General features: G+C 46.9%; 1 protein-coding gene across 2 annotated transcripts; it reads right to left on the bottom strand.

Annotated features, from left to right (window-relative positions):
• Positions 1 to 6153: 6153 nt before the first annotated feature.
• LOC144489410 (rho guanine nucleotide exchange factor 7-like) lies at positions 6154 to 59848 on the bottom strand. Of its 2 annotated transcripts, none has more exons than XR_013496967.1 (15): positions 59683 to 59772; positions 58812 to 58907; positions 46762 to 46884; positions 45304 to 45442; positions 43666 to 43725; positions 42578 to 42721; positions 41739 to 41825; positions 39498 to 39576; positions 38061 to 38200; positions 36111 to 36335; positions 35713 to 35806; positions 33216 to 33305; positions 13762 to 13874; positions 12396 to 12450; positions 6154 to 8784 (listed from the first exon to the last, which is right to left on the bottom strand). XR_013496967.1 is itself a non-coding variant. In XM_078207246.1 (15 exons), exons 2-15 carry the CDS (start codon positions 58889 to 58891, stop codon positions 8662 to 8664), a joined length of 1539 nt encoding a protein of 512 aa, XP_078063372.1. In that variant the 5' UTR covers positions 58892 to 58907; positions 59683 to 59848; the 3' UTR covers positions 6155 to 8661. The 2 variants fall into 2 exon arrangements, 1 of the variants encoding a protein (XP_078063372.1); XM_078207246.1 differs by having other exon boundaries at positions 6155 to 8784; positions 13775 to 13874; positions 59683 to 59848.
• Positions 59849 to 63494: the final 3646 nt, after the last annotated feature.

Genomic DNA, 63494 nt, shown 5'->3' with positions numbered 1-63494 from the left:
GAGAGATATTTAGTCACAGTGTTAACTCCTGTTTGTGGGACATTGCATCCGTCCCCACCCCCAACATCCCCCCCAATGCCCCCAAACCAACAGCTCCCCTGACACCCCCTCCCCTCCCAGACTGACACCACCTACACCCCCCCAACACCCCCTCCCAGACTGACATCACCGACACCCCCCCAACACCCCCTCCCAGACTGACACCACCTACACCCCCCCGCAACACCCCCTCCCAGACTGACACCACCTACACCCCCCCAACACCCCCTCCCAGACTGACACCACCTACACCCCCCCAACACCCCCTCCCAGACTGACACCACTTACACCCCCCCCAACACCCCCTCCCAGACTGGCACCCCCCCAACACCCCTCCAACACCCCCTCCCAGACTGACACCACCTACACCCCCCCAACACCCCCTCCCAGACTGACACCACCTACACCCCCCCCAGCACCCCCTCCCAGACTGACACCACCTACACCCCCCCCCAACACCTCCTCCCAGACTGACACCCCCAACACCCCCTCCCAGACTGACACCACCTACACCCCCCCAACACCCCCTCCCTGACTGACACCACCCACACCCCCCCAACGCCCCCCCAACACCCCCTCCCTGAGTGACACCACCTACACCCCCCCATCCCAACACACTTTTCCAATCCCAGATCAGGGCACTGGGATTAGTTTGGGATGTATAAAGGGATGTGGGGAAATGAGAGTTTGGGATTGATAAACCCAATTGAGAGAGGGCGGGGCAGTGGGATTAGTCTCGGATTATTTTACATTCATTTAAAACATCTGAATTCGGAGGAGGCCACTCGGCCCCTCGAGCCTGCTCCCCCATTCCATAAAATCATAGCTGATCTGATTGTAACCTCAACTGCACGTTCCAGACATCCCCAACAACCTTTAACTCCCTTGTTAGTCAAACATAGAAACATTGAAGATAGGAGAAGGCCATTCGGCCCTTCGAGCCTGTTCCACCATTCATTAAGGTCATGGCTGATCATCCAACTCAATAGCCTAATCCTGCTTTCTCCCCATAACCTTTGATCCCGTTCGCCCCAAGTGCGATATCCAGCCGCCTCTTGAATACATTCAATGTTTTGGCATCAACTACTTCCTGTGGGAATGAATTCCACAGGCTCACCACTCTCTGGGTGAAGAAATGTCTCCTCATCTCCGTCCTAAATGGTCTACCCCGAATCCTCAGACTGTGAGCCCTGGTTCTGGACTCCCCCCACCATCGGGAACATCCTCCCTGCATCTACCCTGTCTAGTCCTGTTAGAATTTTATAAGTCTCTATGAGATACTCCCTTATTCGTCTGAACTCCTGCGAAAACAATCCTAACCGAGTCAATCTCTCCTCATACATCAGTCCCGCCATCCCCAGAATCAGCCGGGTAAACCTGGTCAAGAACCTATCATTCTCTTCATTGTTTTTTGCTATAATTCAGTATAAACCAATAGAAAACTGAGCATTAAATACTGAGTGCCTCCACTGGGGGGCAGCGCTGAGCCACTGTTCACTGATAGTTCCCAATCGTAAACAGCAGGTGGCGATCTCTGCACACAGCAGCTTCCAAACCATCACAACCTCTCCAGATCCCAGGATCCCCATAACATTCACCCAGATCCCAGGACTTCTTTTGAGATCCAACCAAATAAATCAAAATCAAACTAATTTAACTCAAAAGGGGCAGTTCCCAAAAGGAGGGGAACCGCCTGAAACAAAAGACAAAGTGGAAAGGAAACTTAAAATGTCAAATTAAAATGTGATTAAAGGGGTCAATAATACACCCCAGTCCCTGCGGTGCCCGGCGGGCACGGAAGGCATTAACTGTGCCCTCGGACACCACATGCTCCCTTTCCAGGGACACCCAGCCTTGAATATAGCCGGGGTAGAGGAGCAAACAGTCAGGTTGGTCCCAGGGTCCACTCAATATTCATGCAGATTACAGGATCCACTCATTATTTCATTGCAGTGTTTGGAATTGCAGTGAATTTTACTGTCCCAGCTAATCACTGGAAATGGATAATTGGTTTTATATTTAGAACTAGACATTGTGGTCTGTTCTGTATAACATCATAAACTGCCGCACATTCTCACTATACCATGATGCACCACACTACGGATTCAAGGCTATGGGGAGAGAGCGGGTCAGTGAGATTTGTTGAGATTGATACAGGGCCATGGGGAGAGAGCAGGGCAACGGGATTAGTTTGGGGATTGATACAGGGCTATGGACAGAGAGTGGGATTTATTTGGGGTTAACACAGGGCTATGCGGAGAGAGCGGGGCAGTGGAATTAGTTTTGGGATTGATACAGGGCTATGGGGAGAGAGCGGGTCAGTGAGATTTGTTTGGGGATTGATACAGGGCTATGGGGAGAGAGTGGGGCTATGGGGAGAGAGTGGGACAGTGGGATTTGTTTAGGATTAACACAGGGTTATGGGGGATAGTGGGATTAATTTGGGATTGCCACAGGACAATGGGGAGAGAGCGGGGCAGTGGGATTAGTTTGAGATTGATACAGGACCATGGGGAGAGCAGGGCAGTAAACAAAGAACAAAGAAAATTACAGCACAGGAACAGGCCCTTCGGCCCTCCAAGCCTGCACCGACCATGCTGCCCCGACTGAACTAAAACCCCCTACCCTTCTGGGGACCGTATTCCTCCATTCCTATCCTATTCCTGTATTTGTCAAGATGCCCCTTAAAAGTCGCTATCGTATCTGCTTCCACTACCTCCCCCCAGCAGCGAGTTCCAGGCACCCACTGTATAAAAAACCTGCCTTGTACAGTGGAATTAGTTTTGGGATTGATACAGGGCTATGGGGAGAGATCGGGGCAGTGGGATTAGTTTGGGGATTATTTTAACAACAAGTTAGTGCAGATACAATGGGCTGAATGACCTGTCCTGTAAATATGTTTGCCTGTTTACTGTACTGTTCTTGCTGTTGACGTAACCTTTTCCTTTGTATTGTAGGGAATCATTCTCTTCATAGCTTTAGACATGGACCACCAGCTCCTCCAGGATCTGAGCATTAAATAGTATCTCCACTGGGGGGCAGCGCTGAGCCACAGCTCATTGACAGTTCCCAATCTTAAACAGCAGATGGCGATCTCTGCACACAGCAGTTTCCGAAGCATCACAACCTCCCCAGATTCCAGGATCCTCTCAACATTCACCCAGATCCCAGGATCCACCCAGATCATATATTTAGAACCAGACATTGTGATGGCTGTATTTCAGAGATTCCAGCTCTGTATAACATCATAAACCGCTGCACACATTCACTATACCATTGATGTACCACAATACTGATTCAAGGCTATGGGGAGAATGGGACAGTGGGATTAGTTTGGGGATTAATACAGGGCTATGGGGAGTACATGGGGCAGTGGGATTAGGTTGGGGATTGATTCAGGACTATGGGGGAGTGAGCGGGACAGTGGGATTAGTTTGGGGATTGATACAGGGCTATGGGGAGAATGGGACAGTGGGATTACTTTGAGGATTGATACAGGGCTATGGGGAGAATGGGACAGTGAGATTAGTTTGGGGATTGATTCAGGGCTATGGGGAGTGAGCGGGGCAGTGGGATTAGATTGTGGATTGACACATAGCTATGGGGAGAGAACAGGGTTGTGGAATTAGTTTGGGGATTGATAAAAGGCTATGGGGAGGGAGTGGGATTAGTTTGGGATTGAGACTGGGCTATGGGGAGAGTTGGGCAGAGGTTAGTTTGGGATTGATACAAGGCTATGGGGAGAGAGTGGGGGCAGTGGGATTAGTTTGGGATTGATACAGAGCTATGGGGAGAGAGTGGGGCAGTGGGATTAGTTTGGGAATTGATACAGGGCTATGGGGAGAGAGTGGGGGCAGTGGGATTAGTTTGGGATTGATACAGAGCTATGGGGAGAGAGTGGGGCAGTGGGATTAGTTTGGCATTGATGCAGGGCTATGGAGAGATAGTACATTGAAGGGCTAGATTTCAGAATTACTTGTAGGGAATATTTAGAAGACTTGTCACCGTGAGAACCCAGTGAGAAATGAGGGGCAGTCTTCAGCACAAACATTGGAAAAAACACACACATTTGTATTTGAATCAAATGACTTCCTCCCTTAATAAAATATCCATCAAACTTCAACTATTTACCATTTATATAGACGATCTGGAGGAGGGGACTGAGTGTAGGGTAACAAAGTTTGCTGATGACACAAAGATAAGTGGAAAAGTGAATCGTGTGGAGGGCGTAGAAGGTCTGCAGAGAGATTTGGACAGGCTGAGTGAGTGGGCGAGAATCTGGCAGATGGAGTATAACGTTAACAAATGCGAGGTTATTCACTTTGGAAGAAATAATAGCAAATTGGATTATTATCTAAATGGAAAGAAATTACAACATGCTACTGTGCAGAGGGACCTGGGGGTCCTTGTGCATGAGACGCAAAAATCCAGTCTGCAGGTGCAACAGGTGATCAAGAAGGCAAATGGGATGTTGGCCTATATCGCAAGGGGGATAGAATATAAAAGCAGAGATGTCTTGCTGCATCTGTACAAGGCATTGGTGAGGCCGCAGCTGGAATACTGTGTGCAGTATTGGTCCCCTTATTTGCGGAAGGATATATTGGCCTTGGAGGGAGTGCAGAGAAGGTTCACCAGGTTGATACCAGAGATGAGGGGTGTTGACTATGAGGAGAGACTGAGCAGATTGGGTTTGTATTCGTTGGAATTTAGAAGGCTGAGGGGGGATCTTATAGAGACCTATAAGATAATGAAGGGGCTGGATAGGGTAGAGGTGGAGAGATTCTTTCCACTTAGAAAGGAAGCTAGAACTAGAGGGCACAGCCTCAAAATAAAGGGGGGTCAGTTTAGGACAGAGTTGAGGAGGAACTTCTTCTCTCAGAGGGTGGTGAATCTCTGGAATTCTCTGCCCACTGAAGTGGTGGAGGCTACCTCGTTGAATATGTTTAAATCACGGATAGATGGATTTCTGATCGGTAAGGGAATTAGGGGATATGGGGAGCAGGCAGGTAAGTGGAACTGACGCACTTCAGACCAGCCATGATCTTATTGAATGGCGGGGCAGGCTTGAGGGGCTAGATGGCCTACTCCTGCTCCTATTTCTTATGTTCGCTATTATTGAAACAATGCATCATGCTAAACTGTGACATTCTTTCTGTGTAGGAAGATGATTATAATCCCTAATGTACTGTGGAAAACTTGAAGACCATGCACATCTCAACTTGTCAGGGGCAAATTTGAAGTTTTAATCTCTGGATTGTACAACCACTAGGATGCCGTATCGAGCTAGTGCAAACTACATCCCAATTATGCAAATTGTGGCAAATCTTTCTCATAGAAATCATAGAATCATAGAAACCCTACAGTGCAGAAGGAGGCCATTCGGCCCATCGAGTCTGCACCGACCACAATCCCACCCAGGCCCTACCCCCACATATTTTACCCGCTAATCTACGCATCCCAGGACTCTAAGGGGCAATTTTTAACCTGGCCAATCAACCTAACCTGCACATCTTTGGACTGTGGGAGGAAACCGGAGCACCCGGAGGAAACCCACGCAGACACGAGGAGAATGTGCAAACTCCACACAGACAGTGACCCGAGCCGGGAATCGAACCTGGGACCCTGGAGCTGTGAAGCAGCAGTGCTAACCACTGTGCTACCGTGCCGCCCAAATCTGATGAGGAATTTTAGATGATCCCATTCCTGAACTATTTATAATCTTGGAGGTAGATCCCTCCTCCAGACGAGGGACTCACTAAATACAAATAAGGAACTGGATTATCCTGCTGACCCCATCAAACTGCGCTGTCACCTCATGAGTGTCAGTGAGAGCAGTCACATCGCCCCTTGATAAAAGGTTTAGATTGCAAACAGTGAAAAAGTCAGAGGTTCCCTGGGGAATGCGGATTAATGAAACACTTGCAGAATCCAATACAATGGTCAATAAACCAGGAATGTGGTGAATGAGGTTTGTTAACTGGGAGCAGTTAACAGTAAGATCACTGGGTACCAATGATGGGGCTGTGATGTTTGCAACTTGCACACGTGTTCTCTTTATACATTGCACTAAAGTGGACGAATCTGGGATGTAAACACAAACAGTTCAGTCAGGATAAGGAAATTCTGCTTTCAGTTAATTATTTTATTCGATTTATTTACACAGGAAATTCTAAATTACAAATATCAGTCGACCATAGAAATCTCACTTTATCAGGAAAAATTCAGATAAGTTTAATCCTCATGTTACACCTTTCACACAAGGGTAAATGTTAAATACATTGTAGGAATTTTTAAATTAACCGTTTAGCGTTAAAACAGAAATCTTAGATCATCTGTTTGTGAAAGAACTCGCTCAAGGTATTTCAGAGTCCCTAAAGCCACAGTTTAGAGACAGGGGGATGGGACGGAGAGTTGGTACATTTACCCAATTACCTCAGCACACTTACCAAGCTGATAAAAAGAAACATTCAATAAGGAACTTTACAATTAATCAAAAATAGATCCAATGTCCCATCACCATTGACTACAGGAATGTACGAGACTGAAAATAAGTTTCATTTAACCAACACCAGGAGGATTCACAATATCCCCGGTATGGAGCGGATCAGTAAGGGCAGTTGAAGTTTTAAACAAAGCCAATGTCCTGGACAGAAATAGCGTGAGCTGTTAGTCCAATATCCCTCATTTTGATGCATTACCAGATCTCACCTGGTTACATTTAACGAGAGACAGTAAAGAAGGTGCAAACAAACCAACAATGCTGTTTGGATCTGGGATATGGAGCAGAGTCTGGGTAACTTCTTTCACAACTTGCCCCATTTCCCAACATTTGGATGGAGTGATTATTGCACCTCGATCCAAAATTCTAATATTGTTGGCCTCTGTACTTGGATGTGTATCGACAGAGGGGGAGACTGACGTATAATGGTGCACTGTGACAATGCTGAGCTTAGGAGTATTGAAGCTGCCACAACTCTTGACAAAACAACCTGAACAAAAATGTAAAATAAACTTTTTTTCCAGTTTTGCCTGATGCCTTAGTGTAGATCATTCCACCATATAAATTACAGCAACAACTAAAGTTCTGGCTATTTAAAGAAATATTGCAGAACTAACTAATGGTGATTGCTACATGCAAACCTCTGTCAGAGTGAACTTTGTTAAGTGCTGACTTAATCACTGAAAATACTTGCAAATAAATTGAAAAGTAAAGGAGATTTTATCAAGCAAGTCCTGATCACGGAACCTCCGCCGGAGGAAGAAATGTGTTTTGTGCAGTTCACAATGATCTGAAAATGAGAATTCCCAGTCAGCAGAAATTGGGAACATTTAATGCCACAAACTTATTCTCTTGTCCCAAGTAAAAGTCTTAACTAAAGAGTCAAGATTTTAAACGTAAAGGTTTAATTGTGATTCTGTAGTGAGCACTGTGTGCGTGAGCAGAAATCTCGATCCAGTCCCACCAGTTCTTGCTGTGCTACAAGACAACACCTTTCCCATTATCCCGAGAACTTGTGTCAACAGGAAAATGTTATAAAGCAAAGAATAAATTTTTCAACATTGTCCAAGACAAGAGGCACATGGATCACAAGTTCAGTAGAGTGTGAACTCACAGCTGCTTGTATCCGAGCTTCCTCTCACACAATCTCATAAAGGGTTATTCGACACTGTAAAGTTCCCAGTCTGAAACACTGCTGGATGGGATTTAGAATGGGTCAGTCTGTCTGAATCATCCTGGATATTTATGTTCTGTCTGATCCGGGGAAGCTGGTGAGATCAGAGACTCTCAAAGCGTTGCCCTGTGATGTGCAGATCCCAAGTTGAACTCCTCTGTTAGCCTACAACCTTCCCACTTTAACACAAGAAAGCACTGAGCCCCACACACATATTATATCATTCACAGCACCCACGCTTACAGATATAGCCTTCATCAAGTGTCAGCTACAGAATAAATTTCCAACCAATCGCTGCACATTCATCAAACTCAGTTAACAGACAAACCAACATCTAAAACTGGAACCCGTTCACTGAAAACCCCAGCCAGATTCCATTCTGTTTTCCGATCTCAAACACAAACCCCGAGTGTCCAGTTCAAAAATTGGGCCCTCCTCTCATTCAGGATCTGAGCCCAAATCGTTGCTAGTAATCGATAAAAGACGTATCAAATTCCCTGAAGATTAGTTTCCTGTTTGTTACAATTGTGGACGCAGTTATTGCAGGAGGAGTCTCAGACTCCCGGAGCTGTCCGACGGGCAGTTCCACTCCAGAACGTGGCACATCAGATCTTCAGGACATTAACGGACGGAAAAATCAACTGAGGAGCAAATTGATTGGGCAGGATTCCACACTCAGTCTCTGGGGAACTGTAGAAACTAAACTTACACCAGCATAGGCTAAAGATTACTGCTGGTAATAGTCACAGGATGAACACTTGCACATGGTGATCCCCAGTTTGTTATTTTAATGGATGATTGACCTATTGAAAATATACCAAGTCTTTGTTAAAACAGTGGACAAGCCAGCGGCAGAGGAACACGTGAAGTGCTTGCTTGCTAAGTGGCAGACAGTCATTCCCAGCCTGTGTGTTTATGTTCCATCTGCTGTCGATGAAGATAAAGTTCGCTAGAGATTAGTTTCATCCCAAGAGAAATCATTCATATTCTTTAGAACTTTTCGAACCAGTTTCTCTAACTCCTTGCGAGCTCTCTGCTCCTCCTCCAATGAACGCTTCATCTTCTTATTTTCCTGGAACACAAAATGTGGAATGAAAATCTAATGAGAGGGTTGGAGTTGCAACATTAGGAGGACACAGACTCAACTTGTCAGGTACAGACCTGCTACCATGGTGCCCTGGCGCATCGAGACACAGGCCCTGGATTTGGACAGGGGACTCCAAGGGGCAGTCAGGATGCCAGCGCATGGACAGGGACACCAGGATATGGAAGAGGGTCTTGGCTGGTGCACAGGGGGGTCCCGGGGTCTGCGCAGGGGGGTCCCGGGGTCCGTGCAGGGGGGTCCTGGGGTCCGCGCAGGGGGGTCCCGGGGTCTGCGCAGGGGGGTCCCGGGGTCTACGCAGGGGGGTCCCGGGGTCTACGCAGGGGGGTCCCGGGGTCTACGCAGGGGTCCATTTCACTTGAGTCCCTGTCATTATTTCCATGTAGCCTTTTTTGGGAAGTTATTTTGAGCCGGGGCAATAAAGAATTGTCGCAATTCTCAACCTCAGGATGTTCCAAAGTACTTCACAGTTAATGAAGAACTGCTTGAAGTGCAGTCACCTTAGAACATAGAACATAGAACAGTACAGCACAGAACAGGCCCTTTGGCCCACGATGTTGTGCCGAGCTTTGTCTGAAACCCAGATCAAACTATTTCCTCCCTATCATCCCGAAGTACTCCATGTGCCTATCCAATAGCTTCTTAAATGTCCCTAAAGTTTCTGACTCCACTATCCCTGCAGGCAGTCCATTCCACACCCCAACCACTCTCTGCGTAAAGAACCTACCTCGGACATCCTTCCTATATCTCCCACCATGAACCCTATAGTTATGCCCCCTAGTTACCGCTCCATTCACCCGAGGAAATAGTCTCTGATCGTCCACTCTATCTATCCCCCTCATCATCTTATAAACCTCTATCAAGTCTCCTCTCAACCTCCTCCACTCCAAAGAGAAAAGCCCAAGTTCCCTCAACCTTTCCTCATAAGACCTACCCCCCAAACCAGGCAGCATCCTGGTAAATCTCCTCTGCACTCTTTCCAGCGTCTCCACATCCTTCTTGTAGTGAGGTGACCAGAACTGCACACAATATTCCAAATGTGGTCTCACCAAGGTCCTGTACAGTTGCAGCATAACCCCACGGCTCTTAAACTCAAACCCCCTGTTAATGAACGCCAACAATTGAGTTTTTTGAGAAAGTGACCAAGGAGGTGGATGGGGGCAAGGCAGTGGACGTGGTATATATGGATTTTAGTAAGGCGTTTGATAAGGTTCACCATGGTAGGCTTCTGCAGAAAATGCAGATGTATGGGATTGGGGGTGATCTAGGAAATTGGATCAGGAATTGGCTAGCGGATAGGAAACAGAGGGTGGTGGTTGATAGTAAATATTCATCATGGAGTGCGGTTACAAGTGGTGTACCTCAGGGATCTGTTTTGGGGCCACTGCTGTTTGTAATATTTATTAATGATCTGGATGAGGGTATAGTTGGGTGGATTAGCAAATTTGCTGATGACACCAAAGTCGGTGGTGTGGTAGACAGTGAGGAAGGGTGTCGTAGTTTGCAGGAAGACTTAGACAGGTTGCAAAGTTGGGCCGAGAGGTGGCGGATGGAGTTTAATGCGGAGAAGTGTGAGGTAATTCACTTTGGTAGGAATAACAGATGTGTTGAGTATAGGGCTAACGGGAGGACTTTGAATAGTGTGGAGGAGCAGAGGGATCTAGGTGTATGTGTGCATAGATCCCTGAAAGTTGGGAATCAAGTAGATAAGGTTGTTAAGAAGGCATATGGTGTCTTGGCGTTTATTGGTAGGGGGATTGAATTTAGGAGTCGTAGCGTTATGTTGCAACTGTACACAACTCTGGTGCGGCCGCACTTGGAGTACTGTGTGCAGTTCTGGTCCCCACATTACAGGAAGGATGTGGAGGCTTTGGAGAGGGTGCAGAGGAGGTTTACCAGGATGTTGCCTGGTATGGAGGGGAGATCCTATGAGGAGAGGCTGAGGGATTTGGGATTGTTTTCGCTGGAAAGGCGGCGGCTAAGAGGGGATCTTATTGAAACATATAAGATGATTAGAGGTTTAGATAGGGTGGATAGTGATAGCCTTTTTCCTCTGATGGAGAAATCCAGCACGAGGGGGCATGGCTTTAAATTGAGGGGGGGTAGTTATAGAACCGATGTCAGGGGTAGGTTCTTTACCCAGAGGGTGGTGAGGGATTGGAATGCCCTGCCAGCATCAGTAGTAAATGCGCCTAGTTTGGGGGCGTTTAAGAGATCCGTAGATAGGTTCATGGACGAAAAGAAATTGGTTTAGGTTGGAGGGTCACAGTTTTTTTTTTTAACTGGTCGGTGCAACATCGTGGGCCGAAGGGCCTGTTCTGCGCTGTAATGTTCTATGTTCTATGTTCTATGTTCTAACACACTATAGGCCTTCTTCACGGCTCTATCCACTTGAGTGGCAACCTTCAGAGATCTATGGATATGAACCCCAAGATCTCTCTGTTCCTCCACAGTCTTCAGAACCCTACCTTTGACCCTATAATCCACATTTAAATTTGTCCTACCAAAATGAATCACCTCACATTTATCAGGGTTAAACTCCATTTGCCATTTTTAAGCCCAGCTTTGCATCCTATCTATATCTCTTTGCAGCCTACAACAGCCCTCCACCTCATCCACTACTCCACCAATCTTGGTGTCATCAGCAAATTTACTGATCCACCCTTCAGCCCCCACCTCTAAGTCATTAATAAAAATCACAAAGAGCAGAGGACCAAGCACTGATCCCTGTGGCACTCTGCTGGTAACCGGTTTCCAGTCCGAAAATTTTCCATCCACCACCACCCTCTGATAGCCAGTTACCTATCCAATCGGCCAAACTTCCCTCTATCCCACACATCCTTAGTTTCCCTCTATCCCACACATCCTTAGTTTCCCTCTATCCCACACATCCTTACTTTCTTCATAAGCTTTAGAAAATGTAACAGCCAATTTGTTGACAGTAAGCTCCCACAGACAGCATTGTGATAATAAACAGACAATCTGTTCCAGTGACGGGGCTGAGGGATAAATAATTGTCAGGGCACCGAGAAAACTCCCGAGTTCTTCTTTAGAATAGAATCACGGGAACTTCAAATGGGGCTTTGGTTTATTATCTCATCTAAAAGCGGCACTGACAGTGCGGCACTCCCTCAGTACTGACCCTCTGACAGTGCGGCACTCCCTCAGTACTGACCCTCTGACACTGCAGCACTGCCTCAGCACTGACCCTCTGACACTGCAGCACTCCCTCAGCACTGACCCTCTGACACTGCAGCACTCCCTCAGTACTGACCCTCTGACAGTGCGGCACTCCCTCAGCACTGACCCTCTGACAGTGCAGTGGGGTTTGAACCCATGACTTTCTGACTCGCAGGCAAGATTGTTATTTGTTGAAGGGATGTGTCTTTCCGTAATTCTAGTGTCCTCACAATTATACCAAAACGAGTCAGTGCATTGCAGCTTTTGGAGCTGATTTCATGCCCCGTCCCCAACCCACCCCCGTCCTCTTGTTACACAGTCAGTTGTTCCTGTTTTTGGGGAAATGATTTGAAGGAATCCAGAGCAATGTCTCTGAGCTTGAGTGCAATGAATCCATTTACCTGCTTTAGCTCAAGCACCTCGTCCTTTAAAGCATAAACAGTGTCCACCAGGCTCCTGTATGAAAAGAAAAGCAAAGAGACATTGCAGTCGATAAAACTGTCAATCTGGATGTTGAGGTTTATTAATGAAAGAAAAGAGAGACATTTGGGTGATTACTCTGTGGAATGCCTCTGTTCAGTCCACAGGCAGGAAGGTGGACTTTCCATATCCCGGTATTTTAATTCTCTGCCCCATTCTGTCCTTGGCTTCCGACCTCGTTCCACAGAAACACAAAGCAAGCGCGAGGAACAGCAATTCATCTTCTGATGGGGCATTCCCAGATTCTCCATCGAGTCCACCGCTCCAAATTATAAACACTCTTCCTAGTTGTTTCAGACAGTGGGTGAATCATTCTGCTGTTACCATTGACACTTCCTCTACCCACAGCTTGGGTTTCTTTTCATAGAGTCAGAGAGGTTTACAGCATGGAAACAGCCCCTTTGGCCCAACTTGTCCATGCTGCCCTTTTTTTGTTAAAACCCCTAAGCTAATCCCAATTGCCCACATTTGGCCCATATCCCTCTATGTCCATCGTACCCATGTCACTGTCTAAACCCTTTTTAAAAGACAAAATCGTACCCGCCTCTATTACTACCTCTGGCAGCTTGTTCCAGACACTCACCCTCCTCTGTGTGAAAAAATTGCCCCTCTGGACACTTTCTTATCCCATCACACTACAGAAACTAGTCCATGTTTATGTTCCACTAGAGCCTCACCCCAGCTTTGATCATTGTAACCCTCCATTCCCTTCTCCTTCATGGGTTTATTCAGTCTCCCTCATACTCTTCACTTCACCCACTCTGAGAGGTCCCGAGTTCCATATTCTCACCGCTCTCTGATTAATGAAGTTTCATCGGAATTCCTGAGTGGGTTTCTTGGGAACTATCTTATATTGATTGCTTCCAATTCTGCTCTCCCCACAGGTGAAACATTCTGCATCCACTCTATCACAACCTTGCATCAGTTTAAGGATCTCTGTTAGGTCACCCCTCAGCCTTCCTCTTTTCGGAGAAAAGCGATCCAGTCTGTCCACCCTTTGCTGATTTGTTTACCCTTGAAGGATTTCTGTGTCAATGTCAGGTGTCTGAAATGTACAGGTTTCGGGGCATGAACCCATTCACAGCTCAGACAAGCTGCATTTTCCCATTCGGGACGCATCCCACAGCTTGTCTCAAGACTCTCCTGCTGTACAATCAGCTTTAGCCACTCACCACCTTGTTCCTGCTCTCACTGAGAACAATCTTCACAGCTTGTTCACTTGGATTAAGTCATTTATTATAATGATTAAACTGTGCATTGCAACATACAGGACGCAGAATCACTCACAGATTCCTCTTACTTTTCTTCGATGATTGTCTGTCCGTTGCTGTTGGTTTCCTCGACAATTATTTTTTCTTCTTCTGGTAATAAAACCTGAGGAGCAGATTCTTTACGAGACGCTGCAACACATAAGATTCAGAGTTTGAAATCATCGTCCCAGGCACCGGGGGACAGGTCATTACACAGAGAGATCAGGCAATGTGAGGGCAGCACTCTGATACAATTACTACCAATCTGTGTGTGTGTGTGTCACTGTGGGATGTTATGCCTATATATGTGAATCCCTATGTCTGTGCATGTACTGGTTCATGTGTGTTTATGCATGTCGGTCTGTATGACAGCCTATGTTTGTCCACTGATTACCAATGTTTCCATGTGTATATCCATGTGATTTTACACATCAGTCTGAGTATCAGTCCATCAGTCCATGTGTTTATGTTCAGTTGTATGGCTCAAGTGGGTGTGTGCGCATGTTAGTGGGTGATTGTGTGTGCGGGTGTGTGTGCGGGTGTGTGTGCGGGTGTGTGTGCGGGTGTGTGTGCGGGTGTGTGTGCGGGTGTGTGTGCGGGTGTGTGTGCGGGTGTGTGTCGGTGAGTCATAGAGTCATAGAAATCTGCTACACAGAAAAGGCCCTTTGGTCCATCGCATCTGCGCCAGTCTAAAACAACCACCTAATTATTCTGATCTCATTTTCCAGCACTTGGTCCATAGCCGTATGTGCCTCGGCATCGCAAATACACATCTAAATACTTCTTAAATGTTATGAGGGTCTCTGTTTCCACCACCCTTTCAGGCAGTGAATTCCAGACTCCCACCACCCTCGGTGAAAAAGTTTTCCCTCACATCCCCTCTAAATATCCTGCTCCTTACCTTAAATCTCTGCCCCCTGGTCACTGATCCCTCCAGCAAGGGGAAAAGTTTCTTCCTGTCTACTCTATCTGTTCCCCCTCATAATTTTATACATCTCAATCATATCCCCCCTCAGTCTCCTCTGTTCCAAGGAAAACCCCAGTCTATCCAATCTCTCTTCATAACTAAAACTCTCCAGCCCAGGCAGCATCCTGGTGAATCTCGTCTGCACCCTTTCCACTGCTATCACATTCCACTCACAATGTGGATTCCAGAACTGACACAGTAATATCGCCATGGCCCAACCAACATTTTCTACCATTCCAGCGTAACCTCCCTTGCTCTTAAACTCATTAATGTTGGGGAAGTTGAAATCCCCACTATCACTACCCTATTGCTTTCATATTTCTCTGAAATTTGCCTGCATATTTGCTCTTCTATTTCTTCCGGACTGTTAGGCGGGGCCTATAGAACGCTTCCAGCAATGTGATTGCTCCTTTGTGGTTTTTAAGTTCTACACATTTGGCTTCATTCGAAGAGCTTTCTAAGATGTCGTTCCTCCTTACTACTGTAATTGATTCCCTGATCAAAATCGTGACACCCTCTCCTCTTTTACCTCCTTCCCTGTCTCACCTGAAGATCCTATATCCTGGAATACTGAACTGCCAATCCTGCCCCCCTCTCAACCCTGTCTGTGTGACAGCAATGATATCATTCCCCCATGTTTTAATTCATGCCTCAACTCATCTGCCTTGTTCATCAGACTCCTTGCATTAAAATAAATGCCATCCAATCTTGCCAAACTCCCTGTGTCTTAACTGGCCAATAGATTCCTGACTCTCTAGTTGAGTGTGTGAGTGTGAGAGTGTGTGTGTGTGTATGTGAGTGAGTGAGAGAGAGTCAGGGTGTGTGAGAGTGACAGAGAGAGTCGGGGTCAGAGAGAGTCGGGGTCAGAGAGCGAGAGTCGGGGGTGCACATGCATGTGTGTTTGTGTGGGAGAGTCGGGATGGGTGTGAAGCCACCATGGGAACGTTTGATCGTCAGTTAGATTGATCCCTGTCCTGGGGATGTTGAAGGGAAATTTTAGCCCATTTCTAATTCCCAATTTTCTTCTTAAATGGAGCTATTTCACCTTCCCCCCCTGCCCTAGGCAGGAATAGCAAGGGGATAAACTTTACCAGTTACTGAACAAACAGGTGAGAGATGAGAGAGGTGTTCACTCTGCACGACCTCCAAAAGTTTCCATCCATTAATTCACAAAACCTATTCTGATATTGACACAACTCTCATTTCTCAATCTCCTCAAATCACACTGTTCCTCGTTTCCCCATCCTGATCATACAGGGGGGCAAGTAACGGGGACCCGGAAGGTTCTGGTCAGAGTGCTTGAGCAGCTCACTGCTACTTTCATCACAAAGTGAATCGTTTAGATAACAGCTTGAAATTAGCAGAAATGAGCCCTGGCTTCAGTTAAATATTTGATCAGATTGCATCGAGGCTGAGCTGGAACGGCCCACACGTGAGGCAGTTGGAAAGGCTCCCTCTCGGGTTTAGATTACAGCTTTACCATTCGTTGGTTTAACAATGTTAATATTTTTGCCATTTACTTATTTCTTGCATTGATTTCCTACAGATTTCCTTGGCTTATCTGGAACCTTAACCGTACAAATAAATTGCATTTATATAGTAATTTGTATAACTACAGGACATCTCAAAGTGCTTTACAGCCAATATAAGCCTTTTGAAACATAATCACTGTTGCAATTTGGAAATGGGCGGCACGGTGGCACAGTGGTTAACACTGCTGCCTCACAGCGCCAGGGACCCGGGTTCGATTCCCAGCTTGGGTCACTGTCTGTGTGGAATTTGCACATTCTCCCCATGTCTGCGTGGGTTTCCTCCGGGCGCACCAGTTTTCTCCCACAGTCCAAAGATGTGCAGGTTAGGTGGATTAACCATGCTAAGTTGCCCCTTAGTATTGAAAAACATGTAGATTAGGGAAATTAGCGGGGTAAATACGTGGGGTTATAGGGACAGGGCATGGGTAAAATTCTCTGGTGGAGTGTCGGGTGCAGGCTCGATGGGCTGAATGGCCTCCTGCACTGTAGGGATTCGATCTGTGCACAGCAAGATCCCATAAACTGCAATGTGATCATGTTTTCAGTGATGTTGACTGAGGAATAAACATCAGTCAGGACACCAGGGAAAACGTTTTGATGCCCATGTGACCTGAGAGGACAGATGGTGCCTCAGTTTAACCCCTCAGTTTGGAGCATGAAGAGGGGGCAGCTTAGAAATGTATGGTGTGAAGATGTGAAGAGAATCGTTGCCACTTTGGACAGTGGTGGAGTCTCTTGCAGTAACAGGCAGCTGCTCCCAACTTGCTCCACGGCCATTCGATGTAGCTCCTTCACAAGGCCACAAAGCCTGAAGCTATAGCCTGACATTATCTGATCTCAGCACCTGATCTGCTTCACGGCCAATGATGAGATCTATGACACTCATTGGGCCTCTGCTCAGTTCACCAGCCAGGATTGCAGTGAACAGGCCTAGTGCTACAGGAGCTGCCCTTTGACTTGCATTCATGGCACTGGGAGCAGTGGCACACACCAGCTCAAACTGACATGGGGATATTCTGTCTTTGTGGTTACCTGTGGAACATGTGCCTCTGGTGCTGGTTGGTTAGCCCAGTACCCTCCCCATGCTCCTTCTCCTTTCTCAAAAAAGGAAAATTCCCACAGGGAAACCTCCTGTATTAAATGGGGGAGGGGGAGTACCATCCCCCCAGAAAATGCCACAAAGGTAGATGGTTTAACACAAAAAAGAATTGCAACTGCTTTAAATTTCACTTTCACTGGAATTCAGTGAGGATCAAAAGAGGGTCAATGAAACTTGATGCATTTGATGTCACAGAACTGACTGAAAAAGTCTCAATGTCACCATGCCTTCTCTCTTCTGTCTGACCCTCTCTGATTTATTCAAACATCACATTTAAGAAAACAGCAACCAAACTCGGAGCTGTTGTAACTTTTTAACTGAAGTTAAAGTCCAGATTTTGCAGCCAATAGTAAAGGAACATGAGTGACATTGAGGAAAACTGCCCGCAATGTTTCTGTGACCTGATTTCCATGCTCTCAAGGTCAGTTTGGTGCCTTCTACAGGCAACAGGTAGACTGATCGACCAATCAGAATGAAGAATTCTCACAGGCAGAAAAATAGAAAGTTAAAAGTGGGAAATATAAATAGAATTTAAATTAATGTGTAAAACGTGAAATAAAGATGAGGACACACGCACATACAAACTAGGAGCAGGAGTAAGCCAATCAGCCCTTCGAGATTGTTCTGCCATTTAATAAAATCATGGCTGATCTGACTGTAACCTCCTGCCTACTCCAGATAACTTTTCACCCATTTGTTTGATCTCTGCCTTGAAAACATTCTGAGACTCTGCTCCCACTATCTTTTGAGGAAGAGAGTTCCAAAGACTCATGACCCTCTGAGAAAAAAATTCTTCTCATCCAAGTCTTAAACAAGTGACCTCTTATTTTCAAACAGTGAACCAAGTTCCAGATTTTCCCACAGGAAGAAACATTCTTTCCACATCCACCCTGTCAAAACCCCTCAGGATTTTATATGTTTCAATCAATTTGCCTCTTACTCTTCTAAATTCCAGGGGATACAAGCTTCACCTGTCCAACCTTTCCTCACAAGACAACCCACCTATTCCACGTATCAGTTGAATAAACCTTCTCTGAACTGCTTCCAAAGTATTTACATTTTTTCTTAAATAAGGTGACCAATACTGCACACAATATTCATACTCACCAGTGTCCTGTACAACTCAAGCATAGTCTCTGTACTTTTGTATCCAATTCACATCACAATAAATGATAATATGTAATTAGCTTTCCCAATTACTTGTTGTACATGTAGACTGATCTTTTGTGATTCATGCTAGAATTTCAAGAGCTCTGCAATCTCTCACCGTTTAGATCAGAAACTTCTTTCTAATTCTTCTCGATAAAATGAACAATTTCACATTTTTCCTCACAGTATACTGCATTTGTTAGATCTTTGCCCACTCACCTAACCTGTCCAAGTCCCTTTGTAACCTCCTTACGTCCTCTTCACAACGTAGCTACCTTTCTTTGTATCATCTTAATTCACTTTTAGAACGTGATATTTTTCCTCTAATTTGTCCACTGAGGAGTTGACTGGAAGAATGTAGATAGGAAATGTAGAACTGGATCACACAATCGGGTAAATGCTATTCATATTTTCAATTTAAAACTGATGGGAGGTCAGCCCAGGATGCAGGAAATCTAACATAGCATCTACTTATTAGCTAGAAACAATATTCACATCTCCATACAGAATAGACTTTCTCCCATGACAGGGGTCTGCTTTCAGGTTCTGCAATAACTCAGGATAAGGTTGGAATAGACAGTAATAGATATGGTGGGCTGTGGAGACAGACACGAGCTGAATGATGGGTTTCTATTCTGGAATATTTTAAACTCAGCAACGCCTTGCTTGTCAGGCCACAAGACTGGTGAATTTCAGATTGACAAAACTTAACATACAAAGAAATCAATGCTCTTATAAAGGCATATTTTATTTAAACTGTATTTTACAACGGAAGTGAAATTATTTATAAAACCAACACTTGGGTGTGATATATGCAAATCACAAGGAAGCAACAATACACACACTGTACATATGCAGCACTCAGATATACACAGATTGCTTATTCAAAGGCATTTTACCCTTAAAGCTGGTTTTCACCAACAATCACCCATCACTGACAAATCGCACAGTACAAAAGCTATTGTGCATACAACAGGACACCCCATGTTGTGTTTGGTAGAAAGTTGTCTTGTGCAACAAGACAAGTTATCCAATCTCACCTCATGCTAACACCGTCTTCCTAAATCGTAGTAATAATTCACTCACTCGTTTTACCATTTAGCTTGTAATAATAACCGAAAAATATTCAGCTCAAGTTAACCAGAAACCTTCCATTATACCCTGCTGGTATAACTCGTCAAATCAATGACCTTGAACCATCACTGTTTATACACAACAGCAAGGCTTAATTCTTCAGTATAAAGAAAGTGGATAATTGAGCAGCAATCACTTTTAATTACATCAAAAAACAAATAATACAGCAGAACAGAACTTATACCAATAAATCAGGGCATCCAAAATACAGCCCTGCAACTTCATATAACTGTGAGCCGAACAGGCCCAGGAAATCCATCGCTCTAAATATCTCACCCGTCCCCTGGCTGTCCACTTGGAATTGATTGGGCCTGGCGGTTTGGAGTCGGCTGTTTTTAATGCCGTTACCTCAGTTGTGAATAAATCCTAAATCTACACACCCAGCAGGGCTACCATCACAATATGCTGGGGTCCGTTTCACACTTTAATTTCCGCTTACTAAGAACTAAACTAAGACTGGCCAAGTGTAAGGATAACACAGCCCGCAGATACAGGAGACTTCACAGCCTACCATCTGGGTGGGAACTGAGTGTTTATCCCAGAGATGAAAGGCCTCTCTAATTGTTAACCAGTGGTGATGACCAATCAAAGTCAATCAGTGCCAGAAATATCATTGAGATAGGGACAAACAGCAAGCTCACCAAGACATTTCAAGGAGCATCAAGACCCCATCATGGATCAATTCCAAAAACTGGGATCAAATCATGTCAGAGTTTCCAGATATAAGGGAACAAATGGGAAAATGAATTTATGGTTCACAATTTTAACCCCCAAAGTTGACTTTGGTTGGCCAAAGATGTGCAGGTTAGGTGGAGCCATGGTAAATTGCTCCTTAGTGGCAGGGGAATTAGCAGGGTAAACACATGGGGTTACGGGGATAGGGCCTGTGTGGGATTGTTGTCAGTGCAGGCTCGATGGGCTGAATGGCCTCCTTCTGTGCTGTAGGGATGCTGTGATTCCATGATGTGGTCATGGTTCATGATTCCAGGATCACCAGAGGTTAACTATTAGAGAGGCCTTTCATCTCTCAGATGAGCACTCAAAAGAAGCAGTATTATATCCAAATTTAACACAGTCTGTGAATACATTATTCTGTGTTGAATTTACCACATTTCCAGCCACTGTTTTATAATGCCCAGTGGATTAAATGGATCAGTAAAACCAACTGGCAGGAAGTTTTTCAGGTGTAGAATGAGTTAAGAGTTCCTGACAGAGTACCATGTGTGATGGGAGTGTGCATCAGGAAATCAGGGAGAGTTTGATGCACCACCTTCCAGATGTTAACATGCCCCCATTATGCAAGCCTTTGTACTGGAACACTGACTGCAAATTGATTGCATTAATCTGGTCTTTCTCTCACTTGGCCAGTAACCCAGAGATCGTGAGTTCAGATATCGCCAGGGCGAGGTGTGAAATGAAATCTGATCACTTCTGGGCTGTTTTGGAAAAGTTTCCCCTGAAATCTGTTGCATTGTTGTCAAAACTCTATCACTTAACTAAACTCTTCAGGAAGATGAACCTGCTGTCCTTATCTGGTCTGTCCGAGGCAACATTCCAATCAATCCCAAAAGACACAGAGGTGGTGAGTCAGCCTTTCCTCACACATGAGACTTGCATGCGCCACAGAGTTAATTACATGCCAAGAATCTTCAGGAAAAACTAATTATTCTACTCGATACAGAAATTGAACAATTGCATTGAAAGAGTTGAATGCACCGCGGGTGTTGAAGTTTTGACCCGAGTGCAGCAAACGGTGAGGAGTTAGTCGATGCTGCCTGCACAGATTCTACCCTTAAACAGCAACTTTCACTGTGAAACAGGGGTCTGAACAATTGCTTCGTACCAATTTACAAAAGCATCACACAATACCGCTAACAAGCATTCCAATAAATAAGTGACCTTTTACCAAACACCCTGCATCAATGAAAGCACCGAAAAAGCGACTTTCCAAAAAGTCTATTCATTAAGTAATAAGTTACTCTGTTTGGCTACAAGTTCTCAGAAAGAATTATATTTTGTGTGTATTAAAGAAATCAGATCAATGGGAAAAATCAATGCAAGGATCTTTGGGTTTCGGGAATGTTTTTAATTAAGTTGCTTGCATCACCAGCCTTGTTTTAACAGTCAGCAGATCCTCCTGATAAAATGAGGCGTTTAACAACCTGCCTTTTCTTTCAGAAACACTGTTTTTGAAGTGAATGGTTTTTCAGACTTGCTCCTTTAGTTCAGCACAGAATAAAAGTTACTCAAGTGGTAAAAACGTAATGCATAATTCAAGTGTAACTTCTTTCTTTAAAAATTGCTTTGATCAGTCTTTAGCTACACACAAAAGACACAAAGCAGTTTATGAAGCATACAAAATAATGACAGCAAAACTTCAACAATGAGAAAGGTTACAGATATCAAGGCAGTCGAGTCACTGGAGAGATTAAAGCCACATTTCTAATTTTTAAGCCAATTGGACAGTGGGTAGGAAACAATCACAGCAGCTCCAGTCACAACGATTAAAAGCCAATCACTTCACTATTCGCTATGAGAGCAGAGAAGACTTTTCAAAAGCCAAAAAAGGATAAAATCTGTTCTTCACTGAGCTCATCCAAAACCTATACTCAAACCAGCACAAAGCCCTGCTCATCCATCAGCACTGGGCCCAATGACCAACACCATCTCCAATCCCTGTGTGGCCTCACCCTCTCCCCACCCCCACAACCACCTCAGGCTCTCCAACCCTCAGAACTCTGCATTCTTCAACTCTGGCACATCCTGATTTTAACTGCTCAACCATTGGCAGATGCACCTTCCTCGATTTCAACCTGAAGTTCTGGAACTCCCTTCCTAATCCTCTCTGTCTCAATATCTCTCGACAGCAAGCACAGGCTCCTTAATATTCCACCTCTTTGACCATGCATTTGGTTACTACTTCAAATGTCTCCTTCTTGGTGTCATTTCTTGGCTGATTTTGCACTGGTAAAACCACCCCAGGAATGAACAACGCAAAAGAGCGATACATGCTACAAATGAAAATTGTTTTTATGACACGGGATGTATTTACATGAAGGTGAATGGGTCCATTGCTAAAGTTCTAAAGCGGGATTTTATAAACGGACATCCCAGAAAGGAGCCTCTGGTGGAAGACACTCGTCACAGTATTGACAGGTTCATCCCACCGTTCAGCCAGTTTACTGTCAGTGCACAATACTGCAATTCATTCAATAATTTATAGACAACTTAAATTGAGCAGCATCACTTCCCCCTGTCCCACAACAGGCAGCATCACTTCCCCCTGTCCCACAACAGGCAGCATCACTTCACACTGCCCCACAACAGGCAGCATCACTGTACACTGCCCCACAACAGGCAGCATCACTTCACACTGCCCCACAACAGGCAGCATCACTGTACACTGTCCCACAACAGGCAGCATCGCTTCACACTGTCCCACAACAGGCAGCATCACTGCACACTGTCCCACAACAGGCAGCATCACTGCACACTGTCCCACAACAGGCAACATCACTGCACACTGTCCCACAACAGGCAGCATCACTGCACACTGTCCCACAACAGGCAGCATCGCTTCACACTGTCCCACAACAGGCAGCATCGCTTCACACTGTCCCACAACAGGCAGCATCACTGCACACCGTCCCACAACAGGCAGCATCGCTTCACACTGTCCCACAACAGGCAGCATCGCTTCACATTGTCCCACAACAGGCAGCATCGCTTCACACTGTCCCACAACAGGCAGCATCGCTTCACACTGTCCCACAACAGGCAGCATCGTTTAACACTGTCCCACAACAGGCAGCATCACTTCCCCCTGTCCCACAACAGGCAGCATTGCTTCACACTGTCCCACAACAGGCAGCATTGCTTCACACTGTCCCACAACAGGCAGCGTCGCTTCGCACTGTCCCACAACAGGCAGCATCACTGCACACTGTCCCACAACAGGCAGCATCGCTTCACATTGTCCCACAACAGGCAGCATCGCTTCACGCTGTCCCACAACATGCAGCATCGCTTCACACTGTCCCACAACAGGCAGCATCGCTTCACAGTGACCCACAACAGGCAGCATCGCTTCACACCGTCCCACAACAGGCAACATCACTTCACACTGACCCACAACAGGCAGCATCACTTCCCCCTGTCCCACAACAGGCAGCATCGCTTCACAGTGACCCACAACGGGCAGCATCACTTCACACCGTCCCACAACAGGCAACATCACTTCACACTGACCCACAACAGGCAGCATCACTTCCCCCTGTCCCACAACAGGCAGCATCGCTTCACACTGTCCCACAACAGGCAGCATCACTGCACACTGTCCCACAACAGGCAGCATCGCTTCACACTGTCCCACAACAGGCAGCATCACTGCACACTGTCCCACAACAGGCAGCATTGCTTCACACTGTCCCACAACGGGCAGCATCACTTCCCCCTGTCCCACAACAGGCAGCATCGCTTCACACTGTCCCACAACAGGCAGCATCACTGCACACTGTCCCACAACAGGCAGCATCGCTTCACACTGTCCCACAACAGGCAGCATCGCTTCACACTGTCCCACAACAGGCAGCATCACTGCACACTGTCCCACAACAGGCAGCATTGCTTCACACTGTCCCACAACAGGCAGCATTGCTTCCCCTTGGGCCACAACAGGCAGCGTCACTTCACATTCTCCCACAACAAGCAGCATCACTTCACACTGTCCCACAACAGGCAGCGTCGCTTCGCACTGTCCCACAACAGGCAGCATCACTTCACACTGTCCCACAACAGGCAGCATCGCTTCACACTGTCCCACAACAGGCAGCATCGCTTCACACTGTCCCACAACAAGCAGCATCACTTCACACTGTCCCACAACAGGCAGCATCACTTCACACTGTCCCACAACAGGCAGCATCACTTCACACTGTCCCACAACAGGCAGCATCACTTCACACTGTCCCACAACAAGCAGCATCACTTCACACTGTCCCACAACAGGCAGCATCACTTCACACTGTCCCACAACAGGCAGCATCGCTTCACACTGTCCCACAACAGGCAGCATCGCTTCACACTGTCCCACAACAGGCAGCATCGCTTCACACTGTCCCACAACAGGCAGCATCGCTTCACACTGTCCCACAACAGGCAGCATCGCTTCACACTGTCCCACAACAGGCAGCGTCGCTTCACACTATCCCACAACAGGCAGTGTCGCTTCCGTCTGTCCCACAACCGGCAGCATCGCTTCACACTGTCCCACAACAGGCAGCATCGCTTCACACTGTCCCACAACAGGCAGCATCGCTTCACACTGTCCCACAACAGGCAGCATCACTGCACACTGTCCCACAACAGACAGCATCGCTTCACACTGTCCCACAACAGGCAGCATCGCTTCACACTGTCCCACAACAGGCAGCATCGCTTCACACTGTCCCACAACAGGCAGCATCGCTTCACATTGTCCCACAACAGGCAGCATCGCTTCACACTGTCCCACAACAGGCAGCATCGCTTCACACTGTCCCACAACAGGCAGCATCACTGCACACTGTCCCACAACAGACAGCATCGCTTCACACTGTCCCACAACAGACAGCATCGCTTCACACTGTCCCACAACAGGCAGCATCGCTTCACACTGTCCCACAACAGGCAGCATCGCTTCACACTGTCCCACAACAGGCAGCATCGCTTCACATTGTCCCACAACAGGCAGCGTCGCTTCACACTGTCCCACAACATGCAGCATCGCTTCACACTGTCCCACAACAGGCAGCATCGCTTCACACTGTCCCACAACAGGCAGCATCGCTCCCTGCTGTCCCACAACAGACAGCGTTGCTGCACACTGTCCCACAACAGGTAGCGTTGCTTCACACTGTCCCACAACAGGCAGCGTCACTTCACATTCTCCCACAACAAGCAGCGTCGCTTCACATTGTCCCACAACAGGCAGCGTCGCTTCACACTGTCCCACAACAGGCAGCATCGCTCCCTGCTGTCCCACAACAGACAGCGTTGCTGCACACTGTCCCACAACAGGCAGCATTGCTTCACACTGTCCCACAACAGGCAGCATCGCTTCACACCGTCCCACAACAAGCAGCATTGCTTCCCCTTGGCCCACAACAGGCAGCGTCACTTCACATTCTCCCACAACAAGCAGCATCGCTTCACACTGTCCCACAACAGGCAGCGTCGCTTCACACTGTCCCACAACAGGCAGTGTCGCTTCACACTGTCCCACAACAGGCAGTGTCGCTTCACACTGTCCCACAACAGGCAGCATCACTTCACACTGTCCCACAACAGGCAGCATCGCTTCACACTGTCCCACAACAGGCAGCATCGCTTCACACTGTCCCACAACAGGCAGCGTGACTTCAGTATGACACAGATGACGAATGGAACACTTAAAAGACAGATTTACACTTTGAAAATGTAAATTAATCACACATTTGTCAGTTCGAATGTTTGTGAGTCATATACGGTTTAAAATGTTAAACTGTGCACCAACACGGTCACGAATAACCTGACACGCTCTCAATGATCATTTACTTGTTATAACGCCCTCCAACGGCCAGCCAATTGAACAATTTGTAAAGAACAACATTGCTGTGGGGAGAATGAGAAAACACAGGGGAGTGGCAGCAATTGGACAGCTCTTTCGATCAGCTGACTCTGACTTGATGGCCTCCTTCTCTGCTGTAAAATCTATGATTCTGTGAGTTAGAACACTTTTTTAGTCATTTGTGGGACACGGGCGTCACTGGCTGTGCCAGCATTTATTGCCCATCCCTAGTTGCCCTTGGAGGGCAATTGAGTCACCCACATTGCTGTGGCTCTGGAGTCACATGTAGGCCAGACCGGGGTAAGGACGGCAGATTTCCTTCCCTAAAGGACATTAGTGAACCAGATGGGTTTTTGCGACAATCGACAATGGTTTCATGGTCGTCAGTAGATTCTTAATTCAAGATTTTTAAAAATTGAATTCAAATTCCACCATCTGCCGTGGCGGGATTCGAACCCGGGTCCCCAGAACATTAGCTGAGTTTCTGGATTAAGAGAGTCTGGTGATAATACCACTGGGCCATCGCCCCCCCACACCTCTGAGGCAGATATATTCATTATGCTATCCAGAAAACTGTCGAGTATAATTAATAATTTTCTTCCATCCACTTTGCGACTTCAACCAAAAGAAAAGCAAATTCCTCTCGTCTCTGTAACCAAGGTTTCCGTGGGATTCGTGCGCAAAGCATGCGGTCGGAAACAGACCATTTCTGAGATGGACAATCTCGCTAGCAAGCCACTAATGAAGGAGGAAAAGAGGCTCGATCCCATTTTCATTTAAAAAGCAATTTTACCTCAGCTCTCCAAATAAGAGCTGCATTTGCAAGGCCTAGAATGCCAGATATTGCAATTTGCATCTCCCAGTGAGCTGAATCTACACTTACAAATTCCACATCTGCTGGTCAAGTCAGTCCCTGAAGGATGGGGTGTGATTGTAACAACAGCCTTACCCAAATTCACCATTTACCAACTCCTGCACAGGAAACTTGCAACATTCTCTCCTAACTAACTTCAACAGTTGCAATTAACAATAGCCTCTGTGAATGAAACAACAGCAACTTGTAATCCCGTCCCCCTTTGTTACAATTTAGCCTCCTGTCATCTTCATATCATGACCAATCCAAATAGATTTTACACTTGGCTCTGTTAGATTGTGAATTTTCGCAAGGAGCAGATCATTAGGAGGGGTTCTCCTGTGATGAGAGGCTGAGTAAATTAGGTCTATATTCTCTGGAGTTTAGAAAAATCAGAGGCTACCTCACTGAAACCTACAGAACTCCGGAGGGATTTGACAGGGTGAATGCTGAGATTGTTTCCATTGGTCGGGGAATCTAAAACATGGGAGCGACACTCTCAGGATAAGGAACCAATCATTTAGGACAGAGATGAGAAGAAATGTCTTCACTCAGTGCTGTGAACCTCTGGAATTTGGTTGTGGATGAGGCATTCTTGAATACATTTTAGGCTGGGAGAGACAGATTCTTGTCCTTTCCTGGAATTAAGGGATATGGGGAGGGAGCGGGAAGGTGGACCAGAATCCAAAGATCAGCCATGATCGTACTGATGGTGGAGCAAGCTCGATGGGCCGAATGGTCTACTCCTGCTCCTATTTCTTGTGTTCAGTGTCATTAGCTGTCACTGAGGAACAGCAAGGTAACGTCTAATTCAACACTGTCAGAGTATTATGATGCAATGATAAGAAATCAGTTGATGTACATTGCAGTTGTGAGAAAGTCAGGTGTTTCACCTTTAGCTCCTCAGTCCCCCATTCGAGACACAATTTGAGTTGTGCAGACTACCTGTTGTTGTTGGATATTCCACAAAAGATTCAACTGGAATTGCAGAAGGTGGAACTTTTGGTAGTTTTAAAAAGTTTTGGAAACCAGTGAGTATTTGTTGTCTGAGATGGTATCATACAAAAGCACGAATCCACTTCTACCTAATCCCTTTCTTTTCAGTTTTAACGCACTTAAATTAAACTACCTTTGTTTAAATAGGAGAGATATTTAAAAGGCGAGTTACCAGCACTCCCAGTGATTTCCACCAATCAACCTCTGTACATTCTCCGGATACTGTGGCCGATCAGTGTTCTCTTACTATGAAGCATACAAATTGGCATTGTGTAGTATTTGACAAGTGTAGAACATTAATTAATACTCCTACGGCAGAACTCTAGGCCTTTCAGTGGGTTTCTATAGTGAATGGAGGATCATTTGATACACAGAAGTCTTCAAAGCTTTGGTACAGGGGGAATTTCGAGCAGTGGCCTGAATAAGCCTCTGCCACATCCTTAGCGAGTGAAGTGCTGCAGCCAGTTCACAGTCAGAAATCCCAGCCTCCAACCTTTCCAGTGGTCTGCGGTACAACATTTTACTGAAGTTTTCTGTGTAATCTAACAAATCTCGGTATCTGTACAACCAGAAATTTTAGTCTAGCTTTGGGTGGGAAAATGCCACTCTGTGCATTCAGTGCCACCTACAGCAGACATGTATACAACAGGCCTGTAATTTTAATCTAATCAAACTCGTAAGAATCGCACACTCATAATACCTAATTACTATCAAAATATTGTTCAATGAGATGTTACTACTATCAACAAGGTCAACAGAAGGCAGGATATTCCTGAACTGCCGAACAAAAGGATGCACAAGAATGTGAAAAGTACCATTTAGGCAAGATTTGCATCTGACAAAAAAACTCAATTACTGAACAAGATAATTCTGTCTTTCTGCCTCCAATACTCACTTCCTCCTCCTGGTCAGTTTGCTCCTCTCCCCCATGCTTGATCATCAAGGCCCTTCTGGTCCTCGCTGGGCCCTAATCACTACAGGTTGTGGTCACCATCTGCACCTGCCCCTGGTTGTCCATTCAACATGTGCAGATCTGGACATGCAAGCAAGCTATTCAACCACAGAGTCCTGCACACAGCTTACCCAAAGTACACATCTGCAAGGAGGTCCAGTGGGCACCATGCAGGAGCAGGAATCCTGGCTGATGTCCTCCTCCCTTGCCCAGGATACTGAGGCCAACCAGCTGAAGTCAGCAGAGACCAATGGAAGAGGAGTGTTTGTGTGCCCCCCCTGACTCACCATCCAAGGAGGGGGGGGGGAGGGGGGGGGGGGTGTGTGGTGGAATGGAACCGCCTTGGACAGGAGCTATAAAATACTTTTCTTTGACATTAACATGAGGACACAGTATAGCAGGGAAACGTCACCAAACAACAAATTAACACAACAAGCAATTCTTAAAAACTGGACATGTCCTTAGTTCTGGTGCGAGATATACGAACAACAGCTTTTACGAGTTGCTGATCCCATTCGATAACTGTGGGCCAGCCAGATACTGTCATAATCAGAGTCTTCAGACAGATCAGCAGGCTCCAAGCGGGAGAGGCTGCTTCGACGGGCCGGGGAATCCAGGCTTGATAGATCATCGTCACTCAAAACATGATTATGCATCAAGTCAGTGCCTTGCCATGCTGAGGTGGAGGGGTGGGTGGCAGGATGGATGGATGGCGATGGGTGCATTGCCAGGGCAAGGTCAGGGGGAAGGGGGGATCGGGATAATGGGGAAAGAAAGTAACAGATGTAAAGGTGAAATTAAAGCAAAGGTGGAGTGAAGACAAGAAGGAGAGAAAAAAAATCTGTTAGGCAAGAGACAAATTCTACAGCAGGGTTAGTTTCAGAAGGCGCTCCCATCTTCAGATCAAAACATTTCAATACATTGAAAATGCATTAAATAGCAGATTAAAGACTGATCCATTAATCTCTCGTGCACCCCCCCCCCCCCCCCCCCCCCCCTCCCACCCCCAAGCAGGAACCACAAATTTAGACACACGGCTGGTTAAAAAGTTGTAGAAACATCAAGAATGCAAAAGAAAGTTGATTTTAAGAAATCTAACCACAGATTGACTTTGACGCTCTGGGTTAGTACCGAAACTGCTGCAAAGGATGGAACAGAATTAGATGTTTGCGGGACATGGTTTATGAAGCTATAGGAAAGCAAGTGTGTTATTACGGTTGTCAGTAATGGTTCAGGTCAATGCAAAGTTGGATTTAATAAATCTGCGTTCACTGGTGTAGAAAGCCCTCTGATTATCAAAGTTCCAGGAGAAATCATTAAACTTCCACAACCTGTTGGGATTAATCATTTAATCTCTCCCTTGATTTAAAAACATTCCCATAATGTGATTGCTGTTGGCACTGAGGGAAAGGGAAGGGCCAAGGTTGAAAATATCACCAATTTCCAGTGTCAGCCAGGGCAGCAAGGCCATGAGCTTGACTCTCGGAATCAAAACAGCTGGAGGGCCAAGGAAACGAGGGAGCAGGGGGGAGGAAGGTCAAGGATTAAAGAAGCTGAGGCCAGGCACATCCTGGGTTACTGATCACAGTAAGAGTTTTAACAACACCAGGTTAAAGTCCAACAGGTTTATTTGGTAGCAAACACCATTAGCTTTCGGAGCGCTGCTCCTTCGTCAGATAGAGTGGAAATGTGCTCTCAAACAGTGCACAGAGACACAAAAATCAAGTTACAGAATACTGATTAGAATGCGAATCCCTACAGCCAACCAGATCTTAAAGGTATCTTTAAATTAGACAGGGTCTAGAATATAGCGTGTGTACACACTGAGAGAAACACAAAGTGCTGCAAATACTCAGCAGATCAGACAGTATCTGAGAGACAGAAACAGAGTTAATGTTTTAGGTCAAAGACCTTTATCAGAACTGGAAAAAGTTAGAAATGTAACACATTTCAAGCAAATGGAAAGGAGAGGGGAGGAAACAATATAAGGGAAGGTGTGTGATAGGGTGGAAGACAGGAGAGATTAAATGATAAAAGGGATGATGGTGAAAGGTAAAGAGAGACTGAGACAAGAATAAAAACAAGACAGGTCTCGGGGCAGTGTAAATGAAAAAACAGAATCATTCCCAGCACCTGCTGACTAGGAGCAGAGGTTATGATCTGTTGAACTCAATGTTGAGCCGGGAAGGTTGTAAGGACATCATTATAATTCTCTGGCCCACCCCCACTCTCTGTCCTTAGCCTCCAAAACTCTTCCAAAGAAGGTGAGCAGAACTCTGAAGAATGGGGCACTCATTTTTCGACAGAACATTGCAATCTCCCACGATCAACATCGAGTTCAACGGCTGCAGATCATGATCTCTGCTCCGTTTTTTCGGACAGTGAGTGTTAGTAATGATTCTGCAGTGAACGTTGACATCTCCTCTAGACCCAGCTTTCTGTTTCTTTTCTTGTCCCATCAGCATCTCCTCTGCCTTGCACCATCATCCCTTCTGTCTTAATCTCTCCTCTCTTCCACCCTCTCACCGATTTTCCTTTTGCTCCTTCCTCCTCCCCTTTCCACATTAATCTATCTGTCTGAATGTTAGAAAATTACTTATGTAGATTGCAATCAGCGAAACAAAATGTGCAAGTAATAGACCAAGAGTTTCAAAGCTGGTCTCAATGTTAAGCTAATACTAACCAAAAGAATTGGAATATACCTGAATATTATACTGTCTGGCCATTCTATGCCATTTAAATCTCTGTCCAGTTACACGAATGACGGTGTCAATGTTTAATTACCATTATCAAATACCAAACCTATTACAACAGTTGGCCTGATTCCCACAAAACAAGGGGGTCAGTTCTTCAGATTAAAGACAGTGAAATCGGGAAGTCTGTGGCCCAAAAAGCTGTGGATACTGGGGATAAGCTGGAATGTTCAAGACTCAGATTGATGGATTTCTGTTGGGTAAAACTATCAGGAGTTACGGAGCTACGGTGGTTTTTGGAACCGAGGTACAGATTAAATATGATCTAACTCAATGACAGAATGGGCTTGAGGTGCTGAATGACTACCCACTGTTTCGATATTATTTAGCTTCAAAACACACATCATTTGACTTTACAATCACCAAATTAAAGGTTGTCCTTTATTAATAAACTATAGGCAGGTCTTTAAACCATTCATGGCATTGATTTTTAAAAGGCTCAATTTGCAATGATCAATATTAACCCTTCACTTTCAAACTGACTTCAAAATTACAGTAAAGTCAATTTTCAGGAAGTCAGCCACTTGATTGCTGGAACTGATATCTCCATGATTCTTTATGTCAAACTTTGCTCAAATTTAATAATGTGATTTATGTATAAAACACCAGCCTGTCTGCAATGAGGTAACGAAAGGCTATCTGACACACTGTCTCACATCCAGTTATAAGGATGATTCTTTTAAGTTGTGCTTGCAGAAGATGCTGCTCCTGTTGGATATACAAGGGCTCAGTGTCAAGGACGTCTGTTGTTTCATTGGGGTTTCATGCTCACTGACAGCAAACAGGAGCACAGATTCAGAAAATCCCCCAGGAGTTGCATTCATTAATCAGTTCTATTTGTTATTAGATTCTGCAATACACTGCCCAAAATCAGAGTGATGAAAGACAGATCAGTTCTAACTATTGCACTGAGATTGGAGTGTTTGGAATGGACTGCACAGGGAGGTGACTGGATTTGACAAGATTAAATAAATGTGGAATGGACAGGCATTTAAGAATATAAATTGGACGCTCAGAAGGAGCTGTGTTCCGTGTTAAAGTCTCAGTCTGTCCTGATTCACTGCAATCATTATTTCCACTTCTGCCTTCATCCTTCTGAAACTTGAAAAACCGACACAAACTTTTACAACGTCTATATTCAATATCCAATCTGACTTTAAAGCTTTAACTGAATGTGCCACGGAGAAATCAAGTTAATCCAAGGGTCATTGTTTCAGTGCTTAGGTGTAGATGCTTCAACATTCATTTCATACTGGGCTGGGGGAAAAGTGAATGAAGCTATTTTTGTAAATTTGTGAACTGATCAATCATAAACTGCACTAGTTTGGAAATTCTGCAACACAATATTTTGCAATTTCTGGAAAACAATACTGAAATTCAGGAGGATTGAAATATTTAACCCTCTTAAATCTGAGACAAGTCATTCCAAATAAGACTCATTCAACAGCATAAAGTTGCTTTATCACTTACTTGAGTTGAGAGTTTGCCGGGTTTTGGCACTAGTGCAGTATGCTTCGATAACTTTCAAGATCTGTGTATCTTCTTCAAGAGCTGCTGTGCCTGATTAATAAAAACAAAAATTCTCCTAAAACACACTGGCACAAAACATTGATACAAGAGCAAAATATGACCTTTGCTGGAAATCTGAATCACATAAGACCATAAGACATAGGAGCGGAAGTAAGGCCATTCGGCCCATCGAGTCCACTCCACCATTCAATCATGGTTGATTTCAACTCCATTTACCCGCTCTCTCCCCATAGCCCTTAATTCCTCGAGAAATCAAGAATTTATCAATTTCTGTCTTGAAGACGCTCAACGTCTCGGCCTCCACAGCCCTCTGTGGCAATGAATTCCACAGACCCACCACTCTCTGGCTGAAGAAATTTCTCCTCATCTCTGTTCTAAAGTGACTCCCTTTTATTCTAAGGCTGTGCCCCCGCGTCCTAGTCTCCCCTGTTAATGGAAACAACTTCCCTACGTCCATCCTATCTAAGCCGTTCATTATCTTGTAAGTTTCTATCAGATCTCCCCTCAACCTCCTAAACTCCAATGAATATAATCCCACGATCCTCAGACGTTCATCGTATGTCAGGCCTACCATTCCTGGGATCATCCGTGTGAATCTCCGCTGGACCCGCTCTAGTGCCAGTATGTCCTTCCTGAGGTGTGGGGCCCAAAATTGCTCACAGTACTCCAAATGGGGCCTAACCAGTGCTTTATAAAGCCTCAGAAGTACATCCCTGCTTTTGTATTCCAAGCCTCTTGAGATAAATGACAACATTACATTTGCTTTCTTAATTACGGACTCAACCTGCAAGTTTACCTTTAGAGAATCCTGGACTAGGACTCCCAAGCCCCTTTGCACTTTAGCATTATGAATTTTGTCACCGTTTAGAAAATAGTCCATGCCTCTATTCTTTTTTCCAAAGTGTACAACCTCGCACTTGCCCACGTTGAATTTCATCAGCCACTTCTTGGACCACTCTCCTAAACTGTCTAAATCTTTCTGCAGCCTCCCCACCTCCTCAATACTACCTGCCCCTCCACCTATCTTTGTATCATCGGCAAACTTGGCCAGAATGCCCCCAGTCCCGTCATCTAGATCGTTAATATATAAAGAGAACAGCTGTGGCCCCAACACTGAACAAAGAGAAAATGCTTCAAATACTTGCACTTTCAGACTAAGTATTTTCAGTCACAAAGGTTGATGTTTTTTCAAAGTCCCTAATTTGCAGAGAGAAAATCCAGATTTTGTTTTTGGCTTTGAATTATCCACCTTTCAACTGACAAAATTTAAAGATAAAAGTTTAGCCAACAGCCGCTCACTGAAGCCATGTCCAAAAGGCTGCCTGTCGTTTGAGATCCAATCCTTGTTCCAACAAGATGTTGAGATATCACCTTTATCTTCGATCAGCAGTTCCCAAAGGGTGCATCACCCCATGTATCAGATCAGCCATTATCTTATTGAATGGCGGGGCAGGCTCGAGGGGCTAGATGGCCTACTCCTGCTCCTATTTCTTATGTTCTTATGTTCTTATGTGTGGTTGTGAGCTCTCCCCCTCCGACACTGCACATTGCAATGAGGTAACAGTCTCTCAACAGTCAACTCAAACTCAACTGTCTCAATTGGAGCAGGGTTTTGTAATCTGCAATTGAGGGACTTACTCTCAGATCTGACCAGAGCTCTACAATCAGGCAGCATCCTGCCCTGGCCTGCTCATTTCACAGTCTCTCTCTCCGAGTCAGATCGTTGTGATCTGAACTTTATTGCTGCATCGTTGAAGCCAAATGAGCTTGTTCAATGGAAAAGCATCTAATCTTTCTCCCATTTATTTTTTCTGTTGGATTCGACCCCTCAATACCGCACGGGAGTGAGAGTCTGAATTTTGTACTAAACCCTAGGTTATATGGACAAGAAAGGGCAATGAGAAAGACAGGTGAGAACTGGAGACAAACCAAGTTCAGGACAATCCATGAGCAATAACAAAACAGAGCAGGTTAGGAGCCTTGGTCACTGCGAAATGGCTCACTCCACAGGGGCATAGGATAATGTAAATTCCTAAACCCTCCCTTTACACAATCATTTGGACAATTTCACAAGATCCCACGCATGGAACAGAAGCAGCAATGGACAGAAGATCCAGATCAGGGCTGTTTGTTGATGGTAAGATTATTCGCTCAATTTCTTTCACAAATGACAGATGTTTTAATATTTGGACAAACTACATTGACGTAGTCACTACAATACAAACTGCATTACCTTTCTAAGTAACACAATCTACAACTGGTACAATCCAAACCATCTCTCATTAATCTGAGTAACTTTTCTATCTTTCCCAGTCTCTTGCCAACTGGTCGCCTATAATTGGTCACGGGTAATGTAGAAATCTAAGTCAGGTGCAGAAAGTGGGAAAATAACAAAGGATATCGGCAGAGCAGAGACAACAACTGAATGCAAACTTACTTTTCCTCAGTGCAACTTCCTCATCGGAGGCTTTCCTTTCCGGTTTGCGTTTGGGAAGCAGCTTCTTCATGGTCTTCGGGCTCTTGCTGAGATCCTGCACAAAACACAAGAAAACATTATCACAATAGTAGATCCCGTGTTGCATTGTTTGCGAGTTTGAAGACAACTGGGTGCACTGGAGGGAGAAAGAATTGGGAGATAATATTTATAAACTGGGATTGGTCTGTGCCAAATGGACAGTCTAATTTGGGTCAATTTACATTTGTGAATACCTGAAGATCTAGGGAACTCTGACCTCACATAAATTCCAGCAATCTAACATTGCGAAAAGCACACAGGCCAGTCAGAGTGAAATCAATCACAAGTCTTGCACCGGGTGTTGAAAAATTAAGACCAACCTCCTTATAACACAGAGCAGCTGAAGGTTTCAGCGGGGCTGCAGGCCGGAGGCAGCTCAAACTCCAAGGCTTTGGCATTTTAGGTGGTTCCAGCGGTCCCCAGCACAGAGAGCTGTGTGAGGTCCCGTGCAGGGAAGGGTGTGGAAGAGTATGATAGGAAGGAGTCACAGATATTGGATAACCATCAGAATGCTTGTTGATAGGCGTCACAGGATGCAGTGGAAGCTGCAGACAGAACACAAAAAGCAAGTTATTGAGAAACAGTGCTTCCGTTCTGGAGAATCTGAGTACCTGCTCTTACTCCCATGTTCTAAACATTGTTTGTTCCAGCACCTCTCCTCATGGGGTGTGTCCCTATGTCTCATTCCACCCTCACCAATCCTTCAAACTCAACCGTCTCCAATTGGAGCAGGGTTTTGTAATCTGCACTTGAGGGATTTGCTCTCAGATCTGACCAGAGTTCTACAATCCCACAGATAAATCTGAAAGGAGACAAAGTATTAACACAAACAGGAGCAGTGTGTCCTGGGCTCTCTCACACACCTGAAGGGTTTGGGGCAAAGTCAAGGGGGAGAGGAATGGAGCCCACACCCCAGGCAGGGGGAGGGGGACTTTGCAGCACCCTAACTGAGAGGGGGACACGTGACAGAGCTCTGATCGGGCTTGGGAGGGGGTGGGATTGGGGGAGAAGACAAACCAGAAGACCCCCAACCAAAGGGAGTGGGGAGATGGGGAGGTTGGTGGCAGATCCATGACCAAAGGGGTTGGGAGTAGGGGATGGCTCTGGATGGCTCTCTGACCTGACAAGAGGTAAACCCAATTAAATCAGAGAAAAAGAAAAAGGGCTTGCATTTTTATAGCACCTTTCACAACTTTAAGACACCCAAAGCACTTTACAGCCAATGAGGTGCTTTTGAAATGTCACCACTGGTTTAATGTAGGAAACTTGGCAGCCAAGATCCCATTAAAAAAACAGTAAGAAGTTCTCACAACACCAGGTTAAAGTCCAACAGGTTTATTTGGAATCACGAGCTTTTGGAGCACTGCTCCTTCATCAGGTGATCACCTTCATCACTTATTATGAGACTTCTTACTGTGCCCACCCCAGTCCAACGCCGGCATCTCCACATCATCAAAAAGGAAGAAGGAATTACCAGATAATCTGTTTTTAGTGATGTTGGTTGAGGTATGAGTGTTGGACAGGCTACTAGAGAGAACATCCAAACAAGGGGAGGCCATTCAGTCCCTTGAGTCTATTCTGCCACTCGGTGAAATTACAGCTGATCTGTGACTTAACTCCCATCAACAAATCTTGGCTCCATAATCCCATCCCAATAAAAATATCAATCTCAGTGTTAAAATTGTCAATTGTCTCCCAACTTTTTGTGGTGAAAGTGCCAGGTTTCCACTCTCAAGAAGTGCTTCTCAACATCATCCATGAGCAGCCTGCCTCTAATGTTAAGGTTCTGTCCCCTTATTCTGAACTCTCTCCCCCCCTCCGACCAGAGCAACACCTCCACAATCATTTTAAATACCTTATTTAGATCACACCTGAATCTTCTATATGCTGCGAAATACAGGTCTAGTCTAATACAAGACATGTTCACAAAGCCCATTCAATAGAATGGTGACTATTAGCCAGACTGGGCTCATTGGGGGACATTGGCAACTTGCTGCCCAGGCGTAAAACTGGCATCATTATGGATTGATCCCCAATTCAGGAAACACCCCGATTATTTCCATCAGTTTCAATTCCATTACACCCGGCTAAATTCCCAGCAGGCTGCAATTTTGGAATGTCACGCTTGCCCCACTCCCTGCCACACACAGCTGTTGCATTGTACTCGGGTCCAGTTTCAGGAAGTTACAAGTATGAATCGATTCCAGCAGCATTTAATGTTACAGAAATCCCCCAGATTATCTTCTCAGTTGGTTGTCCCTTTCTCTTACAGTGTGGCAGGGCACAGACTGCTGTCTGACCACGCCAATTCCCACACTGGGTGTTTTAGTTTGCTTCTGGAGATGATCCACCCATTCCTGCAAATCCTGGTGGCTGGAGCAGGACACCAAAATCCGCTCAATCATACTTCCTGCAGGGAAAGTAGAACAAGACGAGAAAGGTCAACAGATCAGTCACGGCTCTGACACATTTCCTCACAATGCAATTAAAAAGCTGATGCTTTAACGGAAAGTTACATTTATAGCAAAAATCCAATCCTGGCTGTTCTCCCACACTCAAGGGTCAATTGCCTGGGGATTATCTGATTGGCTGATGGGGCGGCATGGTGGCACAGTGGTTAGCACTGCTGCCCCACAGCGCCAGGGACCCGGGTTCAATTCCAGCCTCAAGTGACTGTCCGTGTGGAGTTTGCACGTTCTCCCCGTGTCTGTGTGGGTTTGCTCCGGTTTCCTCCCACAGTCCAAAGATGTGTAGGTTAGGGGGATGGTAAATGTGCGAAATGGAGGGATTCAGGGCCAAGATCGGATGCTCTTTCAGTTGGTGCAGAGTCGATGAGCCGAATGGCCTCCTCGGGCACTGTCAGGGTTCTATGGCATGGTCATCATATCTTTAAACTGCTCTACCATCTGGAAGGACAAGGGCAGCAGATACCTGGGAACACTACCACCTGTAAATTCCCCTCCAAGCCACACACCATCCTAACTTGGAAAAATATCTTCGTTCCTTTACTGCCACTGGGTCAAAATCCTGGCACTCACTCCCTAACAGCACTGTGGATGTACCTATACCACTTGGACTTCAGCGGTTCAAGGTGGCAGCTCACCACCACCTTCTCAAGGGCAATTAGGGATGGGTAATAAATGTTGGTGTTGCCACCACTGCTGAACAATTACTGAATAAAAAAACAGGCACGTAATGAATTGGCTGGTCACCTCTGGTCCATTGTTTTTTAATATCTGTACCTCATAGTTAATTCAATGTGGCCTCTCTCTGAGAGTATGGTCTGGACAACTGATCAGTCCAGGTAGTGTAGCTGACCTCTGACCCAAGCTCCCGGCCAGTGAGCTGCTGATCAGGAGTACTACCTCACTACATTTTCCCCAATCCACTCCCCGGGTCGCATCTAATTTGTTGCTTTATCAACCAACTGTTGTTAAGGTGCAAGAAATACATCATTTAAAAATGATTATTTTATATCTACAATTTGAAACAACGGGGAATGTGCAAAAACAGTGAACAGCTCAAAGTCATAGCATTTTTGGAAGGTGTTTTAAAACTCTCCCTATCATCTTGGGATATAGCTTCAGGAATCAGTCTGGCCCTAAGCTGGGAAATTCCACTTTCCCCGTGGATTCTGTGTGCTGTTTGTAAGTTTGTGTCAGGATAACTGGAGTCAACAGAAACCCTGAATTGGGCTAATAACTCACCAGTGATTTCAAAGGTGTTCTTGTCAACGTCACTGTCATCTAACCTGGTGACTGTCAGTCCTGTTAATGGCAACTTTCCCTAATAACCAGATAAAGTCGATAATTCACCATTTACATTGCAAATGTACATCATCGTTCTCTCAACTCGTTCATATTCACAACAACTGTAATAATCATTTATAACTTTTAACATCATGATGATTACAATGAATCCAAGATTCTTCACAGACGGATTATAAAACAATTTTGACACTGAGCCCTTGAGGAGATATTAAAAGCAAATGGCCAAAAGCTCGGTCACAGAGATAGGTTTTAAAGAACAGCTTAATGGAGGAAAGTGAGACAGAGGAGCTTAGGGAGCCAAAAGAGAAAATGCTGGAAAATCTCAGCAGGTCTGGCAGCATCTGTAAGGAGAGAAAAGAGCTGACGTTTCGACTCCAGGTGACTCTTTGTCAAAGCTGGGGAAGTTTAGGGAGGTTAATTCTAGAGCTTAGGGCCCCAAGCGGCTGAAGACAAGGCCACCAATTGTGAAGCAATTTAAATCAGATATGTTCAATAATCATTTATAATCTCAAATAATCACAACTGTATTAACAAATTGGTCTGTAGCTCTTTTAATACAGGAAACATCCCAAGGAGTTTCAGAGGTCTAATCAGATCAAAATGGGTTTCAGAATGAAATTGATAAAGTGCCACTTTGAAAAGCTGTGACAAAAATTTAAGATACGTGATGTTAAACATCAGACTGCACGGTTAGATAGTTCGTTATGGGGAACACCAGAGAGTGGATAAAATTACTTTTATTGGATTGGGGGAACACCAGCAGTGGTTATTGGTTGGGGAGGGGGGGGGCAGCGGCCGGCAGTGGATGTTGAGGGGTTCTGTAACTAGTCTTCTTTGGCTTCCCATTTATATAAATGACACAGAATTCAGCACAAATTAGCAATAAAGTCACTTTCATTAATTACTCTCTTTTTTAAACTGAACAATTTAGTGCGATGACATTGCTTTACTTTTGCTCAGCAGTTGTTTCTTTCTTTAATACCTCAGTTTATTTTTGAAATTCAGTTTAACGTTGTGCTAAATCTTTCTCTTTCTGAAATAAGTTCACCAACCCCTTGCATGAAACCCCCCCCTCCCCCGACGCAAAAACATTGCCTCTTAATGTCAGGGGGATTAGCAGGGTTACAGGGATAGAGCCTGGGTGGGATTGTTGTCGGTACAGGCTCCATGGGCCGATGAACGATGCTATTCATCTCAACCAGTCCCTGTGGAAGTGAGTTCCACATTCTCACCACCGTCAGGTATTAAAGATTAAAGATGTTAAACTTTATGGATTAGTTATCAATGAATTTGACACAGTTTAAACACTAGACTGATAAATTCTATAACCAGATGCCAAGATGTAAATCTGGCTATTTCTTGGTGTTGAAGCTGGTAGTTAGGAGCTTCCTGACAGGTTAATGCGTACAACAAATGAAACTTTCACTGACCCTGGAGCTGTGGATGTAAAAGCAAGTGAAAAAGCACGGTGGCACAGTGGTTAGCACTGCTGCCTCACAGTGCCAGGGACCCGGGTTCAATTCCAGCTTTGGGTCACTGTTTGTGCGGAGTTTGCACGTTCTCCCCATGTCTGCGTGACTTTCCTCCCACAGTCCAAAGATGTGTGGGTTAGGTTGACTAGCCATGCTAAATTGCCTCTTAGTGTCAGGGGGATTAGCAGGGTAAATACGTGCGGTTACAGGGATAGGACTGGGTGGGTTTGTTGTCGGTGCAGGCTCGATGGGCCGATTGGCCTCCTTCTGCAGTGTAGGGATTCTATAAGATACCTTCATCTTCTCTTTGAAGTAAATGTACCAATCATGCACAAGGATTGGAGAAACAATAATGTGGGCAAATTCATTATTGGAGATGAGACTGTATACAGATAATGTTCCTTGGGCGGCAAACATAGTTGATCCAAGCTCTACCATTGCTGCTCAAAGACTGACTACAAATCATGGGACTACTGCATCACGTCCTGTCGAGGTGTGCAATGATTGGCAGCAGTTTAAGACACAGACCCTGAAAGGCGCATGCACATCACATCACAACAGCAAGGTGGCGATGTTGATTTACGAGATCGCTTCCATTCATACACTGGAAAATAATTTATATAAACAAGCTGAAGATTGGAACACTGATATCACTGAAATCTCTGATGTTACGCTAACTCAAGGAATGAGTGAGTTTCCCTCTCACCTGGTAAATGAAACCACTCATTCTGGGACTGGCAGAGAGCATGAGCAGAACGTGTGGGAACAGGAGAAAATATCTCTCACACTTTTCCTGAAAAATAAAAAGAAAGAAAATAATTTGAAAAGAATTATGTGAAGGCAACTTCCTAACTGTAACCAATAGAACAGTGTGACTGACAGAGTGAAACACTGCTGGAGATCTGGAATTTCCAATCCATCGCCCGAACATTGGCAGAGACGCTGGAATCGGAAATCTGTTCTGAGGATTTCCAACAGGTTCTTGCCAGAGCCGAGGGAGTGAATCCAGGAGGGTCGCATGTCCACCCCTCACCTTGCTGAACATTCCAGAGGTGTTGCCTAAACATTGATGAGCATTTCATTCTCAGCTGAAAAATGGAGGGGGTAGGAGAGCGCATTTCCCCTTTCATCTCCAATAAAACTTAGGATTTGGAACCGAACGCCAAATTCCTGTACAGGCAGCTGTGAAAGTGGAAAAAATGTGGCTGGGCAGACCAGGCCCCCATCGCCAGGCTCCCATCGCCAGGCAGTGCCCCCGTTGCTGAGTGGTCAGGCTGGGCCCCACATTGTCATGTGGTCATGGCCTGTGTCCCAGTCATTAAGTGGGCCCCCTGTTGCCAGGACCCCATGGCCAGGCTCCCTGTTTGTGTCTGGGCAGTGGCAGGCCTCTGTCACTGGGACTGATCCATGGCAAGGCTCATTTTCCTGTCAGCAGCTGCAGGAGGCCTGTCCCATAAACACCATCCAAATAAGGAACAGAAACTGTAAATTTCAACGGTCAGTATGGATGGAATAATTAAAAAAAAGAGAGCGAGGGAAAGTTACCTCATTTCCACACTGCACCGTGACCTGTGACATGTAGATAACATTTCCCAGAGACCGGATATCTTCACCTTCCCAACCATGGACTGTTTCCGTCAGGATCTGCAGTTCCAGTTCCTTCTTTTTCCTCACTTCTTGACACTGTGACTAATTGAAAAAAAAACTTTCATCTCTCCAATGCCCAACACATTGTACAACGAAAAGGAAGGGATTTTTCTGCCCAGTTTCAATGTGCCACTAAGAATAGGAAAACTATTTCCCTTAAAACCACTCTCCCTACCAATATTCCCCAGGATGAGTGCAACCACTCGTGACTCAGGCTACCAGGATCTGACACCCCCCACCCTGTATAGGGAGCTCGGCTGCAGAGCCAGTTTCTCAGTGGGTGCTGGTCTGTCCCAGGTGTGTTAAAGATGGAAATCGAACTCTGTACGTGTCAACACTGGATCAGAAAGCTTCTTGTCCAAAAATTAACCGATTGGTTCAAACTTCAAGCTTAATTATTTCCAAAGAACAGATGGAGTGACTGGGGATTCCTGTTGTTGCCCTGCTTCATATTCAAGGTTTTCGATCTCTTAATTCACTTTAAATTATTAAACTAAACACAGAGCAGAGAAACAAATGGCAATTTTCGCATTTACACAGAAAGTAATCTCTGTGGGTTTGAGGCAGGCACATTCTGAAAGTACAGTCGATTAACAGATTACATTCTCACTATAACAAGTCTTGGGACTTCTCAACTCAACTGCACTGAGAGAAAGAGTAAGAGTTTTAACAACACCAGGTTAAAGTCCAACAGGTTTATTTGGTAGCAAATACCATTAGCTTTCGGAGCGCTGCTCCTTCGTCAGATGGAGTGGAAATGTGCTCTCAAACAGGGCACAGAGTCTCTGTGCCCTGTTTGAGAGCAGATTTCCACTCCATCTGACGAAGGAGCAGCGCTCCGAAAGCTAATGGTATTTGCTACCAAATAAACCTGTTGGACTTTAACCTGGTGTTGTTAAAACTCTTACTGTGTTCACCCCAGTCCAACGCCGGCATCACCACATCATCACTTAAAGAAAGAGGCAGGGGTTCATATTAACACCTACTGAGAGACTCTTGAAAGCATTCATGGACCTCTGGATATCATGCCAGTCCGGGTGATATTCCTAAAGAGACAAATGGACACATCAGCATCTGGAAATTGACACTTGGCAATCGAAGGAAATACAGCCTGGAACTCACCTCCATGGGCTGGCACTATCTGACACACTCACTATAACCATTGGGCAAGCAATACACAGACAGGCAAGCCTGACACAATGATACAAAAGGGACTAGCTTGCTCACCTTTTGACAAGGTACCACATGGTAGGTTGTTGCATAAGGTTAAATCTCACGGGATCCAGGGGGAGGTAGCCAAATGCATATGAAATTGGCTTAGAACATAGAACATAGGAAAAATACAGCACAAACATGCCCTTCGGCCCACAAGTTGTGCCGGTCATGTCCCTTGATAACAGAGGACAGACGGTGGTTGTCGAGGGTTGTTTTTCAAACTGGAGGCCTGTGACCAGCGGTGTGCCTCAGGGATCGGTGCTGGGTCCACTGTTATTTGTCATTTATATTAATGATTTGGATGAGAATTTAGTAGGCATGGTTAGTAAGTTTGCAGATGACACCAAGATTGGTGGCACAGTGGACAGTAAAGAAAGTTATCTAGGATTGCAACCGGATCTTGATCAATTGGGCCAGTGGGCTGACAAATGGCAGATGGAGTTTAATTTAGACAAATGCGAGGTGATGCATTTTGGTCGATCGAACCAGGGCAGGACTTACTCAGTTAATGGTAGGGCGTTGGGGAGAGTTACAGAACAAAGAGATCTAGGGGTACATGTTCATAGCTCCTTGAAAGTGGAGTCACAGGTGGACATGGAGGGGAAGGCGGCATTCGGCATGCTTGGTTTCATTGGTCAGAACATTGAATGCAGGAGTTGGGACGTCTTATTGAAGTTGTACAAGGCATTGGTACAGCCACACCTGGAATACTGTGTACAGTTCTGGTCACCCTATTATAGAAAGGATATTATTAAACTAGAAAAAGTGTAGAAAAGATTTACTAGGATGCTACCAGGACTTGATGGTTTGAGTTATAAGGAGAGGCTGAATAGACTGGGACCTTTTTCTCTGGAGCGTAGAAGGCTGAGGGGTGATTTTATAGAGGTCTATAAAATAATGAGGGGCACAGATCAGCTAAATAGTCAATATCTTTTCCCAAAGGTAGGGGAGTCTAAAACTAGAGGGCATAGGTTTAAGGTGAGAGGGGAGAGATACAAAAGGGTCCAGAGGGGCAATTTTTTCATAAAGAGGGTGGTGAGTGTCTGGAACAAGCTGCCAGAGGTAGCAGCAGAGGTGGGTACAATTTTGTCTTTTAAAAAGGGTTTAGACAGTTACATGGGTAAGATGGGTACAGAGGAATATGGGCCAAATGCGGACAATTGGGACTAGCTTAAAATGAAAGAGGCGGCATGGACAAGTTGGGCAAAGGGCCTGTTTCCATGCTGTAAACCTCGATGAATGACTCTAATATCATTAACTGAAGTTAAGAATGAAGCATTTTGCACAGGGATGTCTACCTTCAAACTGAATCTGTGTCTGACTGACATCCTCTGACGATGCAGCTCAGAGTAAGGACAAGAAGGAAGTATTTCCCAGATATCCATTATTAGCAGGTGGAAATGCTTTACCTCCATGTGGCGCTCCAGTTCTTTCAGCAACGTTGGGTACTTGTCTAGCCTCATGAAGGGCTTGCTGAGGCTCGTGGTCAGCATGAGAATCCCAGGGCTGCTCACTCCTTTCATTTCCATAAACTCTCCCAACTCCTCACTGAAGAGAAAAAAATATTGGCCCATTACCCGGATACTCCAAATTCTTTGATTCAATCCTGCATTTCACTCGAATTTAGATGAGTAAGTGTTCTATAGAAGTGTTTAGAATTGAAAGGCCTTTAATTGAGGTGTCTGAGACTGAGGGGACTTTGAAGCGTTTTATATTGAGAGCTGTTTGTTAGTAGTGTTTCAAATAATAAAAAGATGAGGCAAGGTAAACAGGACTAGCATTAGTAGAGAAAATAAAGTTAGTGCTGACTTGATAGGCCGAATGGCCTCCTTCTGCACTGTGGGGATTCTATGGATTCGAAAGATAAGAGGCCATGAGAGGAGCAGCCAATACACAACAATGAAGATTACAAGAAGTGTCTTCATGAAGATTTATTGGGATATGGGATGCTTTTCCACGTGATGACTGATGCTGAATCAATTACAGTTGCCAATCACTCCAGGTTTGTGGGGACAGGGCAGGGAACTGGGTCATGAAATCCACCCATGGAGGAGATGCAACTTCACGAAGGTGAACCAAAAAGCTTGCTTCCTGTGCTAAAATTCTTTGTGGATAAATTCACCAGGCTTACATCCCCTGTTGGGGAACTGCAAACAAACACTCGCACACACACCACACACAAGCATGTTTGTGTGGGATCCTCACATGTTGACAGATATCAATAAGAAAGAAGTGATTCAAAGATGTGTTGCACAATTCTGCAAGAATCAGTATGGAAATACACCACTGTCACATCTTGATGAAAGATTTTGAACTGCAAAGCAAAGAAACTGACCGTGATCTATTAAATATGGAATGGGTTGGTGGGAATTGACAAAAACATGTCCCTGGTGCCCTCTGGCAATGACAAAACATGAGGTAGCAATCCACACAAACCACAAAGACCACGATCTTTCTTCCCAAGGACAACCTGGCAATGGAACAAGCTGCCAAAGGCAACAGTCACAGCCCCATCACTGGAAACCTTCAAGAGCCATTGTTAATTCATTCCCAGTTATATGTTTTCATTATCAGGACTACCGGCTCAGCAGGTTACTTCTGCTTTGATGAGCGTTACCCAGATAAATATGGAAATTAGTCTGTGACATTGACACAACTAAAGCACAAACAGAAGCATTGAGGATAGCACATATGTACATCACACCAGCACATCCAGGGTTAAACTGATATCTGCTCCAACTGGGTGATGTTCAGAGTTGGAGCGTGAAATTTGAATACTTACCCCCAGTGTTGCCAAATCCCTCGCACCTTTTGGTGCCTGTGGAATGGAAGGTTTACTGTCCTGAACAGGAGAATCAGTCACATACCTGAATTCTGTGAGGACATGGACAGCCCAGGGATGGTTGGCACAGTAAGCTAGGTACAGACTTTTCATTTGGGACATTAGGCTTCCGAAACATCCTCCAACCTTCTGCTGAAACTCGGGTAACCTGTGAACACAAGGTAATGAAGGCACAAAACAAGCACACATTTGTTTTAGAAACTGTTGCCAATAAACTATTTTATGATCAATCAACTGTAAGTTTTTCGGGCAACACCAACGCATATAAGGACTGTAAAGCGCACATTAGCAGTGGCCACGTTTGGCTGCAGAAACTGGCTGTTTTCTCCCAGCAGGCTCAGCCCTGCCTGTGTGCAGAAAGGGTGCCTCCAGTCGAATTCACAAATGGTCAGGGTCCAGACAGGCTGCTGATTAGATTAACTGAATCACAAAGGGAGCAGATGACGTCACCAGTCCAGACCCGCATCGAGATTGGAAGATCAATACCAGCCACAGTGTACCTGGATAAGATATAATAGATACGATAATGGGGCTATCCAGCAGTAAGGAGAAACCCATCTCCATGATGGGAAAGCAATCTGTAAGCCCCGGTAAAGTGATTAGGAACATCGATGGGCCATTCATACTGGACAAGGCAGTCTCAGCCATTTGTGATTTCAATAGGCTGTGCTATCACTGAGGCTGATAGTGATCTGGGACCATTGTTCTTGCAATTGCTGGTGGGGGCGGAGCTCATGGGACTTTTGAAATCTGAACTTTAAAAAGTGTGGCTTTGCAGCCATTCTTTCTCTTCGGACCCGCATGGCAACTCTCTCACCCTCCTGAACCGCGTTGCAGACAGCAGTTTTCCAGCACACAGCCAGCCCAGAAAGTCAAGGTCGGCTCAACTGAGTATTTCCTAGTAATTCGTGAAGTTCCCAACGGTAACACAGCAGTGGAGGCTTTTGTGGGAATGGTGGGTGCATGAACCTTTTCATAGTATAAGATATTGCTAACACTGTTGTGCCCATTTAGTTTTGTTCCCATAGTCATAGTTATAGAGTATAAGATACCTATATGTTGTTTTCTGGTGTTAATGAGGTTTAATTTTGGCGTTTAATAAAAGATATATGATTTGAACTCGATTGGAGCCCATCTTGCTCTTTCATTTTCTCATCAGCTATCTCTGGTCAGGTCACATTTTAATATAATTCCGGAGTCGAGAACCGAGGGTACTCTGGGCGATTCAAACCCGCCCACTCAGGAAAGGCTGCCAGGTAGTGAATAGGCAGCAGTTTCCTTTTCTCTCTCTTGGGGGCGCTACTCTAGTGAAGTAGGCGCAAGGTGGCCGTTGTTCCATCGGCGAGAGAGAGAATCACTCGGGCAATGGTGGGGTTTGGGTAACGGAGAACCAAACCTAAAATAAGCCCGCGAGTGGAGTTAAAACGAGGGAGCCCGCTACACAACTAATTGGAATTCAAAAGAAATATACTGTGGGCGGCACGGTAGCACAGTGGTTAGCACTGCTGCTTCACAGCTCCAGGAACCTGGGTTCGATTCCCAGCTTGGGTCACTGTCTGTGTGGAGTTTGCACATTCTCCTCGTGTCTGCGTGGGTTTCCTACGGGTGCTCCGGTTTCCTGCCACAGTCCAAAGATGTGCGGGTTAGGTGGATTGGCCATGCTAAAATTGCCCCTTAGTGTCCTGAGATGTGTAGGTTCGAGGGATTAGCGGGTAAATATGTAGGGATATGGGGGTAGGGTCTGGGTGGGATTGTGGTCGGTGCAGACTCGATGGGCCAAATGGCCTCTTTCTGCACTGTAGGGTTTCTATGATAACAAATCAATGTGAGGAATGCTTCACTCTGACATCAGCCAGACTTAGATTAATTCATAGAATGTGGAGATTACTGCGTTCTTGTCAAACTGTTGAAGTCCACAATTTATAGTGACACTCATAGTGCTGTTAGAGGGGGAGCTCCTGGATTTGAATGTAGTAACTTGGCTAAGATCAAGTGTAGTTTTGGTATCCTGCACTTGGTTGAAATCATGAGGTTACACTGAGGCTTCACTTGAAGCAATTTTTTAAAGCAGCATCTTGGCCTTTAAGCTAAGATGCAACTGAGATCAAGCCTTGGAGGAGGTGCAATGCCTGCTCCAATCAGCTTGGACCATGTAGATCAAACCCAAGACAGGAAGTAGCCAGCCTGTCTTGTCAGCTTGGATCTGGAATGTCTCACTTGCTGAGACTTTGAATTGGACTTTGATTGGATTGAATTGGATATAAACAAAAAATACAGTGACGGGAGGTTGATAAATTGCCACGTTGAATGGTGTGTGACTGGGAGGGAGCTGCTACACCACAGTTTGCACTGCATGTACATCACAGTCATCGGCCTCATTGTAATCCCTGAGCCGAAACACTCACACACACACACTCTAACACGCACACACACACACTAACACTCTAACACACGCACACACACACACACTCTAACACACGCACACACACACACACTCTAACACACGCACACACACACACTCTAACACACGCACACACACACACTCTAACACACGCACACACACACACTCTAACACACACTCTAACACACGCACACACACACACACACACTCTAACACACGCACACACACACACTCTAACACACGCACACACACACACTCTAACACACGCACACACACACACTCTAACACACGCACACACACACACTAACACACGCACACACACACACTCTAACACACGCACACACACACACTCTAACACACGCACACACACACACTAACACACGCACACACACACACTCTAACACACGCACACACACACTCTAACACACGCACACACACACACTCTAACACACGCACACACACACACTCTAACACACGCACACACACACACTCTAACACACGCACACACACACACTCTAACACATGCACACACACACTCTAACACACGCACACACACACACTCTAACACACTCACACACACACACTCTAACACACGCACACACACACACTCTAACACACGCACACACACACACTCTAACACACGCACACACACACTCTAACACACGCACACACACACACTCTAACACACGCACACACACACACTCTAACACACGCACACACACACACTCTAACACACGCACACACACACACTCTAACACACTCACACACACACACTCTAACACACGCACACACACACACTAACGCACGCACACTCACACACACACACACTCTAACACTCACACACTCTAACACACGCACACACACACACTCTAACACACGCACACACACACACTCTAACACACGCACACACACACACTCTAACACACGCACACACACACACTAACGCACGCACACTCACACACACACACTCTAACACTCACACACTCTAACACACGCACACACACACACTCTAACACACGCACACACACACACTCTAACACACGCACACACACACACTCTAACACACTCACACACACACACTCTAACACACGCACACACACACACTCTAACACACTCACACACACACACTCTAACACACGCACACACACACACTCTAACACACGCACACACACACACTCTAACACACGCACACACACACACTCTAACACACGCACACACTCTAACACACGCACACACACACACTCTAACACACGCACACACTCTAACACACGCACACACACACACTCTAACACACGCACACACACACACTCTAACACACGCACACACACACACTCTAACACACGCACACACACACACTAACGCACGCACACTCACACACACACACTCTAACACTCACACACTCTAACACACGCACACACACACACTCTAACACACGCACACACACACACTCTAACACACGCACACACACACACTCTAACACACTCACACACACACACTCTAACACACGCACTCTAACACACGCACACACACACACTCTAACACACGCACACACACACACTCTAACACACTCACACACACACACTCTAACACACGCACACACACACACTCTAACACACTCACACACACACACACTCTAACACACGCACACACACACACTCTAACACACGCACACACACACACTCTAACACACGCACACACACACACTCTAACACACTCACACACACACACTCTAACACACGCACACACACACACTCTAACACACTCACACACACACACTCTAACACACGCACACACACACTCTAACACACGCACACACACACTCTAACACACGCACACTCACACACACACACTCTAATACTCACACACACACACTCTAACACACGCACACACTCTAACACACGCACACACACACTAACGCACACACACACACTAACGCACACACACACACTAACGCACACACACACAAACACACACACTAACGCACACACACACTAATGCACACACACACAATAACACACACACAAACACACACACTAACGCACACACACACTAATGCACACACACACAATAACACACACACACTAACACACACACGCTAACACACACACGCTAACACACACACACACACTAACGCACACACACACAAACACACACTAACGCACACACACACAAACACACACTAACGCACACACACACACTAACACACACACACACACACTAACACACACTAACGCACACACACACAAACGCACACACACACAAACGCACACACACACAAACGCACACACACACTAACGAACACACACACTAACGAACACACACACTAACGAACACACACACTAACGAACACACACACTAACGAACACACACAAACGCACACACACAAACGCACACACACTAACGCACACACACACTAACGCACACACTAACGCACACACTAACGCACACACACACACTAACGCACACACACACACTAATGCACACACACACACTAATGCACACACACACTAACACACGCGCACACACACCCTAACGCACACACACAAACGCATACACACACACTAACACACGCACATACTAACACACGCACACACACTAACACACACACTAACACACACACTAACACACACACGCACACACACAAATGCACACACACAAACGCACACACACAAACGCACACACAAACGCACACACACACGCACACACACACAAACACACACACTAGCGCACGCACACACTAGCGCACACACACTAGCGCACACACTAACGCACACACACTAACGCACACACACTAACGCACACACACACTAACGCACACACACACTAACGCACACACACACTAACGCACACACACGCACTAACACACGCACTAACACACGCACTAACACACACACTAACACACACAAACGCGCGCACACACACTAACACACACAAACGCGCGCACACACACTAACACACACAAACGCGCGCACACACACTAACACACACACACTAATGCACACACACACACACTAACGCACACACACACACTAACGCGCACACGCACTAACGCGCACACACACTAACGCGCACACACACTAACGCGCACACACACTAACGCGCACACACACTAACGCGCACACACACACACACACTAACGCACACACACACACACTGGATTCTGGGGTAGTGCCGGCGGATTGGAAAACGGCTAATGTTACGCCGCTGTTTAAAAAAGGAAATAGACAAAAGGCGGGTAACTACAGGCCGGTTAGCTTAACGTCTGTAGTTGGGAAAATGCTGGAATCCATCATTAAAGAAGAAATAGCAGGCCATTTGGATAAGAATGGCTCGATTAAGCAGACGCAGCATGGATTCATGAGGGGAAAGTCGTGCTTGACGAACTTGTTGGATTTTTATGAAGATGTGACTAGTGCAGTTGACGGAGGGGAACCGGTGGATGTGGTGTTTTTGGATTTCCAAAAGGCGTTTGATAAGGTGCCTCACAAAAGGTTGCTGAAGAAGATTGGGTCACACGGAGTTGGGGGTAGGGTGTTAGCGTGGATTGGGGATTGGCTATCCGACAGGAAGCAGAGAGTCGGAATAAATGGGTGCTTTTCCGGTTGGCAGATGGTAACTAGTGGCGTGCCGCAGGGATCGGTACTGGGGCCTCAGCTATTTACCATTTATATAGACGATCTGGAGGAGGGGACTGAGTGTAGGGTAACAAAGTTTGCAGACGACACAAAGATAAGTGGAAAAGTGAATCGTGTGGAGGGCGTACAAGGTCTGCAGAGAGATTTGGACAGGCTGAGTGAGTGGGCGAGGATCTGGCAGATGGGAGTATAACGTTAACAAATGTGAGGTTATTCACTTTGGAAGAAATAATAGCAAATTGGATTATCTAAATGGAAAGAAATTACAACATGCTACTGTGCAGAGGGACCTGGGGGTCCTTGTGCATGAGACGCAAAAACCCAGTCTGCAGGTGCAACAGGTGATCAAGAAGGCAAATGGGATGTTGGCCTATATCGCAAGGGGGATAGAATATAAAAGCAGAGATGTCTTGCTGCATCTGTACAAGGCATTGTGAGGTCGCAGCTGGAATACTGTGTGCAGTATTGGTCCCCTTATTTGCGGAAGGATATATTGGCCTTGGAGGGAGTGCAGAGAAGGTTCACCAGGTTGATACCAGAGATGAGGGGTGTTGATTATGAGGAGAGACTGAGCAGATTGGGTTTGTATTCGTTGGAATTTAGAAGGCTGAGGGGGGATCTTATAGAGACCTATAAGATAATGAAGGGGCTGGATCGGGTAGAGATGGAGAGATTCTTTCCACTTAGAAAGGAAACTAGAACTAGAGGGCACAGCCTCAAAATAAAGGGGGGTCAGTTTAGGACAGAGTTGAGGAGGAACTTCTTCTCTCAGAGGGTGGTGAATCTCTGGAATTCTCTGCCCACTAAAGTGGTGGAGGCTACCTCGTTGAATATGTTTAAATCACGGATAGATGGATTCCTGATCGGTAAGGGAATTAGGGGTTATAGGGATCAGGCGGGTAAGTGGAACTGATCCACTTCAGATCAGCCATGATCTTATTGAATGGCGGGGCAGGCTCGAGGGGCTAGATGGCCTACTCCTGCTCCTATTTCTTATGTTCTTATGTTCTTATTAACACACACACACACTAATGCACACACACTAACACTCGCACACACACTAACACACGCACACACTAACACACGCACACACTAACACACGCACACACTAACACACACACACACACCAACACACGCACACACCAACACACGCACACACCAACACACGCACACACCAACACACGCACACACCAACACACGCACTAACACACACACACTAACACACACACTAACACACACACTCACACACACACTCACACACACACACTCACACACACACACTAACACACACACACTAACACACACACACTAACACACGCACACTAACACACGCACACTAACACACGCACACTAACACACGCACACACACACAAATAACACACACGCACATTAACACACACGCACACTAACACACACACACACTAACACACACACACTAACACACACACACAAATAACACACACACAAATAACACACACACAAATAACACACACACACAAATAACACACAGACACAAATAACACACACACACAATTAACACACACACACAATTAACACACACACAATTAACACACACACAATTAACACACACACACAATTAACACACACACACAATTAACACACACACACAATTAACACACACACAATTAACACACACACACAAATAACACTACTGGAGGAATATTTGCAGTCAGTTGATTTCAGAAGCGAGAGTGATTTTGGAGCAACTTCCCTTCACTCTCTGCTTTGGGATGGAATCTGGAGTTTCAGGAGCCCGTGTGGTCTTTACCCAAGCAGTTGATCTTTTTCCTCCTCCAAAGCAAAACCAAACCAGCTTTGAAATCCCAGTTATTGAGGCTTTTTTGTTTAAAGCCACAATCCGTCCTTTTGTAAACAGTCCCCCCGAGTCAAGAAGTTTCCAGCTTCTTTCAAACTGCTTAATTACTTTTTCCAGTAAAATGCTGGGCAGAATTTTACAGCCTCGTTCGACCTGAGACTGGAAAATCCTGCCCGAGGTCAACAGACCTTCCCATTGTCCACCCCTCGCCCGCTGCGATTCCCGTGGCAGACAGGGCAGTAGAATTCCGGCAGCTGTCTTTTCCCTGAACACCAGCAACCAGAGTCTTTGCATTAACCCTTTAAGGGACAGTGTCTCTGAAAATACACAAATTCTTCCAGAATGTTCTTAGACCTTGAAGATGAAGCATTTCCTGTGATTAAAGCATTTAGGTCAAGCTGCAAGTCATTTCCATAGCCCTGACCTCGCAATCCTGTCACACCAGCTATGCCAATCGAGAGGAATAATCACTTGGACAGGAGGAGGTGGGCAGGTCCCAGGATTGTTTGATACCAAATGGAAAGCTGTGCTCAGACAAAATGTGTCTTGGTGACAGAGCACATCTGATGAATCATGGTGTCTTTTCTGGCAACTCTGCCTTGTCTCCACTCTCCCGCCCAGTTTGGAACAAACAGGGTCAGCCTGGTTCTCAAGTGTTGACCCATCAGCAGCTCAGCTGGAGCTATTCCAGTCGTTGTATGCGGGGTGGCTCTGTAGGCGAACAGGAATTGTGCTATCTTAGTTTCGAGTGATGCAGCTGATTTGTTTCTTCATATCAGCCTTGAAAGTCTGATCTGTGCGCTTAGCACAAAGATAAATGTCGTCCTTAAGTTAAGGTGCTAAACTGGGGGAAGGCTAATTACAACAATATTCTGCAGGAACTGAAGAATGTAGATTGGGGGCAGATGTTTGAGGACAAATCAACATCTGGCATGTGGGAGGCTTTCAAGTGTAAGTTGATCGGGATTCAGGACCGGCACATTCCTGTAAGGATGAAGGATAAGTATGGCAAGTTTTGGGAACCTTGGGTAACGAGAGATATTGTGAGCCGAGTCAAAGAGAAAAAGGAAGCATTTGTCAAAGCGAGGAGGCTGGGAACACACGAAGCAAGTGTGGAATACAAGGAAAGTAAAAGAAACTTAAGCAAGGAGTAAGGAGGGCTAAAAGGGGTCATGAAAAATCATTGGCCAGCAGGATTAAGGAAAATCCCTAGGCTTTTTATACATATGTAAAGAGCAAGAGGGTAGCCAGGGAGAGGGTTGGCCCACTCAAGGACAGGGGAGGGAATCTATGCGTGGAGCCAGAGGAAATGGGTGAGGTATTAAATGAGTACTTTGTGTCAGTATTCACCAAAGAGAAGGACTTGGTGGATGATGAGTCTGGGAAAGGATGTGTAGATAGTTTGAGTCATGTTGAGATCAAAAATGAGAAGGTTTTGCAATTCTTGAGAAACATTAAGATAGACAAGTCCCCAGGGCCTGATGGAATATACCCCAAAATACTGAGAGAGGCAAGGGAGGAAATTGCTGGGGCCTTGAGAAAAATCTTTGTATCCTCACTGGCAACAGGGGAGGTACAATAAGAAGTCTCACAACACCAGGTTAAAGTCCAACAGGTTTATTTGATAGTACAAGCCACAAGCTTTCAGAGCACTGCTCCTTCATCAGGTGAGTGGCTCCCATTCACCATCAGGTGAATGTCTTGTGAAAAGGAAGAGGGAAGCTTATGTAGGGATGAGGAAACAAGGTTCAGATGGCTCGATTGAGGGTTACAAGTTAGCAAGGAATGAGCTGAAAAAGGGGCTTAGGAGAGCTAGGAGGGGACATGAGAAGTCCTTGGTGGGTCGGATCAAGGAAAACCCCAAGGCATTTTACTCTTATGTGAGGAATAAAAGAATGACCAGGTGAGGTTAGGGCCGGTCAAGGACAGTAGTGGGAACTTGTGTATGGAGACAGTAGAGATAGACGAGGTGATGAATGAATACTTTTCTTCAGTGTTCACCAAGGAGAGGGGCCATGTTTTTGAGGAAGAGAAGGTGTTACAGGCTAATAGGCTGGAGGAAATAGATGTTCGGAGGGAGGGTGTACTGGCAGTTTTGAATAAACTGAAGGTCGATAAGTCCCCTGGGCCTGATGAAATATATCCTAGGATTCTTTGGGAGGCAAGGGATGAGATTGCAGAGCCTTTGGCTTTGATCTTTGGGTCCTCACTGTCCACGGGGATGGTGCCAGAGGACTGGAGAATGGCGAATGTTGTTCCTCTGTTTAAGAAAGGGAATAGAAATGACCCTGGTATTTATAGACCGGTTAGTCTTACTTCGGTGGTTGGTAAATTGATGGAAAAGGTCCTTAGGGATGGGATTTACGACCATTTAGAAAGATGCAGATTAATCCGGGATAGTCAGCACGGATTCGTGAAGGGCAAGTCGTGCCTCACAAATTTGATAGAATTTTTTGAGGAGGTAACTAAGTGTGTTGATAAAGGTAGGGCAGTTGATGTCATATACATGGATTTTAGTAAGGCGTTTGATAAGGTCCCATGGTCGGCTTATGATGAAAGTAAGGAGGTGTGGGATAGAGGGAAAGTTGGCCGATTGGATAGGTAACTGGCTATCTGATCGAAGACAGAGGGTGGTGGTGGATGGAAAATTTTCGGACTGGAGGCAGGTTGCCAACGGAGTGCCACAGGGATCAGTGCTTGGTCCTCTGCTCTTTGTGATTTTTATTAATGACTTAGAGGAGGGGGCTGAAGGGTGGATCAGTAAATTTGCTGACGACACCAAGATTGGTGAAGTAGTGGATGAGGTGGAGGGCTGTTGTAGGCTACAAAGAGACATAGATAGGATGCAAAGCTGGGCTGAAAAATGGCAAATGGAGTTTAACCCTGATAAATGTGAGGTGATTCATTTTGGTAGGACTAATTTAAATGTGGATTACAGGGTCAAAGGTAGGGTTCTGAAGACTGTGGAGGAACAGAGAGATCTTGGGGTCCATATCCACAGATCTCTAAAGGTTGCCACTCAAGTGGATAGAGCTGTGAAGAAGGCCTATAGTGTGTTAGCTTTTATTAACAGGGGGTTGGAGTTTAAGAGCCGTGGGGTTATGCTGCAACTGTACAGGACTTTGGTGAGACCACATTTGGAATATTGTGTGCAGTTCTGGTCACCTCACTATAAGAAGGATGTGGAAGCGCTGGAAAGAGTGCAGAGGAGATTTACCAGGATGCTGCCTGGTTTGGAGGGTAGGTCTTATGAGGAAAGGTTGAGGGAGCTCAGGCTGTTCTCTCTGGAGCGGAGGAGGCTGAGGGGAGACTTAATAGAGGTTTATAAAATGATGAAGGGGATAGATAGAGTGAACGTTCAAAGACTATTTCCTCGGGTGGATGGAGCTATTACAAGGGGGCATAACTATAGGGTTCATGGTGGCAGATATAGGAAGGATATCAGAGGTAGGTTCTTTACGCAGAGAATGGTTGGGGTGTGGAATGGACTGCCTGCAGTGATAGTGGAGTCAGACACTTCAGGAACATTTAAGCGGTTATTGGATAGGCAAATGGAGCACACCAGGATGATAGGGAGTGGGATAGCTTGATCTTGGTTTCAGATAAAGCTCGGCACAACATCGAATTTCGACTTTGGATCAAGATAACATCAGGGTCCCACATGCAGTGAGCAATGTAACTTGCTTCTTAACCTCCCCCTCTATTCCATTATCATGGAAAAAATATTCCAAATGCTCCACATAATGTACCCAGTCTTCTGGAGCAGCTTTGAAAGCTTCTAATTTTCCGAAGAGAGGCATGTCTACTTTTTCCTCTTTTCAGCCTGGACTTGATTGGACTTGTTCTACAACTCTTGCAAACGAATGTTCCTTCAAATTTTTTTGTTGCAATCTAAGTTGCTGTTTTTTCCTTGTCGCCAATGTAGTAAATGCAGTAATTAATGACCACCAGTGAATGAACAACAACGGGTTTATTACTATCTACAATTAGATCGAGAGTACGATATCAATGTAGTCATTCCCAGCTCCAGATCAATCTGGTGGCAAAAGCTTGCGTTCTGCCGCAAGATCCCCGCGCTCATTCCCCATTGGACGATCGGGTCACATGACCTTTGAGGCACACTCCTTAAAGGAGCTAGCTACTACAGAATGGCAACCCGATTCCTCCAATAAGCTGATACTTCCCCTCCCAGAATTACTCACTTGGTGCATTCTTCTAAAGACTGAACGAGAATTTGCTGGAAAGAACAGATCTCCTCCAGGTTGCCCATCAAATATCCCATGTCAGTAGAACTCAACCTGTAAACAGCACAGCACAGGATTAAAATGATATATATACATCTCTGACACAACACATTCATATCTCCATGAGTGTACATTTTTCAAACTGATTTTTGGGATATGGATATCACTGACAAGGACTCCATTTATACACATCTTTAAGCAGTCTGAGTCATTGTTTTCCTACAAGTGAACTGCTTGCTACACCACTTCAAAGCCAGCAATATGGGTGTGGGATTGGAGTCACGAGCTCTGGCTGACTAAAGGCAGTCACAGGCCCAGGCTGGCTAAGGGAGTCATTATTCCATACAGGATAGCAGAAACACTGCAGGGTTGTTGTGATTATCTAGACATCAGTCCCAGGTGAACCATAATGTTCTCCAAATAAACATTGGGAGGACCGAAGACATGGACTCCATTCCCTGCCGCAAAGCTGTACCTATTCCATCCCCACGACCATCTACCCAATCCTCCTCACATCACCAATCTCCAACTTGACTTCAGCTCGTCTGCTGAAACCCTTATTTCACTTTTATTCGCTCCAACCCAGGTGTCTCAATGATCTCCAGGCCACATTCCCTCCCTACTTACATTTGAGCTCATCCAAAACTCTGCTGTCTGTATCTTAATTCCCAGTAAAACCCAATTCTCCTGTGCTCACTGACCGACACTCTCTCCCTCTGGAGATTTCCAACTGCCCTTGACTCATTTTCTCTACAAAGTGTTTCGACAGAAAGCAAGGACCTTACAGAAAATACAGTGAATAAAGCAAAGACACAGAAATGGATCTCACTTATCGCTGGCTTGCAGAGGTCGCAGGAAGGTGGACAGAAGTATCGTTAGCTCCTCCGCATAATCACACTCTATTTCCAGAATATTCTGTAGCACCTGCAGAATTAAAAGTTTCAGGAGAAACTCAATAAAAACAGAGAAACAATAGAAATCCTTCCTGCTTTGCAACACCGAGAATATGGGGGGGGGGGGGGGGGGGGGGGGGGGGGGGGGGGGGGGGGTGGTGGGGGACCATGGGAACGGGAATTGCTTTGCCACTCACCCCGCTGCCGCCCCTCACCCCGCTGCCGCCCCTCACCCCACTGCCGCCCCTCACCCCACTGCCGCCCCTCACCCCGCTGCCGCCCCTCACCCCGCTGCCGCCCCTCACCCCGCTGCCGCCCCCACTGCCGCCCCTCACCCCACTGCCGCCCCTCACCCCGCTGCCGCCCCTCACCCCACTGCCGCCCCTCACCCCACTGCCGCCCCTCACCCCGCTGCCGCCCCTCACCCCGCTGCCGCCCCTCACCCCTCTGCAGCCCCCGCTGCCGCCCCTCACCCCACTGCAGTCCCCGCTGCCACCCCTCACCCCTCTGCAGCCCCCGCTGCCGCCCCTCACCCCTCTGCAGCCCCCGCTGCCGCCCCTCACCCCACTGCAGTCCCCGCTGCCGCCCCTCACCCCACTGCAGTCCCCGCTGCCGCCCCTCACTCCACTGCAGCCCCCGCTGCCACCCCTCACCCTACTGCCGCCCCTCACCCCACTGCAGCCCCCGCTCCGCTACACTCTGTGTTATGAGGAAAGGCATCAGACTGGATGGCTTCAGCAGACTGGTTTCATGTTCTGGGCTGGGAATGAGTGACTGGGGAGTGGCCAGGTTACTATGCCACAAAGGTGAAGTTGGAAGGAAGCGTACTTTAAGGTCATAGTGAGTTAGAACCCACTGTATCGTCGTGTTTGACCATCAGAGCTGAACCCGGGCACAAAGGCTTGGAAATTAGGCAAAGGGAGCAAAAGGTTGGGAGGAATGTAACAATGAGTGAGCAAGAGGCTGAGTGTGAGGGGCACAGCGGGTGGGCGAGGGGCCGGGTGTGAGTGTGAGGGGCAGAGCGGGTGGGCGAGGGGCCGGGTGTGAGTGTGAGGGGCAGAGCGGGTGGGCGAGGGGCCGGGTGTGAGTGTGAGGGGCACAGCGGGTGGGCGAGGGGCCGGGTGTGAGTGTGAGGGGCACAGCGGGTGGGCGAGGGGCCGGGTGTGAGTGTGAGGGGCACAGTGGGTGGGCGAGGGGCTCAGTGTGAGTGTGAGGGGCAGAGCGGGTGGGCGAGGGGCCGGGTGTGAGTGTGAGGGGCACAGTGGGTGGGCGAGGGGCCGGGTGTGAGTGTGAGGGGCACAGCGGGTGGGCGAGGGGCTCAGTGTGAGTGTGAGGGGCACAGTGGGTGGGAAAGGGGCTCGGTGTGAGTGTGAGGGGGAGAGCGGGTGGGCGAGGGGCCGGGTGTGAGTGTGAGGGGCAGAGCGGGTGGGCAAGGGGCTGGGTGTGAGGGGCAGAGCGGGTGAGCGAGGGGCTGGGTGTGAGTGTGAGGGGCAGAGCGGGTGGACAAGGGGCTGGGTGTGAGTGTGAGGGGCAGAGCGGGTGGGCGAGGGGCTGGGTGTGAGTGTGAGGGGCACAGCGGGTGGGCGAGGGGCTGGGTGTGAGTGTGAGGGGCACAGTGGGTGGGCGAGGGGCTCAGTGTGAGTGTGAGGGGCACAGCGGATGGGCGAGGGGCTGGGTGTGAGGGGCACAGCGGGTGGGCAAGGGGCTGGGTGTGAGGGGCACAGCGGGTGGGCGAGGTGCTGGGTGTGAGTGTGAGGGGCAGAGCGGGTGGGCGAGGGGCTGGGTGTGAGTGTGAGGGGCACAGCGGGTGGGCGAGGGGCTGGGTGTGAGTGTGAGGGGCACAGTGGGTGGGCGAGGGGCTCAGTGAGAGTGTGAGGGGCACAGCGGATGGGCGAGGGGCTGGGTGTGAGGGGCACAGCGGGTGGACAAGGGGCTGGGTGTGAGTGTGAGGGGCAGAGCGGGTGGGCGAGGGGCTGGGTGAGTGTGAGGGGCACAGCGGGTGGGCGAGGGGCCGGGTGTGAGTGTGAGGGGCAGAGCGGGTGGGCGAGGGGCCGGGTGTGAGTGTGAGGGGCACAGCGGGTGGGCAAGGGGCTGGGTGAGTGTGAGGGGCACAGCGGGTGGGCGAGGGGCTGGGTGAGTGTGAGGGGCACAGCGGGTGGGCGAGGGGCTGGGTGTGAGTGAGGGGCACAGCGGGTGGGCGAGGGGCTGGGTGTGAGTGTGAGGGGCACAGCGGGTGGGCGAGGGGCTCAGTGTGAGTGTGAGGGGCAGAGCGGGTGGGCGAGGGGCTCGGTGTGAGTGTGAGGGGCACAGCGAGTGGGCGAGGGGCTGGGTGTGAGGGGCACAGCGGGTGGGCGAGGGGCCGGATGTGAGTGTGAGGGGCACAGTGGGTGGGCGAGGAGCCAGGTGTGAGTGTGAGGGGCACAGCGGGTGGGCGAGGGGCTGGGTGTGAGTGTGAGGGGCACAGCGGGTGGGCGAGGGGCTGGGTGTGAGTGTGAGGGGCAGAGCGGGTGAGCAAGGGGCTTGGTGAGTGTGAGGGGCACAGCGGGTGTGCGAGGGGCTGGGTGTGAGGGGCAGAGCGGGTGAGCGAGGGGCCGGTTGTGAGTGTGAGGGGCAGAGCGGGTGGGCGAGGGGCTCGGTGTGAGTGTGAGGGGCACAGCGGGTGTGCGAGGGGCTCGGTGTGAGTGTGAGGGGCAGAGCGGGTGGGCGAGGGGCTCGGTGTGAGTGTGAGGGGCAGAGCGGGTGGGCGAGGGGCTCGGTGTGAGTGTGAGGGGCACAGCGGGTGGGCGAGGGGCTGGGTGTGAGGGGCAGAGCGGGTGAGCGAGGGGCCGGATGTGAGTGTGAGGGGCACAGCGGGTGGGCGAGGGGCCAGGTGTGAGTGTGAGGGGCACAGCGGGTGGGCGAGGGGCTGGGTGTGAGTGTGAGGGGCACAGCGGGTGGGCGAGGGGCTGGGTGAGTGTGAGGGGCACAGCGGCTGGGTGAGTGTGAGAGGCACAGCGGGTGGGCGAGGGGCCGGGTGTGAGTGTGAGGGGCACAGCGGGTGGGTGAGGGGCTGGTTGAGTGTGAGGGGCACAGCGGGTGGGCGAGGGGCTGGTTGAGTGTGAGGGGCACAGCGGCTGGGTGAGTGTGAGGGGCACAGCGGGTGGGCGAGGGGCCGGGTGTGAGTGTGAGGGGCACAGCGGGTGGGCGAGGGGCTGGTTGAGTGTGAGGGGCACAGCGGGTGGGCGAGGGGCTGGGTGAGTGTGAAGGTTGGAGCAGGCAAGTGAGGGACTGGAGAATGAGAATTTGAAAAGCTTTCACTGGAAGAGCACAGATGGTGCGACACACTGACTGTCTCCACTGCCGGGTTTGCAAAGCTGGGATATGAGTCAACATTAAAATGCAATTTAAGGAGGTGAAAGGAGAGAGAGAAAAATATCGAGAACAGCTTTCAGTTTAAGGAGGTGAAAGGAGAGAGAGAAAAATATCGAGAACAGCTTTCAGTTTGAGCACTTCACAGCATCATCACTCAATTCACTGCTCTTTGAAATATCCAGGGGTGTTGATTATAATTTAGACGGGGGGTGGGGGGGGGGGGGGGGGGGAGAGAGAGAGAGAGAGAGAGAGAGAGTGGGAGTGGAGACAGAGGGAAAAACATGGGCAGAAAGAGATGGGCAGAGGGGAAGAGATCTGTGTGTAGACTCCACAAACTCCTTGCGTCATTATGGAAGCCTGTGGTGTACAATGCATTTCAAACATCACTGATCGAGAC

Source organism: Mustelus asterias, unplaced genomic scaffold (genome assembly GCF_964213995.1).
Source record: "Mustelus asterias unplaced genomic scaffold, sMusAst1.hap1.1 HAP1_SCAFFOLD_2153, whole genome shotgun sequence".
Taxonomy (NCBI): domain Eukaryota; kingdom Metazoa; phylum Chordata; class Chondrichthyes; order Carcharhiniformes; family Triakidae; genus Mustelus; species Mustelus asterias.
This window is presented reverse-complemented; position numbering and strand designations above follow the sequence as displayed.

Bases quoted from the DNA above. Each gene is read 5' to 3' on its own strand.
- LOC144489410 (XM_078207246.1), bottom strand. From the start codon at position 58,891: ATGGGATATTTGATGGGCAACCTGGAGGAGATCTGTTCTTTCCAGCAA. The intron at 38,201-39,497 runs GTGAGTTATTAG...CTTTCCCTGCAG, and splicing joins GAACACCTTTGAAATCACTG to GAAGTATGATTGAGCGGATT. The intron at 12,451-13,774 runs GTAAGAGGAATC...CTTTTCATACAG, and splicing joins CAGACAATCATCGAAGAAAA to GAGCCTGGTGGACACTGTTT.